At 42.1% G+C, this 72,089-nt stretch overlaps 2 protein-coding genes across 2 annotated transcripts; one reads left to right on the forward strand and one right to left on the reverse strand.

The window, feature by feature from the left end:
• Positions 1-24,780: 24,780 nt before the first annotated feature.
• LOC120054450 (myocyte-specific enhancer factor 2B-like) lies at positions 24,781-30,311 on the forward strand. The gene is made up of 8 exons (XM_039001865.1): positions 24,781-24,834; positions 24,946-25,149; positions 25,467-25,607; positions 25,871-26,060; positions 26,748-26,893; positions 28,228-28,342; positions 28,425-28,533; positions 28,899-30,311. Exons 1-8 carry the CDS (start codon positions 24,781-24,783, stop codon positions 29,224-29,226), a joined length of 1,287 nt encoding a protein of 428 aa, XP_038857793.1. The 3' UTR covers positions 29,227-30,311.
• Positions 30,312-38,958: 8,647 nt separating this feature from the next.
• LOC120054751 (transmembrane protein 161A-like) lies at positions 38,959-56,818 on the reverse strand. Its single transcript, XM_039002326.1, has 12 exons — positions 56,404-56,818; positions 55,680-55,783; positions 55,347-55,433; positions 55,125-55,216; positions 43,271-43,427; positions 42,794-42,945; positions 42,616-42,679; positions 42,339-42,482; positions 42,116-42,229; positions 41,716-41,890; positions 41,503-41,599; positions 38,959-40,877 (listed from the first exon to the last, which is right to left on the reverse strand). Exons 1-12 carry the CDS (start codon positions 56,404-56,406, stop codon positions 40,579-40,581), a joined length of 1,488 nt encoding a protein of 495 aa, XP_038858254.1. The 5' UTR covers positions 56,407-56,818; the 3' UTR covers positions 38,959-40,578.
• Between the last annotated feature and the right edge of the window lie 15,271 nt (positions 56,819-72,089).

Genomic DNA, 72,089 nt, shown 5'->3' on the forward strand with positions numbered 1-72,089 from the left:
CTGGAGGAATACGCAGATTCAAAGAGGAGTCCGTAATTTGCTTTCTAATGGTCATGATCTTTTCCTCAAAGAAGTTCATGAATTTATTACTGCTAAAGTGAAAGCCATCCTCTCTTGGGGAATGCTGCTTTTTAGTTAGCTTTGCAACAGTATCAAAAAGAAATTTTAGATTGTTCTTATTTTCCTCGATTAAGTTGGAAAAGTAGGATGATCGAGCAGCAGTGAGGGCTCTTCGGTACTGCACGGTACTGTCTTTCCAAGCTAGTCGGAAGACTTCCAGTTTGGTGTGGCGCCATTTCCGTTCCAATTTCCTGGAAGCTTGCTTCAAAGCTCGGGTATTTTCTGTATACCAGGGAGCTAGTTTCTTATGACAAATGTTTTTCGTTTTTAGGGGTGCAACTGCATCTAGGGTATTGCGCAAGGTTAAATTGAGTTCCTCAGTTAAGTGGTTAACTGATTTTTGTCCTCTGACGTCCTTGGGTAGGCAGAAGGAGTCTGGAAGGGTATCAAGGAATTTTTGTGTTGTCTGAGAATTTATAGCATGACTTTTGATGCTCCTTGGTTGGGGTCTGAGCAGATTATTTGTTGCGATTGCAAACGTAATAAAATGGTGGTCCGATAGTCCAGGATTATGTGGAAAAACATTAAGATCTACAACATTTATTCCATGGGACAAAACTAGGTCCAGAGTATGACTGTGGCAGTGAGTAGGTCCAGAGACATGTTGGACAAAACCCACTGAGTCGATGATGGCTCCGAAAGACTTTTGGAGTGGGTCTGTGGACTTCTCCATATGAATATTAAAATCACCAAAAATTAGAATATGATCTGCTATGACTACAAGGTCTGATAGGAATTCAGGGAACTCAGAGAGGAACACTGTATATGGCCCAGGAGGCCTGTAAACAGTAGCTATAAAAAGTGATTGAGTAGGCTGCATAGATTTCATGACTAGAAGCTCAAAAGACGAAAACGTCATTTTTTTTTTTTTGTAAATTGAAATTTGCTATCGTAAATGTTAGCAACACCTCCGCCTTTGCGGGATGCACGGGGGATATGGTCACTAGTGTAACCAGGAGGTGAGGCCTCATTTAACACAGTAAATTCATCAGGCTTAAGCCATGTTTCAGTCAGGCCAATCACATCAAGATTATGATCAGTGATTAGTTCATTGACTATGACTGCCTTTGAGTTAAAAGTACATTATTTTCTTTAGGAATTTAGTGAAGTAAAAATGGTCAAAAATATAAATAGTAAAGTATTTTTACTTATGTACTTTACACCACTGCGTCCTAGACGATGAGAAGCGATAGTCCGGTGTCCCATTGTGACATAGCCAAGTGGCTCTGAGACTATGTACGCACAGCCTACTGTATAATGACAATATGGTCTTGTCTCCGCCCTAACGATGGGAGTCGTTGTCTCATGGAAGGATTTTGACAGGAGTGAACCCTCTTGAATCGCCTATTCCTCTCTGGCAAAAGCCAAAGAGTTCCTGAGAATTTGAAATGGAGTGGCCTCTCTCTCATCCTTGAAATCTCCCCCTTTGCCTCTCTCTCATCCTTGAAATCTCCCCCTTTGAATCCAATTAACTTTTCAATGGTTGCCTTGGAAACAAACACTGAAATACCCAGAGACAGCGCACTGCTGTTGCTCTGTTGGTTTGAGGCTACTGCGCTGTGCACTCACCCACCTTTCCTTTTTGGCCCCTATAGGAACCTTAATCCATTTCACCTTTGAAAACATTATTGTACATTAAATAGGCCTACTATTTATGTCCATCATCCATATAGACTATGGCTATGCCACTTTGGGTCATTAAATTCACCTCCATTTTCTGAAGTTTCTTTAAGTACATGAATGGTCTTTTTGATATAGTAAACAAATAAAATACCTTTTTGATTTTATGCAACAAAACTTTGTTGTTGTATTTGATTGATTCTGAAGCGTAGGCTATAGCACATGTAAAATCCCACAACACCCAAAAGCTCTACAAACCAAAGCTTATTTCAGGTATACTTTTTAAAATGTACTGATGCAGGTCTCACTAGCAGTGAGGGGTAAGGGAAATGTTCTCTGCGTGTGATTGTCTGACTCTATCTTGAAGACAGTAAGACAACTGTAGAGCAGCTAAAGGTTGGGGGTTTGGGGTAAAGGTCTGGCTCAATGCTGTTCTGATGGAGATAAGCTTGCGGTTATGAAAGTGCACACAACAAAGAATTGCTCTCACAAATGCACACTGACCATGGAGTCTATTTCTGAATTCGACAGCCCCACCACACACACTAAAATGGCAGCCGCTGATGTTGTCGAAAGCAGAAGTGAGCAGTTTCAGGAAAACTAAAAAGAAGTCTAAATGTGAACACTTTCCAAAGGCTCCTTCATCTGACTTAGAATGTACTCTCTTTTTAATGTGATTCATAATGCTTGTGGGCATACATGCTATGGTCACGACACTGATATGTAAACTTTGTTACGCCATCGAAACGACTAACATACAGTATATCCTACATAATGAATAACCTTTAGACAGAGTGTCAACACTGCTTCTATGATTCTTAGCAGGTGGTTTTACTTTTATTTACAGGTGATGGTTGTGTTTATTCTCCACTGAATTGGGTGAATCTAGCTGCACACAGGGATGTAGCCTATAGCAGGGGTGGAAGCGGCCCTCTGAGATGTTGCTAACTCTTGCATCATAAAGGGCCTCCTTTAAGATCATCAAGTGTGTGTGTATGCATGCAACCGTGTGCTTGTGTGAGCACACATTGGTGTGTTTGTGTGTGTCTTTGAGTGGTGTGTGTGTGTGTAGTGCCTGCGTGTGTTAGGAGTGTCTCTGTGTGATTGCTCGATGTTAATAACACTTGTCCTTAAATAATTTTTAGGAGTAATGAAAGCAATGTGCCACCTCCCAAAAATAGTCAAGAATTGTGTAGCTCATATAAATGATTGAGTTATTACCTCTAAATATATCCATTAAGATAGTCCACATACTATCTTTTGGCATCTTTGAAGTGACAAATGGATACTGTAAATAATAAACTATGACAGTACTATGTTTGGCCTAAGGGATGTGGCTGTATTATTGAAGAGTCAAAGCCTTGATTAGCTGCATGAGATCAGTCAAATGGTAAGAAGGCTATTGTAGATCTAACAAAATCAGGCAGAACCAATAGAAGTAAGACTAGTAGGACTAGTAGGCAGTGAGATTCAATGCAGTGTGTTTAGAGATTGTAACACAGCTGAGTAAGTACAGAGCTATTGGATATGGGATCCTCTTATTGCCAGTATATTCACTCACCTATTGAAATGGACCAAAATAGAAACTGGACAAAGCGATGGAGGAATCAAAGTTACCTATCAATAGAAAACTTTTAGAAAATCCCATGCATCATCACATCGTTTAAAGTTCAGTAGCCTTCCTTTCTTTTGATCATTTCATTTCTGTTTTTTTTTATCCACCACTATTCCCTTCTATTCTTAGGCTGCACTATTGATCATTTACCTTAAATTATCTATCTACTGACACACCAATGTAAGTGAGTCAACAAGCAAGTGAGCAAATAGGGAGCTCCTAGGATGTGCTGTGAGACAAAATGAAAGGGTTACTACAGTAGCTTATTTTTCATGTAAAGAAAATCGGTTATTTTAATGCACAATCCAACTCATGGCATACCAATGATAGGCTTTCATTAGAACATCTCTGACCAAGAACATTTTGTTTTGAAAACCCAAGACAGTGACCATCAATAGACATATTCTCTGTGGTTTACCTATGTTTTCTTCAGAAAAAGGCACAGAAAGCGCAATAGTCAAAAATAGCATATCTAAGAATGACACAGACCAACACCAGGCTTACTGTGGAGCTTATCTTGTGTCTGATCACTGTTCGTGTGTTTATGTGTGTGTGTGTACAGTGGGGCAAAAAACGTATTTAGTCAGCCACCAATTGTGCAAGTTCTCCCACTTAAAAAAGATGAGAGAGGCCTGTAATTTTCATCATAGGTACACTTCAACTATGACAGACAAAATGAGAAAAAAAAATCCAGAAAATCACATTGTAGGATTTTTAATGAATTTATTTGCAAGTTATGGTGGAAAATAAGTATTTGGTCAATAACAAAAGTTTCTCAATACTTTGTTATATACCCTTTGTTGGCAATGACAGAGGTCAAACGTTTTCTGTAAGTCTTCACAAGGTTTTCACACACTGTTGCTGGTATTTTGGCCCATTCCTCCATGCAGATCTCCTCTAGAGCAGTGATGTTTTGGGGCTGTTGCTGGGCAACACGGACTTTCAACTCCCTCCAAAGATTTTCTATGGGGTTGAGATCTGGAGACTGGCTAGGCCACTCCAGGACCTTGAAATGCTTCTTACGAAGCCACTCCTTCGTTGCCCGGGCGGTGTGTTTGGGATCATTGTCATGCTGAAAGACCCAGCCACGTTTCATCTTCAATGCCCTTGCTGATGGAAGGAGGTTTTCACTCAAAATCTCACGATACATGGCCCCATTCATTCTTTCCTTTACACGGATCAGTCGTCCTGGTCCCTTTGCAGAAAAACAGCCCCAAAGCATGATGTTTCCACCCCCATGCTTCACAGTAGGTATGGTGTTCTTTGGATGCAACTCAGCATTCTTTGTCCTCCAAACACGACGAGTTGAGTTTTTACCAAAAATTTATATTTTGGTTTCATCTGACCATATGACATTCTCCCAATCTTCTTCTGGATCATCCAAATGCTCTCTAGCAAACTTCAGACGGGCCTGGACATGTACTGGCTTAAGCAGGGGGACACGTCTGGCACTGCAGGATTTGAGTCCCTGGCGGCGTAGTGTGTTACTGATGGTAGGCTTTGTTACTTTGGTCCCAGCTCTCTGCAGGTCATTCCCTAGGTCCCCCCGTGTGGTTCTGGGATTTTTGCTCACCGTTCTTGTGATCACTTTGACCCCACGGGGTGAGATCTTGCGTGGAGCCCCAGATCGAGGGAGATTATCAGTGGTCTTGTATGTCTTCCATTTCCTAATAATTGCTCCCACAGTTGATTTCTTCAAACCAAGCTGCTTACCTATTGCAGATTCAGTCTTCCCAGCCTGGTGCAGGTCTACAATTTTGTTTCTGGTGTCCTTTGACAGCTCTTTGGTCTTGGCCATAGTGGAGTTTGGAGTGTGACTGTTTGAGGTTGTGGACAGGTGTCTTTCATACTGATAACAAGTTCAAACAGGTGCCATTAATACAGGTAACGAGTGGAGGACAGAGGAGCCTCTTAAAGAAGAAGTTACAGGTCTGTGAGAGCCAGAAATCTTGCTTGTTTGTAGGTGACCAAATACTTATTTTCCACCATAATTTGCAAATAAATTCATAAAAAATCCTACAATGTGATTTTCTGGATTTTTTTCTCATTTTGTCTGTCATAGTTGAAGTGTACCTATGATTAAAATTACAGGCCTCTCTCATCTTTTTAAGTGGGAGAACTTGCACAATTGGTGGCTGACTAAATACTTTTTTGCCCCACTGTATGTGTGTGTGTGTGTGTCTACCCCGTCTGCTTCACTCCCTCATCCCTACATTCCACTCCTCTGGCCTGCTACCTCTCCTGCAGTAATAGCTGCCCGCCTTACAGTAGATTAAACTACTGTGTGTGTGTGTGTTTGTTTGTGTGTGTGTTCACCTAACACACCTAACACAAAGATGGGCAAGTTGCAATAGAACATCTTCAAGTGGAATGCAGTTGAAGAGTAACTGTATATGAGAGTATCAATGGCCTACAGGACAAGATGTTTCCAAGATGGCGTAGCAGACGTGGCTTGTCGTCCTCTCGTTTACTTTTTGTATTTTTTGTATATATTTCAAATTGTTTTCAATCTCTTTTCCATTTTTAAATTAAATGTGACACGGATCCGCAATTCTTTTAGACCTTATAGCCAGAACCTCCATCAGAAGCTAGCCATCAGAAGCTAACCAGCTAATTAGCTACTAGCTATTTAGTCATTGTTAGCCACTGCTAGCGGCTTTTACCTTCTGCACAGGCACCAGACGTTTTTTTAGCCTGGATAATACCTGCCAGTCTGCCAGTATCGGACTGTTTTTCTCCACTACAACGCCGGATTCCTGCCGTAAACCCTGGACCATTACTCCTGATCATCCCAGCTAGCTAGCTGCCACCGAGTGACCCAGCCCCGAAGTTAGCCCTGAGCCAGACCCAACTCCCGGCCTACTCTGTGATCACCCGGCTACTCAGCCGATGCCTCCCGGACTCTACCCCCAACACGGCTCCACTATTCCACCGGATACTTGCCGTAAGCTCTGAACCTTTGCATCGGATCATCGCTGATAGCTAGCTGCTACCGAGTGGCTATAGTGGCTAACACCCCTGCCCCGAAGCTAGCACCAGTTAGCCGCGAGTCAGGCGCATTTACCGGGTAGCAAACTAAATTACTACAACTACAATACCTCTTTCGCCATCTGGCCCGGACCCTTTGTCGACACGGCTCCACGCCGTACCACCACAACTGGTCCGCAGACGTAACTCCATCCGCTGTGCCCTCAACCGGCCTTTGCCAGACGTCGGAGCAGACGCTTCTACTTACCCCGGCCTGCTAACTTTAAACGCCGTGTCTCCCGCGCGCTAGCGTAGTAACGACTACCCGCGGCTTCCCTGTTCCAATCTATTGCTGTTCACTGGACCCTATGATCACTTGGCTACATAGCTGATGCCTGCTGGACTGTTCATTAATCACGGTACTCCATTTTGTTTATTTTTTGTTTATCTGTCAGCCCCAGCCTCGAACGCAGGCCCTGTGTGTAGTTAACCGACCCTCTCTGCCCATTCATCGGCATTTTACCTGTTGCTATTGTCTTAGCTGATTAGCTGTTGTTGTCTTACCCGTTGTTGTCTTAGCTAGCTCTCCCAATCAACACCTGTGATTGCTTTATGCCTTGCTTTATGTCTCTCTCAAATGTCAATATGCCTTGTACACTGTTGTTTAGGATAGTTATCATTGTTTTAGTTTACTGCGGAGCCTCTAGACCCACTCAACATGTCTCAGATACCTCCTTTGTCCCACCTCCCACACATGCGGTGACCTCACCCAGCATAACTAGCCCGTCCAGAGATGCAGCCTCTCTTATCATCACTCGGTGCCTGGGCTTACCTCCACTGTACCCGCACACCACCATACCTCTGTCTGTACATTATGCCCTGAATCTATTCTACCACGCCCAGAAATCTGCTCCTTTTATTCTCTGTCCCCAACACACTAGACGACCAGTTTTGATAGCTTTTAGCCGTATCCTCATCCTACTCCTCCTCTGGTCCTCTGGTGATGTGGAGGTTAACCCAGGCCCTGCGTGTCCCCAGGCACTCTCATTTGTTAACTTCTTTAACCGAAAAAGAAGCCTCCTCCCTAAATTTGTTTTACTCACTGCATTAGCACACTCTGCCAACCCTGATGTCCTTGCCGTGTCTGAATCCTGGCTTAAGAAGGCCACCAAAAATTCTGAGAATTCCATACCCAACTACAACATTTTCCGTCAAGATAGAACTGCTAAAGGGGGAGGAGTTGCAATCTACTCCAGAGATAGCCTGCAAAGTTCTGTCATACTTTCCAGATCTATGCCCAAACAGTTTGAGCTACTAATTTTAAAAATTAATCTCTCCAGAAATAAGTCTCTCACTGTTGCCGCCTGTTATAGACCCGCCTCAGCTCCCAGCTGTGCCCTGGACACCATATGTGAATCGATTGCCCCCCGTCTATCTTCAGAGTTTGTTCTGTTAGGTGACCTAAACTGGGATATGCTTAACACCCCGGCAGTCCCACAATCTAAGCTAGATGCCCTCAATGTCACACAAATTATCAAGGAACCTACCAGGTACAACCCCAAATCCGTAAACATGGGCACCCTCATAGATATTATCTTGACCAACTCGGCTGTTTTCAATCAGGATCTCAGCGATCACTGCCTCATTGCCTGCATCCGCTATGGGTCCGCGGTCAAACGACTATCCCTCATCATTGTCAAATGCTCCCTAAAACACTTCTGCGAGCAGGCCTTTCTAATTGACCTGGCCCGGGTGTCCTGGAAGGATATTGACCTCATCCCGTCAGTAGAGGATGCCTGGTTGTTCTTTAGAAGTAATTTTCTCACCATCTTAAATAAGCATGCCCCTTTCAAAGAATGTAGAACTAAGAACAGATATAGTCCTTGGTTCACTCCAGACCTGACTGCCCTCAACCAGCACAAAAACATCCTGTGGCGGACTGCACTAGCATCGAATAGTCCCCGAAAATATGCAACTTTTCAGGGAAGTCAGGAACCAATACACGCAGTCAGTCAGGAAAGCAAATGCTAGCTTTTTCAAACAGAAATTTGCATCCTGTAGCTGTAACTCCAAAAAGTTTTGGGACACTGTGAAGTCCATGGAGAATAAGAGCACCTCCTCCCAGCTGTCCACTGCACTGAGGCTAGGTAACACTGTCACCACCAATAAATCTACGATAATCGAGAATTTCAATAAGCATTTCTCTACGGCTGGCCATGCTTTCCTCCTGGCTACCCCAACCCCGGCCAACAGCGCCACACCCCCCGCAGCTACTTTCCCAAGCCTCCCCAGCTTCTCCTTCACTTAAATCCAGATAGCAGATGTTCTGAAAGAGCTGAAAAACCTGGACCCGTACAAATCAGCTGGGCTAGACAATATGGACCCTCTCTTTATAAAATTATCCGCCGCCATTGTTGCAACCCCTATTACCAGTCTGTTAAACCTCTCTTTCGTATCGTCCGAGGTCCCTAAAGATTAGAAAGCTGCCGCGGTCATCCCCCTTTTCAAAGGGGGTGACACTCTAGACCCAAACTGTTAAAGACCTATATCCATCCTGCCCTGCCTTTCTAAAGTCTTCGAAAGCCAAGTTAATAAACAGATCACTGACCATTTTGAATCCCACCGTACCTTCTCCGCTGTGCAATCCGGTTTTCGAGCTGGTCACGGGTGCACCTCAGCCACGCTCAAGGTACTAAATGATATCATAACCGCCATCGATAAAAGACAGTACTGTGCACCCGTCTTCATCGACCTGGCCAAGGCTTTCGACTGTCAATCACCGTATTCTTATCGGCAGACTCAACAGCCTTTGTTTCTCAAATGACTTCCTCGCCTGGTTCACCAACTACTTCTCAGACAGAGTTCAGTGTGTCATATCGGAGGGCATGTTGTTCGGACCTCTGGCAGTCTCTATGGGGGTCAATTCTTGGGCTGACTCTTTTCTCTGTATATATCAACGATGTTGCTCTTGCTGCGGGTGATTCCCTGATCCACCTCTACGCAGACGACACCATTCTGTATACATCTGGCCCTTCTTTGGACACTGTGTTAATAAACCTCCAAACAAGCTTAAATGCCATACAACACTCCTTCCGTGGCCTCCAACTGCTCTTAAACGCTAGTAAAACCAAATTCTTTCTTTTCAACCATTCGCTGCCCGCACCCGCCCTCCCGACTAGCATCACTACTCTGGACGGTTCTGTAGTGGACAACTACAAATACCTAGGTGTATGGATAGACTCTAAACTCTCCTTCCAGACTCATATTAAACATCTCCAATCCAAAATTAAATCTATAATCGGCTTCCTATTTCGCAACAAAGCCTCCTTCACTCACGCCGCCAAACATACCCTCGTAAAACTGACTATCCTACCGATCCTCGACTTCGTCGATGTCATTTACAAAATAGCTTCCAACACTCTACTCAGCAAACTGGATGCAGTCTATCACAGTGCCATCCGTTTTGTCACTAAAGCCCCTTATACCACCCAACACTGCGACCTGTATGCTCTAGTCGGCTGGCCCTCGCTACATATTCGTCGCCAGACCCACTGGCTCCAGGTCATCTATAAGTCTTTGCTAGGTTAATAAGTTCCGCCGTATCTAAGCTCACTGGTCACGATAACTACACCCACCCATAGCATGCGCTCCAGCAGGTATATCTCAGTGGTCATCCCCAAAGCCAACACCTCCTTTGGCCGCCTTCCCTTCCAGTTCTCTGCTGCCAATGACTGGAACGAATTGCAAAAATTGCTGAAGCTGGAGACTTATATTTCCCTCACTAACTTTAAACATCAGCTATCTGAGCAGCTAACCGATCACTGCAGCTGTACGTAGCACATCTGTAAATATCCCATCCAATCAACCTACCTCATCCCCATATCTGTTTTTATTTACTTTTCTGCTCTTTTGCACACGAGTATTTCTACTTGCACATCACCATCTGCTCATCTATCACTCCAGTGTTCATTTGCTAAATTGTAATTACTTCGCTACTATGGCCTATTTATTGCCTTACCTCCTCATGCCATTTGCACACACCGTATATAGATTTTCTTTTTTTTATTGTGTTATTGACTGTACGCTTGTTTATTCCATGTGTAACTCTGTGTTGTTTGTGTCGCACTGCTTTGCTTTATCTTGGCCAGGTCGAAATTGTAAATGAGAACTTGTTCTCAACTAGCTTACCTGGTTAAATAAAGGTGAAATAAATAAAAACAATTATTAAAAAATAAAAAATCCTGAATGATAATCGTTTTCAAAGTTAAGTACAGTGGGTATCATAAGTACTCACCCCTTGGATTTCTTCACATTTTATTGTCTTACAAAGTGGGATTAAAATGGATTTAATTGTACATTTTTTCTAACAATGTACACAAAATACTCTGTAATGTCAAAGTGGAAGAAAATGTGTACTTTTTAAAAAAGATTAATGAAAATAAAACACTAATATCAGCTACAATAGTCATTTACAACATTAACAATGTCTACACTGTATTTCTGATCAATTTGATGTTATATTAATGGACAAAAAATGTACTTAACGGTAGTGTATATTTATTTTTTAATCCTCATCAATCTACACACAATACTCCATAATTATTATAATATTTTTTTTTTTACTGACATATCATATTTACGTAAGTATTCAGACAATTTACTTTACAGTCTTGAGTCTTCTTGGGTATGACGCTACAAGCTTGGCACACCTGACTTTCTCCCATTCTCTCTGCAGATCCTCTCAAGCTCTATCAGGTTGGATGGGGAGCATCGTTGCACAGCTATTTTCAAGTCTCTCCAGAGATGTTCGATCAGGTTCAAGTCCGGGCTCTGGCTGGGCCACTCAAGGACATTCAGAGACTTGTCCCGATTCCACTCCTGCATTGTCTTGGCTGTGTGCTTAGGGGTGTTGTCCTGTTGGAAGGTGAACCACTACCACATATCTACAGTACAAAATCCATGTGTACTTGTGTATACTTGTGTATAGATCGAATCCCCGAGCTGACATGGTACAAATCTGTCGTTCTGCCCCTGAACAAGGCAGTTAACCCACTGTTCCTAGGCCGTCATTGAAAATACGAATTTGTTCTTAACTGACTTGCCTAGTTAAATAAAGGTAAAATAAATAAAAATAAAAATAAATATAGTGCGTATGTTATCATGTGTGTGTATGCATGTGTCTGTGTCTATGTTTGTGTTGCTTCACAGTCCATGCTGTTCCATAAGGTGTATTTTTATCTGTTTTTTAAATCAAATTCTACTGCTGCATCAGTTACTTAATGTGGAATAGAGTTCCATGTAGTCATGGCTCTATGTAGTACTGTGCGCCTCCCATAGTCTGTTTTGGCATGTCTTGTGGGGTATTGATGGGGGTCCGAGCTGTGCGCCAGTAGTTAAAACGCACAGCTCCGTGCATTCATCATGTCAATACCTCTCATAAATACAAGTAGTGATGAAGTCAATCTCTCCTCCACTTTGAGCCAGAAGAGATTGACATGCATATTATTATTATTAGCTCTGTGAACATCCAAGGGCCAGCTGTGCTGCCCTGTTCTGAACCAATTGCAATTTTTGTAAGCCCCTTTTTGTGGCACCTGACCACACGACTGAACAGTAGTCCAGGTGCGACAAAACTAGGGCCTGTAGGACCTGCATTGTTGATAGTGCTGTTAAGAATGTAGATTATGGACAGGTGCTTTATTATGGACAGACTTCTCCCTATTTTAGCTACTGTTGTATCAATATATTTTGACCATGGCAGTTTACAATCCAGGGTTACTCCAAGCAGTTTACTCACCTCCACTTGCTCAATTTCCACATTATTTATTACAATATTTTGTTGAGGTTGAGGGTTTAGTGAATGATTTGTCCCAAATACAATGCTTTTAGTTTCAGAAATATTTAGGTTTAACTTATTCCTTGCCACCCACTCTGAAACTAACTGCAGCTCACCCTTCCATCACCAAACTTTTGGCAGAGATATGGCTTCATGTCATTGCATCATTTGGTATGTCCTTCAATAGCCAGAGAAAAACAGAATGAAGCCTTTTTACACGTGAGTGAAATCCTAAAATAAGGTTATAGAAATATTATTTCATAATTGACTATTTTAGTCTGCTAATACTTTGTCATAATGTATTATTAATAATAATAATAATGTATTAATAATGTCATAATATCAATGTCTTGTCATGTCATGTACAGTAATGTGTATAATGAAACTATCACATTTAACAATAACATAAAAACTAAGAAGCAAGCATGTCACATTGAAATGCAATTTGACAGTGGTGTAAAGTACTTAAGTAAAAAGTACTTTAAAGGATTACTTAAGTAGTTTTTTGGGGTATCTGTACTTTACTATTTATATTTTTGACTACTTTTACTTTTACTTCACTACATTCCTAAATAAAATAATGTTCTTTTTCCTCCATACATTTTCCCTGACATCCAAAAGTACTCGTTACATTTTGAATGCTTAGCAGGACAGGAAAATTGTCAAAATTCACGCAATTTATCAAGAGAACATCCCAGGTCATCGCTAAATTTGTAAATTATTTCGGAGTTTTGGAGAGTGTCCCTGGCTATCCGTAAATAAAAAAAGCAAGAACATTGTGCAATCTGGTTTGCTTAATATAAGGAATTTGAAATAATTTATACTTTTAGTTTTACTTTGATACTTAAGTATATATTTTAGCAATTAGATTTACTTTTGATACTCAAGTATATTTTAAACCAAATACTTTTAGACTTTTACTCAAGTAGTATTTTACTGGGTAACTTACTTGAGTCATTTTCTACGAAGGTATCTTTTACTCAAGTATGACTTTTGGGTACTTTTCCCAACACTGGTATTTGGGTAGTCAATTGTGACAGCCTTCATTGAACAGCCCTTCCAGTCCCTCGTCAACTGAAATGATTGCCATCAGGGAGGCGGAGCCAACAGGCACAGCCGAAAGGGCGGTATATGGTCATTTACAAATGGGCTGCAGCCAGCTGTTGCTGCTGGAAATGTGCGCGCGGTTGAAAGGAGCGCTCCTGAATCATTATCATCTCGCTTCAGGTGGACTTTTCTAGCCACGGCACCGCGTATTCACTTCAACGACAACGAATAGTTCTTGAATTATTTAAAGACATTCCAAAAAATTGTAAAATAGACACTGCTGTCATATTTATCCGTCAATACCGGCTCAAACACAGAGTAACCTACAGTTAAGAACAGGGCAGAACGTGACACCGGAGAGATATCAAAGAACAGGTGAGCTGGGAGCGGTCATTGTTTTCTTCTTATCAAAACAATATACATTTAACCTCCACTCAGAGTTTCCTTAAAATTATCTGTGCTATTCTGAGAAAACTGTAAATTATGGCATAGGCTAGTAACATGCTATTACTGTTTAACTCATTTATAGTAGATAATTAGGAATGCGTAACTCTGGGACATACATACTATTATTAACCGAGTATTTTTGCATCAGAAATGCAGTAATTATTTGGGAGTCTTATGTATTATTAACAACGACACATGCAGGCCTCACAGCTGTATTTATAGTGCTGTTGCCCAGTTGTATAATTTACTAAAGACTGTCATGTGCCTGGTTATGCTATATTTGACACAGTATTCCACTTGATAGGCTACATTCAAAGGGCCAATCATCGGGAGGCCTGTTTTTATTGATGGGTTCCTCTTGGTCAAAAGAGATAGGATCAATCAAAGATGTTTCTAATGTTAGCAAGAAGCTAGTTGTATTGTTCAGGCAGATTAAACGTGAGATTTCATCCAATAGAGAAAGTAATGGGAAAAGTAAGCCTAACCCTTGCATGACAAATAATACATTTGCATTCTTTGGCTCTATCCCACTATGAGTCATCCCTAAGTCAGATCATATGTGTCATAATTGAAGATGAAAGGAAATGGATGGTGAGATTCTTACATATTTACAGTAGTGGATCAATAATGCCACAAGTGTACCTATCAAGACATAACACTTTCAACTAATTTATGTATCTACACATCATAGTAATGACTGACAAATACTGTGCCTAGCATAAGTATTCACCCCCCTTGGAGTTCTTCACAGTTCATTGTGTTACAACGTGGGATTAAAATATGTTTCATTGTCATTTCTGTCAACAGTGTACACAGACTATTCTGTAATGCCAACGTGGAATGAATGAAATAAAATAAAACATGTGAATGTTATAAAACTAAAACACTAATATATCTTGATTAGACAAGTATTCACCCCCCGGAGTCAATACGTGTTAGAATCACCATTGTCAGTGATTACAGCTGTGAGTCTTTTTGAGCAAGTCTCTAAGAGTTTGCACACCTAGACTGTGCAATATTTGCCCATTATTCTTTTCAAAATTCTTCAAGCTCTGTCAAGTTGGTTGTTGATCATTGCTAGACAGACATTTTCAAGTCTTGCCATATATTTTCAAGCAAATTTAAGTCAAAACTGTAAGTAGGCCACTCAGGAACATTCACTGCCTTCTTGGTAAGCAATTCCAGTGTACCTTTGGCCTTGTGTTTTAGGTTATTGTCTTGTTGAAAGATTAGTCTCCCTTCCGGAGTCTGGTGGAAAACAGACTGAATCAGGTTTTCCTCTAGGATTTTGCCTGTGCTTAGCTCCATTACGTTTGTTTTTATCCTGAAAAGCTCACCAGTCCTTGCCAATGACAAGCATACCCATATCATGATGCAGCCACCACCATGCTGAAAAATATGAAGAGTGGTACTCTGTGTTGTGTTGTGTTGGATTTGCCCCAAACATAACAATTTTTATTCAGGACAAAAAGTAGATTTATTTGCCACCCTTTTGGAGTATTACTTTACTGCCTTGTTGCAAACAGGATGCATGTTATGGAATATGTTTTATTCTGTACAGGCTTCCTTCTTTTCACTCTGTCATTTATGTTAGTATTGTGGATCCATCCTCAGTTCTCTCCTATCACAGCCATAAAACTTCATAACTGTTTCAAAATCACCATTGGCCTTATGCTGAAATCTGAGTGGTTTCCTTCTTCTTTGGCAACTCAGTTAGGAAGGACGCTTGTATCTTTGTGGTGACTGGGTCTATTGATTCACCATCCAAAGCCTAGTTAATTACTTCACCATGCTCAAAGGGACATTCAATGTCTGCTTTTAATTTTTTTAAATGACCTACAGTGCATTCTGATAGTTTTCAGACCTCTTGACTTTTTCCACATTTTGTTACGTTACAGCCTTCTAAAATAAAATAAAATAAAACCTGATCAATCTACACACAATACCCCATAATGACAAAGCAAAAACAGGTTTTGAAATTTTTGCAAATATCTTACAAATTAAAAACTGAAATATAATATTTACATAAGTATTCAGACCCTTTACTCAGTACTTTGTTGAAACACCTTTGGCAGCGATTACAGCCTTGAATCTTCTTGGGTATGACGCTACAAGCTTGGGTCACCTGTATTTGGGGAGTTTCTCCCATTCTGCTCTGCAGATCCTCTCAAACTCTGTCAGGTTGGATAAGGAGCATTGCTGCACAGCTATTTTCAGGTCTCTCCAGAGATGTTCGATCGGGTTCAAGTCCAGGTTCTGGCTGGGCCACTCAAGGACATTCAGAGACTTGTCCCGAAGCCACTCCTGCATTGTCTTGGCTGTGTGCTTAGGGTCGTTGTCCCTTTGGAAGGTGAACCTTCGCCCCAGTCTGAGGTCCTGAGTACTCTGGAGCAGGTTTTCATCAAGGATCTCTCTGTACTTTGCTCAGTTCATCTTTCCCTCAATCCTGACTAGTCTCCCAGTCCCTGCCGCTGAAAAACATCCCCACAGCATGATGCTGCCACCACCGTGCTTCACCTTAAGGATGGTGCCAGGTTTCCTCCAGACGTGACGCTTGGCATTCAGGCCAAATAGTTCCATCTTGGTTTTGTCAGACCAGAGAATCTTGTTTCTCATGGCCTGAGAGTTCTCTAGGTGACTTTGGGCAAACTCCAAGCGGGCTGTCATGTGCCTTTTACTGAGGAGTAGCTTCCATCTGGCCACTCTATCATAAAGATCTGATTGGTGGAGTGCAGCAGAAATGGATGTCCTTCTGGAAGGTTCTCCCATCTTCACAGAGGATCTCTGGAGCTCTCCCAGAATGACCATCAGGTTCTTGGTCACCTCCCTGACCAAGGCCCTTCTCTCCCAATTTCTCAGTTTGGCCAGGCGGACAGCTCTAGGAAGAGTCTTCGTGGTTCCAAACTTCTTCCATTTAAGAATGATTGAGGCCACTGTATTCTTGGGGACCTTCAATGCTGCAGACATTTTTTGGTACCCTTCCCCAGATCTGTGCCTCGACACAATTCTGTCTCAGAGCTCCACGGACAATTCCTTCGACCTCATGGCTTGGTTTTTGCTCTGACATGCACTGTTAACTATGGGACCTTATATAGACAGGTGTGTGCCTTTCCAAATCCTGTCCAATCATTTGAATTTACCACAGTGGACTTCAATCAAGTTGTAGAAACATCACAAGGATGATCAATGTAAACAGGATGCACCTGAGCTCAATTTCTAGTCTCATAGCAAAGACTCTGAATACTTATGTAAATAAGGTATTTTATTTGATCTTTTTTGATTTGTCATTATGGGGTATTGTGTAGATTGATGAGGAAAAATATTAAATTAATCATTTTTAGAATAAGGCTGTAACGTAACAAAATGTAGAAAAAAGGAAGGGGTCTGAATACTTTCCAAATGCGCTGTGTCTACCAATTGGTGCCCTTCTTTTCAAGACATTGAAAAGCTCCCTGGTTTTGTGATTGAATCTGTGCTAGAAATGTACTACTGGACTGAGGGACCTTACATATAATTGTGTGTGTGGGGTTCAGAGATGGGGTAGTTAACCTCTATTATTGAACACAGAGTCCATGGAACTTATTATGTGATTTGTTTAGCAAATCTTTACCCAGGAACTTATTTAGGCTTGCCATAACAAAGAGGGTGAATACTTATATAACCAGGAGATTCTAGTTATTATTATTTATTTATTTCTGTAAAAAAAAATATCTCTTCTCTTTGACATTATGAAATATTTTGTGTAGATAAATGACAAATAAAAATCACTATTAAATTAATTTAAAACCCAATTTCTTACACACCAACATTTGAAGAAATCCAAGGGGGTGAATACTTATGATAGGCACTGTATAGCCTTTATACGGTGCATAAATAATGTACATTTGGGGGGTGTATTGTGTGTGTCCTTCAGGCCTATATACAGGTACAGTAGTTCATTCCCATTGCATGTACAATTCCTTTTTAAATGATGCATATTTTTATTGAGCATTTTGTAAACGCTCGGGAACATTGAAACACTATTTGTATGGACTAAATTCATTTTAGATGATGCCAGTGGCTTAGTGGGTGTACATTATACTGTCACAACAGGGAGGCAGGGTTTTCTATCACGAAGGAAAGATTTGCCGTGGAGCAAATATGTAAAGTGGAATCTGGTCCAGCGGCTGTTTTAAATGCATTTTATTTATGCTTACATTTTTATCCTTTCATTCAGCTCTGCAAAATTTTTAACTTGGAGCAAAGCATAGCCAACAGAGAATGTGCAAGCATCAACAGAAAGGCACAAATTATATGGTTAGGATACATAAAGAAAAAAATATTTTCAAAGTAGAATATTTAACACAGTTTCCAGTAAAACACAGTATTTCCAATGCTTACAACAAATATTTGTTCATCGTGAACTGAAAAGTTTAAATTCTTTGCATGACTTGACAACATCTGTGTTTGTTATTCTTGTTCTCAAGTTGCTTTTCCATGGACAGCAATATGTTTGTTTCTGAAAGAGAGCATCTTTGATAGTTTAGTTTTATAATAAAACCACTAAACTTGGGCACTCAGTATTGAACCTGTTGCCCCTGGTGCAGTCATGACTACATCTCTGTCTCTCTCTCTCTCTGTCTCTGTCTCTAAGTTGAGACACGACACTATGGTCTTGACATGTCTCTGTGGTTCACAAAAATCCCAAAGCTCTTCCAGAAAGATCAGGTGTCCTGTCCATAGTGTGTGTCTATTCTGACTCAATCCAAAATATACAGGCAATTTAATTATCTCCTGTTAAAATTAGCCAGATATTTCCTCACCTCTGCTTTGCAAATGTCCAGCCAGGGAGTCATTGCAAATAACAAAGCACATAAACTGTCTGACCCTGCTGTGTCACATTCGAGTTTTAAATAAACATGGGGTGAAATATAGATTTTTTTTAACCATAAATCAGTCTTGCAAATTGATACTGTATTGGCCCACTGCATTGCTTTTAGAAGATTTCACACAAACCTTAATCTGTGATAAATTCAGCGATGAATGAAGTGTTAATTTTTTTATAATAATCTGCATTTTATGTCAAGGTTTGTTGAGTCAATAAGCGTTCGTGTTGGCATGTTTGCCTTGGCTGGGGGGGGGGGGGGGGGCTTTATGTATTGGGTTATGCAAATAGGATTCCTGCTTTCTATTTTGGTGCCTGGTTTCTCATCTTGCCATTGAACTGAAATGACTGGAGCATCAACAACTAATACTGAAAACACTCAGGTACTCAGGACCTCCCAGCTAATATTGTGTGGTAGCGTTCATCTAAGAGTATGGTTCTCTGTTCACAGTTATAGGCCTTAAAGGGGAAATGTATGCTTTCTCCTTCTGCAAGGGGTGAACATTAGCAAGTTTCCATTTAATTTATTTAATGGAATGTGGAATGACACAGTTGTTATTGTCATGTACATATACAGCAATGATCCGTGTTCATGAGTAAGTTCTCATTTAACGTTCACAGGAATTGCTATAATTAAAGCCAGTGTGTTAGTGAGAAGTATCACACCTCTGTATCAAGTCTTCCACTCACTCATATGAAGTAGTGCTACAGCGTTGACTGGTAATGACAAAACTGTTTGTTGTCGGTGTTCTTCACCCTGTGGTGTCCCAGTGAGACACTCAGCAATTCCTCTGGGGACAGCCAGGGTGTCTTTGGGAGAGAGGGCCTGACTGTGCTAGAGGCCTGCTCTGTTAGTGTGTATGGTCTCGTTTCCACTGTCTGGCCTCTGGGAAGGTGTCAGAGGAAGCTGCACTCTGTCCCTAGGAGCTCGAGACCCTGGGGCAACTGTGTGTGAGTGCAATTATTGCACTCTTACAGGACACAAAATACTTGTGTTATTTTCTACTCCACTTACTGTATACAGTATATTATCTATAGATTACCACAGGCATTTTCCTGGTCTTGAATACCATGGTCTCTTGAGTGGCAAAAAGTAATTGGATTCCATCCTATAGTGTGTGAACAAGATCATTGAAAATGAAAACCGTAACATTTGCTCTACCCCCCAAGGCAGCCAAATGTACATTCTCAACAACACTCCAATGGTTTTTACAGAGAGTGAAACTCAGGTTATGAGCCTGTTTGAGACCTCAAGTGGCGGTTGTCATACGGACTACGTTATCCAGAATTAGCTGACATTAGGCGTGTGCAGGTTTACTGGCTTCGTTGTTGGGGGTTTGAGAAACCATCAAAACAACGGTGAGAGGGCCAAGTCCTCACTGTTTAGAGGGGAGGTAAATGCTATATTTGCCTGGATGTGTGAGGGGGGTTGGGGGGCGGTGGTGTGTAATTCTGAGAGAAAGGAACTTTCTGTAAACCCCAATGTGATAAAGATCTCTCTGGCCTCTCTGTAGCTCAGATCTTCTACTTCCCTCTACTGTCTTCATTTCCATCTGAGGCGAGATGCTCTCTTCTGCAGAACTGTACATGCTAGTCATGTAGAGTTCTCCTTTCAGTTGCAGAAAACTATAGTATTTTTTTATTCAGTACAATGCAAGATGATGCAATCATAATTGGTGCAGTCATTTGGTGTGTTCTTGATGGACCTCTTGTTTGTGCAATCCAATAGCTGAGCAGTTACAACTATTTTGCCCCAGTATCTGTTAATAGTTTGCTGTACTATAGATTTAGGAGACTTGTCTACTTTCTAATTCTGTCAGTCTTAATAAAGCACTATTATTCAGAGAAGTTTCACTAATCGAAAATGGAGTACCAACGATGGATATTTTTCAACACATTGATTGATTCTGTTCTATTTTACAGTTTGAGGTGTAAGTGTCTTGTCTTAGAGGCTGAGTCCAGTGGATACTTTATAAGGTAATGATAGGGGCACAGAGGTGGATTCCTCAGAAATGCCCTGAATGCCTGTGTGCCAAGCGTGGGCAAGGGGGCAGCGGGCACTCTGGGGGTCGTGGGAACACCGGCACCATATCCGCTCACTCACCATTTGGATGTGGCTTCTAAATATAGAGGTCATACGTGTCCAATATGTGAAGGGAAAACTCCTCTGGGCTTTGCATCAGTAGAGACAGTACAGTACAGTCAGTTACTGCCAGCTTAGGACCGGGACGCAGAGAGTTGTACTAGACCTAACTTTCTGATCTCAACAATGTACTTATCTTATGTGTAAAGTTTTTTATGATATATTGTGGATACTATTGTTATGCCCAATGTCATTTATAAATGTGACGTTCTTGATCTTGTATATTGTTGTGTTTACAACGCAATTATATACAGGCCAATGGTGATTTTGAAATAGTTACAGAGTTTAATGGCTGTGATTGGAGAAAACTGAGGATGGATGAATAACATTGTAGTTACTCCACAATTGTAGTTACAACACCATAGTGCTCTCAAAGCTCATCAATAAGCTAAGGACCCTGGGACTAAACACCTCCCCCTGCAACTGGATCCTGGACCTCCTGACGGGCCGCCCCCAGTTGGTCAGGGTAGGTAACAACACATCCGCCACGCTGATCCTCAACACAGGGGCACCTCAGGGGTGTGTGCTCAGCCCCCTCCTGTTCTCCCTGTTCACTCATGACTGCACGGCCAGGCACGACTCCAACACCATCATTAAATTTGCCGATGACACAACAGTGGTAGGCCTGATCACGACAACAATTAGGCAGCCTATAGGGAGGAGGTCAGAGACCTAGCCGTGTGGTGCCAGGACAACAACCTCTCCCTCAACGTGATCAAGACAAAGGAGATGATTGTGGACTACAGGAAAAAGAGGACCAAGCACGCCCCCATTCTCATCGACGGGGCTGCAGTGGAGCAGGTTGAGAGCTTCAAGTTCCTTGGTGTCCACATCACCAACAAACTAACATGGTCCAAGCACACCATGACAGTCGTGAAGCAGGCACGACAAACCTATTCCCCCTCAGGAGACTGAAAATATTTGGCATGGGTCCTCAGATCCCCAAAAGGTTCTACAGCTGCCCCATCGAGAGCATCCTGACTGGTTGCATCACTGCCTGGTATGGCAACTGCTCGGCCTCCAACAGCAAAGCACTACAGAGGGTAGTGCGTATGGCCTAGTACATCACTGGGGCCAAGCTTCCTGCCATCCAGGACCTCTATACCAGGCGGTGTCAGAGGAAGGCCCTGCACATTGACTCTCACATTGACTCTGTACTGGCACCCCCTGTATATATTGTTATTTTTTACTGATCCTCTTTAATTACTTGTTACTTTTATCTCTTCTTATTTTTTTGGAACTGCACTGTCGGTTAGGGGATCGTAAGTTACCATTTCACTGTAAGGTCTACACCTGTTGTATTCTGCGCATGTGACTAATACAATTTGATTTGATTTGACAATACTAACCTAAATGAAAAGAAGGAAGCTTGTACAGAATACAAATATTCCAAAGCATGCATCCTGTTTGCAATAAGGCACGAAAGTAAAACTACAAAACATGTGGCAAAGAAAATATCTTTATGTCCTGAATACAAAGCGTTATGTTTGGGGAAAATCCAACAAAACACGTCTTTGAGTACCACTCTTCATATTTTCAAGCATGGTGGTGGCTGCATCATGTTATGGGTGCTTGTTATCGGCAAGGACTAGGGAGTTTTTCAGGATAAAAAGAAACAGAATAGAGCTCAGCACAGGCAAAATCCAATAGGAAAACCTGATTCAGTCTGCTTTCAAACAGACACCGGAAGACAAATTCCCTTTTCAGCAGGACAATAACCTAAAACAAAAGGCCAAATTAACACTGGAGTTGCTTACCAAGACAACATTGAATGTTCCTGAGTGGCCTAGCTAGAGTTTTGACTTAAATCTGCTTTAAAAATCTATGGCAAGACTTGAAAATGACTGTCTAGCAATGATCAACAACCAACTTGACAGAGCTTGAAGAATTACAAAAATAATAGCAGATATTGTGCAATCCAGGTGTGTAAAGGTCTTAGAGACTTACCCAGAAAGATTCACAGCTGTAATAGCTGCCAAATGTGATTCTAAGATATATATATACAGTTGAAGTCGGAAGTTTACATACACTTAGGTTGGAGTCATTAAAACTAGTTTTTCAACCACTCCACACATTTCTTGTTAACAAACTATAGTTTTGGCAAGTCGGTTAGGACATCTACTTTGTGCATGACAAAAGTTATTTTTCCAACAATTGTTTACAGACAGATTATTTCACTTATAATTCACTGTATCACAATTCCAGTGGATCAGAAGTTTACATACACTAAGTTGATTGTGCCTTTAAACAGCTTGGAAAATTCCAGAAAATGACATCATGGCTTCAGAAGCTTCTGATTAGGCTAATTGACATACTTTGAGTCAATTGGAGGTGTACCTGTGCATGTATTTCAAGGCCTGCCTTCAAACTCAGTGCCTCTTTGCTTGACATCATGGGAAAATCAAAATAAATCAGCCAAGACCTCAGAATAAAAATTGTAGACCTCCACAAGTCTGATTCATCCTTGGGAGCAGTTTCCAAATGCCTGAAGGTACCACGATCATCTGTACAAACAATAGTACGCAAGTATAAACACCATGGGACCACGCAGCCGTCATACCGCTCAGGAAGGAGACGCGTTCTGTCTCCTAGAGATGAACGTACTTTGGTGCGAAAAGTGCAAATCAATCCCAGAACAATAGCAAAGGACCTTGTGAAGATGCTGGAGGAAACAGGTACAAAAGTATCTATATCCACAGTAAAACGAGTCCTATATCGACAGAACCTGAAAGGCCGCTCAGCAAGGAAGAAGCCACTGCTCCAAAACCGCCATAAAAAAGTCAGACTACGGTTTGCAACTGCACATGGGGACAAAGATTGTACTTTTTGGAGAAATGTTCTCTGGTCTGATGAAACAAAAATAGAACTGTTTGGCCATAATGACCATCGTTATGTTTGGAGGAAAAAGGGGGATGCTTGCAAGCCGAAGAACACCATCCCAACCGTGAAGCACGGGGGTGCTTTGCTGAAAGAAATATTTCATTTCACATTCTTAAAATAAAGTGGTGATCCTAACTGACCTACAACAGGGAATTTTTATTAGGATTAAATGTCAGGAATTGTGAAAAACTGAGTTAAAATGTATTTGGCTAAGGTGTATGTAAACTTCCGACTTCAACTGTATATATATATTTCTTTTTTTACAAATGCTAGAATTTATCTTACAGTTCGACATTACATTTTGTAATGTATTTTGTGTAGATCGTTGACAAAAATGACAATTAAATCAATTTTAATCCCAATTTGTAACACAACAAAATGTGGAAAAAGTCAAGGGGTGTGAATACTTTCTGAATGCACTGTACAAACATTCACTTATTTTCACTATAATCTTCTCAATCCCAACTGTCATTTTCAGCCCTCCCACTCAGTGGGCTGCCCTTAGTGAACTATATTATGTCCACATGACCAGGCCTGCCCGTATGTCTCTACCATCTTTTTTTCTGAACCTGAACATGGGAGAAGAGGGGGTGGTGTAGAACTTTCCCTTTTCGAAAACACAGTTTAACTTCCGCTGGTTTCACCAGGGCCTGTTGTACCTTACAAGCTGACTGGTTTATATTTGTAACCCTGCTAGCTCTGGTCCCAGGTTAACCCAGACTGGGGGGGTGTCAGACTGGTCTAACTTTATCCCCCATCGCCTCATCAGAGTATAAATAAACAGGCTGCCATGACAAGGGGGAAGGGTGGGACTTACATCGCTTAAACAAAACACATGCCATTTTCCCATCAGAATTGTCTGAAGGTTAAGACCCATACTGTACGGTGGTTGGTGCTCTTATTTTGATAAGGTTGAGTGGAACCACTGTGTATGGGCCTACCCGTAACCCTTTATGAAGTGGCCAGAGGTCTCAACCATATGGTTTGCTTTTTGAAAGTTAGCTAGGTTTGATTGTGTAATGGGCTGTTGATGTTGTCTTGAGATCTACAAAAGACTATATATCTCAATGGGATATCCTGATGAAATAAAGTTAACGTAAATAAACGTTTTCATTACTAGGATGACATTTACATGCTGTGCTGAAAAGGGGATGAGTTCAAATGACTGAGTTTAGATTTTTTTATATATATCTATTTTCACAGTGTTAAGCCATCTGTCAGACACGCAGACCGTAAACACAATGGGAAGGAAAAAAATACAAATCTCTCGTATCCTAGACCAGCGGAATCGACAGGTACAACTCTTTAATTATTCTATCACTTTTGATTGATTATTACATTTGACATGGTATAGTTAAACAGTCACAGACCAAATAATACATGAACCAATATATTTCTGTTCCCAGGTGACATTCACCAAGCGTAAGTTTGGCCTGATGAAGAAAGCGTATGAGCTGAGTGTTCTGTGTGACTGTGAGATTGCCCTCATCATCTTCAACAGCACCAACCGTCTATTCCAGTACGCCAGCACTGACATGGACAAGGTCCTGCTCAAGTACACAGAGTACAGCGAGCCTCACGAGAGCAGGACCAACACAGACATACTGGAGGTATAAATACATTACAGCTCCACACATTACTCAACATGTTCTCCTATACGTATAGTAATCTGTTGCATAATTATATGCAAGGTTACAATTACATTAATTCCCAATAAAGACACACTGTTGAGAGTGCTTTGACGTTGGAATGCATACGTTTATGAAATGCTTACTTGGGCTCCCCCACAAAGCATTGAAAAAACAATGTTGGTACAGTCCACTTCTGTATTGTTAGGACATCCCCAAGAATCAATAGTATAAATAGTGCTGTAGTATCCTTGAGGTAATGTCTGTGTGCTGCTCTTTCCTCTGTCCTGCTACTGTAGACTCTGCGGAGGAAGGGCCTGGGCCTGGGCCTGGACGGGACAGAGCTGCTGGACACGGAGGAACCCATGCAGGTGGCAGCAGAGAAGTATGGCCCACACAGCGAGGGCATGGACCTCTCCCTGGCCCGCCAGCGCTACTACGTTAGTACTTACACTGGTCTTATCAGACAGATGCTGTCTGAGCCAAAGGCTGTACATTAACTAAAGTTGTTCCATTTATATCTTTTATTCTGTGAATAATGGCTAAATTTGAGAAAATGATTATATTGAACAGTCAAACCATTCATTTAACTCAGTGAACACATGTTGTACTCATAGAGACACTTTAGCTCTGCAATGCAGCTGCAATAAAACTAACTTTCAAATCTTAACTCAAACAGACACTCTCTCATATTTCTCCTCAGGCCACCTCCTTGAACTCACCAGAGGCCCAGTTCCTGGTGTCTACTGGCTGTGAGAATGGATACCCCAACTCCTCCAACCCCAGCCCGAGCTCCCACAGACCCCTGGCCTTCAAGCCCCTGGGCCCCAGACCAGGCTCAGCCAGCCCTGCAGGGCCCCACTGCCATGCTGCCTTCATGTCCCCACACTCAGGTGACCTGGCCCCCTAGTTCCTCTTTGCAAACATTCCTAGAGGGTTAGAGGGCGTGGATGAGTGTCCATGAGTGTGAGTCCATCTCAGTGCTGTGCAGCCAGCTGTGCACGCACACAGGAAGTGAATGTGTGTGTGTGTGTGTGTGTCTGTGTACGCACATATGTGTGTGCTGTCTGAAACAGTCCCCACAAGTGAAACAGTGTCTGGAGGCTGATCTGTGGTTTCTGAGCAGTGAGTGTGTTGCACCTGCTGGTCATCTCAGCTCAGCTCAGCTCAACCCCTCACTCTTCACACCCTATAGTTATTAGTAGACATGCGTAGGGATGCCACTCAGTGGTGTGTGATCACAACCAAGCTTTGTAGTCAATTAAATCAGCATTTTGAAAGACTATATACTACTGTACAATGCTTGTAATATGCCCTTTTTATCAATACAGATCAGAGCTAAATGTATGGTAAAAATACGTATTATGCTTACTAAGTTAATGTGTGAATACATTTTTTGTTATCAGGTTGACATTAATAATGTACGTTTTGGTAATCTGAAGTGGCAGACTTCTATTAGAGATCCAAAATGTACTTTTACAGGCAGAGCGAGTGAGAGAGATTGAGAGAGAGTGATTGAGTGTTCTGTCGGTGAGTGAAACATCTTGTTCTCACTTCCTATTTGTGTTCTCTCTGTTCAGGTATTGGCAACTCTATGTTCTCCCATGGCAACCTGAGCCGGGCCTTGGAGATGAAGACTCCTCCCCCTTTGAATCTGGGCAGTGAGAACCGGCGTACAGAGAGCCACCCTGGCATGGGTGGCACACGCGCCAACTTTAGCAGTTCTGTAAGGATCTCTTAAATCCTACTTGTCAGTCATAACGCGAGGTTAGCATGAGGTACTGCAGTACTGCAGGCTACATAGTTCCACTACCACTCATGGTGATTATGAAGGAGCAATCAGAGAGCAGGGTTATCACGATGTCATTATGAAGGGACCAATTAGAGAGCAGTTATGAGGATGTTTTTACGATGGGACCAATCAGAGAGCAGGTTTAAGATTATGTAATTACGAATCGACCTATAAGAGTCCAGGGTTATGATGATGTCATTATGATGAACCAATCAGAGAGCATGGTTATGACGATGATATTACAAAGGTACCAATCAGAGATTAGGGTTAGGACAATGTTATTCTGAAGTGCCCAATTAGAGAGCAGGACTATGACGATGTCATTATGATGTGTCAATCAGAGAGCAGGGTCATAACAATGTCATTATGATGATGTAATTATGAAGGACCAATCAGAGTACAGGGTTATGATGATCTCATTATGAAGGACTAATCGAAGAGCAGGATTATGACGATGCCATTACGAAAGGACAATCAGAGGACCAACCACACTCACATGGCCTGTATTGTTTTGTAGATAGCTTTTTTAAAGTAATTAATGAATAGATTAGGCATATTAACTTTGGATGGTGCCCACATTGACCGTGTCCACTCTTATAAATATCTGGGCAATTGGATTGATGAAAAGCTATCTTTTAAAAAGCATATTGATGAGTTAGTTAAGAAGTTGAGAATTAAAATGGGCTTCTTCTATAGAAATAGGTCATGCATCTCGTTAAATAGCAGAAAGCAGATTTTTCAGTCAACGTTCCTACCAGTTTTAGACTATGGCGACATCATCTATATGAATGCAGCTGCCACTACATTAAAGCCGTTAGATGCAGTTTTTCATAGCACATTGTGCTTTATTATGGGCGACAGGTTCAGTACACATCAACGCGTTCTTTAACAAAAAGTAGGCCGGCCCTCTTTGAAGTTGTGGAGGTCGATTTATTGCTCTCTTTTTATTTATAAAGCTCTCTTGCAAAAACTTCCCCCGTACCTAACATCATTACTAACTTTTAGACGTATGAGTTACCATACCCGGTCTCATGGATGGCTAACTCTGGAGATCTCTTTGGCAGTTCAAATTGTTAATTGGGAACCTCTTTGCTGAGGAATGTGATCGTTTCTCTTGAGTGTGTTGTTTTGTGGTAATCTTGTATATTTGTATTATGTGGTATTTGTAAAGTGTGTATTTGCAGGGCTCCCTTGTAAAAGAGACCTTAGTCTCAATGGGACTCCCTGCTAAGACAAAGAAAAAATATCTCTCTCCATGTGATGTTCAGAGAGGCCTACTGTACCCGGGCATGCACCCAGGGAACCACATGCTGGCAATGGGGAAGACAGGTCTGCTGAGCCATGGTCTGGGGGGCTACAGCCTCTCCTCTGCTGGACCATCTGGTAAGGCTGCAGCTCTGCTCCTCTTAAATCTTCACCTGTTTCCTAGTTCGTGATTTACAATAATTCTCCTCTTCCCTCCCAGACTACAGTCACCCAGGTTTCTCCCATGCTGTGAGTCTACAGCGTGGGACAGTGAACCCATGGCAGACAGCACAACCACAGGAGCAGCATGTGCCTCACCTCAGCCCAGCGTAAGACCACTGATATTTTATTTAACTAGGCAAGTCAGTTAAGAACAAATTCTTATTTTCAATGACGGCCTAGAAACAGTGGGTTAACTGCCTTGTTCAGGGGCAGAACGACAGATTTTTACCTTGTCAGCTCGGGGGTTCAATCTAGCAACCTTTCAGTTACTGGCCCAACACTAACCACTAGGCTACCTGCCGCCCCATATACACCTTACTCAATTACTCAGTGTTCGCACAGTGATGGACTTGATAGTGTTGTGTGTCTACTAGTGGCCTCTATAGGAAAAATAGCAAGTGAGGATTCATTTCATACTATATCATGCATGCATATACCATTCTCTTTTCTCTGTCCGCTTGCTGTGTACCAGGATGTCCAGTGGAGGGTGCTCTTTTCCTTCTCAGTCCTCAACCCCCACCCCTCCTCCTCACCCCTCCCTCAACCTCAGCATCAAATCGGAGCGCTCCTCCCCGGAGCACATCTGCTCCCCGACCTCTCCGCCCGTGCGCAACTTGAGGCAGCACTCTCCAATGAGCACCTCTAATTCCGCTCACCACACCCCCCAAGAGCCCTACCCAGCCAATGAGAGAGAGGATTTCCCCAAAGGAGGTGTTCCTTACCCGGCTCAGCACGGGGCAGAGGAGAAAGGAGGGCTGCCCCTGAGGCAATTAGAAATCAGCGATGGGTGGCAGAGATAGCTGGCAGCGACTACCACACACAAAAATCCTGCCACATGGTTTCCAACACACAGAGAGATGAGAATGGGGAGATGGGGTTCACTCGTTCACATCATCCCAGAGGAAAGAAAGACCCCCCTTAGAGCTGGGCTGGACTCTCCATTGTGGGCAATGAACATGTGGCACTGCCTCTCTGATCTTGATACAGTGAGGAGATACAGTGGGTGTGTTGTTGTGTTTGGTTGGTTTGTCTGTGTATTGGTTCAGAGGGGTGTCAAACCACACATCAATGTGGTTCTCTCCTCCTGCTTGTGCTACATCACAGAGCAGGGGTGAGAGCATCAGTCATTTAGCCATATAATTTAGAGCACAGTGTTTCAGATTAATACTTCACATTCAGGTCCTCAGTTAATGTACATATATAACTTTAATGCTTAGTTTATCCTTGAGCTCAAAATCAATGAAGTGGTCAGCTCACAGGAGACCAATTAGGGAGCAGCAAGGTTCTATTCATCTATCATGGTCTCAATGGGCATGGCCTCGTGATAGTGAGTGGGAAGTTGGTCTGGATAGGAATTGATCACAGAAAAACAAAAATGTAATCTGCACTTATGGATTTTTGTATTGAAAATCTGTGCATTTTTAAGTCTCTCTCAGGGATTTAGATCATTGGTTCCATTATAAAGGTTTAGTGTTGCTTTTTATGACTAAAATAATACTGAGCAAAGCTGTTTGTTTTTACACTATATCCTGCATAGTTTAATTATTTCTTTTTAGACACTGGCCTTAATCATGTAAAATTATGACATCAATTTAAGACCAAAGGATATGTAATGTGTTTATTTTCTTAAATATGAATATTCAATATAAACCAAAGTTTAGCATCTAATGTATTTCAAAAAAGATCTAAAGGCATGTAAGAATCATCCATCAGTAGTAATCATTATACATCTTCAATCTATTTCCCCTTGTGAACAATTAAGGTCCATATTCAGTATAACCATTTTATAAAGTTGAGCTTAATTTTGTTTAAATAAATGAAAAAGCTCAGGGCTGGACTACCGTATTTGGGGTCACTGGGGAACCGACCTCCAGGTCCCCTGCTTTCCAACATATTTTCTATTGAAAAAATGTGCAGTTTTATATAAAATCAAATCAAATGTTATTTGTCACATGCGCTGAATACAACAGGTGTAGTAGACCTTACAGTGAAATGCTTACTTACAAACCCTTAACCAACAATGCAGTTTTAAGTAAGAGATTTTTTTAAAGTAAGAGATAAGAATAACAAATGATTAAAGAGCAGCGGTAAATAACAATAGTGGAGCTATATACAGGGGGTACCGGTACAGAGTCAATGTGCGGGGGCACCGGTGTCGAGGTAATATGTGCATGTAGGTAGAGTTATTAAAGTGGCTATGCATAGATAATACCAGAGAGTAGCAGCAGCGTTCCGGGGGGGGGGGGGGGGGGGCAGTGCAAATAGTCTGGGTAGCCAATTGATTAGCTGTTCAGGAGTCTTATGGCTTGGGGGTAGAAGCTATTTTGGAGCCACTTGGACCTAGACTTGGCGCTCCGGTACCGCTTGCCGTGCGGTAGCAGAGAGAACAGTCTATGACTAGGGTGGCTGGAGTCTTTGACCATTTTTTGGGCCTTCCTCTACACCACCTGGTATAGACGTCCTGGATGGCAGGAAGCTTGGTCCCAGTGATGTACTGGGCCGTACGCACTACCCTGTGTACTGCCTTGCGGTTGGAGGCCAAGCAAAAACCTTTTGAGGATCTGAGGACCCATACCAAATCTTATATTACAATTCTACATTTTGTCATGAGGCTAAGAGAAAATGTTACATTTTTAAAGCACATTTTCTGCAATTGTACACTTTTTGGTATGGGTCATAGAGAAAAATTTACCGTTTTGTAGCTCATCTCATGCTATTGTTCACATTTTGCCAAGATGTTGAGAGAAATTTTTGCAGTTGTAAAGCAAATTTCCTGCAATTCTACACATTTTGGTATCATATGATATCTGGGGGGAGCCCGGCCTCCAGGTGGCCCCCAAACCCTGCGTGCCCGTTTGGTAATCCAGCCCTGCAAAAGCTATTTATTCATGTGTGGAAAGGGAACCATTTGATTAATTGTCAGTGGGGCAATGGGAATAAGGTATGTTGAGAATCAGACACCTATCAAAGAAGCTGCGTAAGTTAACTTTTGTCTATGAAAAAAACTAGACACTTTTTATTGCTTGTGTGAGTTTGTGTTTTTGATTATTCTTTTTTTAATGATGTTTGTGTATTATGCACTGGATTTTTGGTGTGTTATTGTTTCATTTATCCATTTTGTGTTTAAAAGTTTTAAAAAGTATCATGTAAAATGATCTTGTATCCATTTTGTTTCTCATTGTGGGTTTGTGTGTACATTGAAGTTAACGATTTTGTCCACAAGAGAGCAACATATTTCACACTATCACTCTGGAGGCAAGACAGAATGCAGGACAGAATCAGCCATTACTAGTGGTTGTTAATTATCTGACAAAAATGACAGGTTCAAGCAGTAGACTGTGACGGTATTAAGATAAAACTACATCATTCGTGTATTGAAGACATACATATAGCCGGTATATGAGCACTTCAAGTTCTGGTTGACAACATGAAATGAATTTGTATATATGTGTCCATATTGACACAAATTACACTGAACAAAAATATAAACACAACATGTAAAGTGTTGGTCCCATGTTTCGTGAGCTGAAATAAAAGATCCCAGAAATGTCTCATACACACAAAAAGCTTATTTCTCTGAAATGTTGTGCACAAATTTGTTTACATCCCTGTCCGTTAGCATTTCTCCTTTGCCAAGATAATCCATCCACATGACAGGTGTGGCATATCACGAAGCTGATCATTACACAGGTGCACCTTGTGCTGGGGGCAATAAAAGGCCATTATAAAATGTGCAGTTTTGTTACAGAACGCAATGCCAAAGATGTATCAAATTTTGAGGGAGTGTGCAATTGGCATGCTGACTGCAGGAGTGTCCAGCAGGGCTGTTGGCAGAGAATTCTATGTTAATTTCTCTGCCGCCTCCAACGTAATTTTAGAGAATGCTCGTCGTCCTCACTAAGGTCTTGACCTGACTGCAGTTCGGCATCTTAACCGACTTCAAAGGGCAAATGCTCACCTTAGATTGCCATTGGCATGCTGGAGAATTGTGCTCTTCACGGTTTCAACTGTACTGGGCAGATGGCAGACAGCGTGTATGGCGTCGTGTGGGCAAGCGGTTTGCTGATGTCAACGTTGGGAACAGAGTGCCCCATGGTGGCAGTGGGGTTATGGTATGGGCAGGCATAAGCTACGGACAACAAACACAATTGCATTTTATTGATGGCAATTTGAATGCACAAAGATAATGTGACGAGATCCTGAGGCCCATTGTCATGCCATTCATCCGCCACCATCACCTCATGTTTCAGCATGATAATGCACGGCTCCATGTCGCAAGGATCTGTAAACAATTACTGGAAGCTGAAAATGTCCCAGTTCTTCCATGGCCTGCATTTTCACCAGACATGTTGAGCATGTTTGGGATCCTCTGGATCAACGCGTACGACCACGTGTTCCAGTTCCCGGCAATGTCCAGCAACTTTGCACCGCCATTGAAGAGGAGTGAGACAACGTTCCACAATCAACAGCCTAATCAACTATATGCGAAGGAGATGCATGAGGGGAATGGTGGTCCCACCAGATACTGACTGGTTTTCTGATCCACGCCCCTACCTTTTTAAAGGCATCTCTGTAACCAACAGATGCATATCTGTATTCCCAGTCATATAAAATCCATAGAATAGGACCTAATGAGTTTATTTCAATTGACTGATTTGCTTCTATGACTCAGCAAAATCTTTGAAATTGTTGCATGTTCCGTTTATATTTTTGTTCAGTATATTTCAACTGTGGATAAATGTAGAACGTGAAAAACATTATTCTTGCATACATTCACATTTGACATATTTTCTAAACACAGGTTATTGCAACACATCAATAGTATCAGCGCTGGCTGTATTTATCAAAACAGCCCATGGCTTCATACTTATTTTAATGATGTGGCTGTCTTTTAATAAACATGATTTGACTTGTATGTTATTTTGACCACCTGAGGGCTGTAAATCTAATTGACTGATATAAAATAAAATAAAAAGTGATTTAGAAGTCACAGCATTTCCTTTGATGTAAATTAATCTGAAGACAGATACAATGATATTTGCCATGTGTATCTATCTTTCATGTGTCCATTGAAAACATCTGGTCACTCATTATAATGTCAGACCACTCTGTCAAACCACCAGGTTCCAGCTGAGGGGAGAACAAGAATGGAGGAACACTTAAAAAGCCAAAAAGCTTTCAACATTAAAAGACAGTGTGCATACAGTACACAATGCCTTACAATCACAGCTGGACATCACATACAGTGAATACACTTCTATATTCCTCCCTATAGAGCATTTCCCTGCAATTTAGACTAACTAGGAGGAAATTGGCTAGAATTATCCCTTTCCCACACTGTGTCAGCACACCCTCTCTGCTCCCCAAATGAAAAGAGTGTCACAGGGGTCGTGTCTGGGCAGCTCCCTTGAGGATAGGGCCAGTCTGCAGGCCATGTCTGAAAGCTCCTCTGCCTGGTTGCTGCCTGGTCCCTATAGCAACAGCCATGGTGGCTGCAGGCGGCAGACATGGGGCCTCCAAACACATGCACATAATTAATGTGATTATATAGATATGTCAACCCTGTCACCTTCCAGTTCATTAAGCTGGACACTCTCCCAGACTTGTCAGAGGCTAGTAGAGGCCTAGGCCTGCCTGGCCATATACAACGCTTTGCATTTGATTTGCCTTTTACCTGGAGGGACAATCAGAGCCAGCTTAATGCAGGGGCTTACTGGGGCTGAAGCCCCTGGGCCCCGGCCCGTGGGGGGCCCAAGAGGCAGCAAATAGTAAAAAAAGAAATAGCCTGCTGCTAATCATCAGATGGGAGGAGGAGAGAAGGTAGGGGGCCCATGTGGGTAACTGGGGGGCCCTGCCTTGATTGGGTAACTGATTTTTTAATATATATTTTTTAATATAATAAACTGCATAATAAATAAATGTGACTGGTCAATTGTGTGAGTCAGGGTCTTGGCTCAATTTTCTATCCAACCACAGTGGTTGGATAAGAAATTGAGCCTAGCCCCTGACTCACACAATCTCTCGATGTTCAAAATAAACCAGATTTATAATAATAAATAATAAATAAAGCATAATTTATCCACAGAGGATCAATAGTTCATAAAAAATAACTGTGGAATAAGTTTTATCACAAGCACATACAGGTATCCGCCAAAATTAAGGAAAAGTATTTGCCCCATTTTCATATTTTTGCATATTTTTGATACTGAATGTTATCAGAGCTTCAACGAAAACCTAATATTAGATAAAGGGAACCTGAGTTTACAAATAACAAAAAAATGGATACTTTATTTATTTATTTAATTAACAAAGTTATTCAACATCCAATATTCCTGTGTGAAAAAGTAACTGCCCCCTTACACTCAATAACTGGTTGTGCCACCTTTAGCTGCAATTCCTGCAAACAAATGCTTCCTGTAGTTGTTGATCAGTCTCTCACATCTCTGTGGATGAATTTTGTCCCACTCTTGCGCAGCTGGGTCATGCAGCAAGACAATTATCCAAAAACACAATCAAGTCTACATGAAAATGGCTAAAAAGCAACAAATTTGAAGTTTTTGAAAGGCCAAGTCCAGACCTAATCCCAATTGTGGCAGGATTGAAATGAGCATTTCATGCTTGAAAACCCACAAATATCGCTGAGTTAAAGCAGTTCTGCATGGAAGAGTGGGACAAAAATCCTCCACAGTGATGTGAGAGACTGATCAACAAATGCAGAAAGTGTTTGGTAGGAGTCATTGCAGCTAAATGTGACAACCAGTTATTTAGTGTAAGGGGGCAATTACTTTTTCACACAGGGCATTGGGTGTTGCATAACTTTGTTTATAATATAAATTAAATAAGTATGTAATTGTTGTGTTATTTGTTCACTCAGGTTCCCTTTATCTAATATTAGGTTTTGGTTGAAGATCTGATAACATTTTGTGTAAAAAATATGCAAAAATAGAGAAAATTTGAGAGGCAAATAGTTTTTCACAGCACTGAATGTATCATATTTCTATGGTTGGTTGCCTTTTGCAGATTTAAAAATACAATCCTGGGAAAAACGCACAGTTTGGAAGCAAATGCCTACCACTGAAAAGAGAAGTCTGTAGAACCAATAGAAACAATGTTTTCTCAACAACTTCCAATTTGTAGCTAACAGAAGCACTGTTTTTCAAAGTAGTTTATCTTGAGATAGGCTATTGGCACGACGAGCGCATCGGCCATCACCATGAGGAGCCTATAGGGCCAGATTAAGAAATTATAGGCCCCAGGGCTTTGAGTTCTTTTCGATTTGTGGTACATTTACTGTTTAAGAAAAATACCCTTTATAATAAAGCCATAAAAACATTTGCCATGTGGCATAGGCTACAGTTGAGTACATGTGTTTTTTGGATTTCCACACATGGAGACATTTTTAGCAGCCTTTTAAAAACGCATTTCATGCAATTCTACGTCATTTACATGACAGAAGACATTAATTGAATCTTTTTTAATTTCACACAAATGACCAAAATGAGTGGCTACTCTGACACTGACAAGCTAAGATCAATCTGGTCTTCAATTCAAACAAACAATAGCCAGGCCAATGAAGCGACACACACATTGTACAGTATTAGGAGGAAATATATACAGTATACAGTATATATATAACAAAGGCTACAGTAGGCTACTAAATCAAATTTCCATTGGCACACTGACTTATCTAATGATAAAGATGAAGCCAAAGGCTCAACTGTAGCCTCTGCCACATGGCAAGCATTATTATGGCTTTATTATAAAGGGGCTTTTTCTTCAACAGTAAATTTACTCCAGCATCAAATTGCATCTTGGTACACAGATTTGTTTACAGAAAATGATGGTGTACTCGGAAGGGGGGGCTATAACAACAAAGCCCCAGGGCCTATGATTTCTTAATCCGGCAATGGAGGGTTTGGTGTGAATGTTAGGGAGAATATTCTCCCAATGAAGTCAAAGTACTCAGATTAGCTGTTTTGCCATCATTGTAGGCTCCATGATTTCAAAAGCATCACAAAGGCAAATGAATGGTGAGATAAAACAGGGGGGAAATACTTGTTAAACATTTCAAAGTTTTCCAGCACATCATATAAAAATCTATTGTTAAACAGTCAAAGTATTATGTTATTGCAAGAGACATCAGAATCAGAATCTCAGCCATCCATAATACACAAGGTTCCAAGGTGTTAACTGGTCCCCTCTCTGGTAAGTTTTCTCAGTGTTTGAGCACGATTTCCTCCATTGAAGCATATCCCAACTCACCAGCACATAAAGGCTCAGACAAGGGGCCGTCCCTCTCTAAATTGGGCATCTTTGTGGGTTTTGACTGGATGTGGAAGTCAAATAATATCTCCAATAAATCATGTCAGCTCTGATTAACACCCTGCGGGCCGCAGTCTGTCTGTGACACATCTGAGGGAAGGCTTTGTTACTTATTGCCAGGGATATCTGACAGAAGTTTGCTGTACAATATCAATCTGTTTTTAACAATATTATTCCACAGTAGGAGTGATATCCAGAAAAAAGATACAATTTGAGATGCGGAATAATGTTACATTGTGACACTGCATCACATTGCTAAAAAGCTAAATTAAATTGATCACACTAAAATCAAAATATATTTAACACAAATACAGTGGGGAGAACAAGTATTTGATACACTGCTGATTTTGCAGGTTTTCCTACTTACAAAGCATGTAGAGGTCTGTAATTTTTATCATAGGTACACTTCAACTGTGAGAGACGGAATCTAAAACAAAAATCCAGAAAATCACATTGTATGATTTTTAAGTAATTAATTTGCATTTTATTTTGCATGACAAGTATTTGATTCAGAAAAGCAGAACGTAATATTTGGTACAGAAACCTTTGTTTGCAATTACAGATATCATACGTTTCCTGTAGTTCTTGACCAGGTTTACACACACTGCAGCAGGGATTTTGGCCCACTCCTCCTTCTTCAGGTTTCGGGGCTGTCGCTGGGCAATACGGACTTTCAGCTCCCTCCAAAGATTTTCTATTGGGTTCAGGTCTGGAGACTGGCTAGGCCACTGAGATCCTTCTTATGGAGCCACTCCTTAGTTGCCCTGGCTGTGTGTTTCGGGTCGTTGTCATGCTGGAAGACCCAGCCACGACCCATCTTCAATGCTCTTACAGAGGGAAGGAGGTTGTTGGCCAAGATCTCGCGATACATGGCCCCATCCATCCTCCCCTCAATACGGTGCAGTCGTCCTGTCCCCTTTGCAGAAAAGCATCCCCAAAGAATGATGTTTCCACCTCCATGCTTCACGGTTGGGATGGTGTTCTTGGGGTTGTACTCATCCTTCTTCTTCCTCCAAACACAGCGAGTGGAGTTTAGACCAAAAAGCTCTATTTTTGTCTCATCAGACCACATGACATTCTCCCATTCCTCCACTGGATCATCCAGATGGTCATTGGCAAACTTCAGATGGGCCTGGACATGCGCTGGCTTGAGCAGGGGAACCTTGCGTGCGCTGCAGGATTTTAATCCATGACGGCGTAGTGTGCTATTAATGGTTTTCTTTGAGACTGTGGTCCCAGCTCTCTTCAGGTCATTGACCAGGTCCTGCCGTGTAGTTCTGGGCTGATCCCTCACCTTCCTCATGATCATTGATGCCCCACGTGGTGAGATCTTGCATGGAGCCCCAGACCGAGGGTGATTGACCGTCATCTTGAACTTCTTCCATTTTCTAATAATTGCGCCAACAGTTGTTGCCTTCTCACCAAGCTGCGTGCCTATTGTCCTGTAGCCCATCCCAGCCTTTTGCAGGTCTACAAGTTTATCCCTGATGTCCTTACACAGCTCTCTGGTCTTGGCCATTGTGGAGAGGTTGGAGTCTGTTTGATTGAGTGTGTGGACAGGTGTCTTTTATACAGGTAACGAGTTCAAACAGGTTTAGTTAATACAGGTAATGAGTGGAGAACAGCAGGGCTTATTAAAGAAAAACTAACAGGTCTGTGAGAGCCAGAATTCTTACTGGTTGGTAGGTGATCAAATACTTATGTCATGCAATAAAATGCAAATTAATTACTTAAAAATCATACAATGTGATTTTCTGGATTTTTGTTTTAGATTCCGTCTCTCACAGTTGAAGTGTACCTATGATAAAAATTACAGACCTCTACATGCTTTGTAAGTAGGAAACCTGCAAAATCAGCAGTGTATCAAATACTTGTTCTCCCCACTGTATATCAGATTGTTGGAGGAATAAGTGCAGTGAAATTATCAACGATTAAAATATTATCCACTCTGGAGGTTAAGGTCAGAGGTGAAGGTCAATTCAGCAGCTAGATACCATTGTCATGCATGATGTATTTTGTCAAATGGTGAATTAACTTTGAAAAAGCCCTTTAATCTTCCTTATCTCCCACAATATATGATATACAAGACATAAGTCAGTGGGAGAAATGAAAAGCTGAAATTTAAATGAAATTTTTTTGCTGGGATAATTAAAACATGTGGTATTGGCATGACTAAGGTGTGATTAATCACCGATAATAAAAAGACAAGATTTAAAACAAGAGTTTAATAATTTCATATGCCAGTAACATTTGCCACACAGACAACAGAATAAAACACATTTTGTATACAACTAAAAGTTCAAACCATGCATTCATAAGTCTTTTGTTGAAAAAAACATTTTCATACAAACCACACAACGTAAAATGATTAGCGAACAATCATTCAGAATATATATATTTTTTTTTAAACACAGAAATCACACTTTCCAAAAACAAAACGACCCAAAAGTCCAACAGCACGACACCTGTACCTTTCCAAAATGATCAGTGGCAATAGAGTATAAATAAGTACATTTAAAAACAAACCGTTGACACTACAAATCAGCATTTCAGGCCTAGGTTTAAGTTTTAGGCAAAATTTGTTGTAAGCCTACATCCGAAAAAGGGGCAATCTGCAGTTGCTACATGAAATGTTTTACTTATAAATTGTACTCATTGATTCTTGAAGAATATAACTTAATGCCTCATGAGCTCCGTTCAACTGTCCTACCCCATCAGAACCAATATAAGCTTGTTTGACTCCAATGTTTGTAAACAAAGTGTATAGAAAAACTATATAGCCTCAAAACACGGTTAAAACTATAATTTTGATATCATGGATGGTCAGTCCTTGCATCCATAGCTCTCTATACATTTGAGAGTGGTTACATTTCTCCCTCCCCATCCCTCAGCTTTTACCGAAACAGGGTGGGGAAGGCGCTTTGTTATTGTTTCAACTGTTGCTTGACGCTTTAAGTGTAAATGATTGTTTGGCAGCAAAACAAACACAGCAAATACTTTGTTCAAACAAATTCAACTGACAAACTTTGTTGGGACTGAAAGATGGTTGCTAATACAGGGAAGATTTGCCAAATCCAGGCTGGGCTGGAGTGTTATTGAATGCTACAGATAGACAGCTGTTATCACCAGTCTACTATTTTGCAGATTTTTTTTTTTATATCTTATCATTGACTCAAAATCCCTGAGTTTCCAGGCACTTAGAATTCTCCACTGAATATCTCCATTAAACACAGTAAAATATCCTCAGTGCTTTGTTTTAAAAGGTGGGTAACTAATGATTAAGGAGAATGGACGGTCGAGTGGTGATGACTGCTGAATAGACTGAACTCCACGGGTTCATTACAATCAGTACGGTACCGCAGAACTAAAGGACGAAAATAAATAAAGCATCAAGCACTTCTGAAATCAGCCTCTACTAGCAAACTAGGCTGGAAGTAGTGGTACCTTTTCCTACTAGAAACAGCTCATTTGCAACATTTCCTGATACTGTGTGATAAAATAAAATTTAAAAAAGTAACACTGGCTTCAAATGCATTTGTTAAAACAGAGAAATGTGATACATAGCAGTTGGACAGAATCCAGTCCACATTATACATCATTTCATCATAGTCCTGGTCAAGGTCTAAGGGTCTGACTGGGCCCACAGGACAACAAGGTAGTAGTAGTAAGGTGTCAGCATGTCAGAAACCATCACATCCCTTTTGATATCGGTGACACCTTTGTTACAGTAACAGACAGGAGCACACATCCTGTCCATATGTTGTATGGATTTTGACCTGCCTGGAGCACTGGGATGGTGTTGGCTAGAGATAAGCGTAGTGTAGTCCTCTTCAGTTCTGCATGAGGTACTGGTGGAAGTAAATGCCAAACAGGCTGCTGATGACTTGGCAGGCGGCCACCCACCAGGTGAGGAAGGCAAAGAGGCCTCTGAAGAAGAGGGGGGTGAGGACGGAGCGCAGGGCCGAGAAGCCCTCGGTTAGACGGGCCACCGTGGCCTGGATGTCCTCCTCCATGTCCTCCACCCCCTCCTCGTCCTCCTCCAACCCTGGCAGGACGGGAGAGACCGTGGGCATTACCAGGGCAGGGGTCACCCCCGGAGCTTGCTCTGCGCCACTCCACGAGAAGTCACCTGAGATACAAGAAAGACAGTAGGAACAAATGGGTGTTACAAAAAGACATTTGAAAGGCACAATTGAAATACATTACATTTCCATGGATTAAGCATTGTGATGAAACTGTTGGTATATTATCATAACTCCATATTGTTAAATTATAGAATGCAGATTCTCAGCATTTATGAAGGGCCACCTAAGGCCTCACTAAAAATCGAATGAGAATTTGTTGTTCGCGTACAGTTTAGCAGCTGTTATAGCAGTGTACCAAAATTCTTATGCTACTAGCTCCTAACAACGCAGTCAAATATCAAACAGCTAACATGTAAAGAAAAATACAACAACAAAAAAGGCAAGAAATCAAGAACGGCAGGATGAATCCAATGAACAACCCAAATAGCACTGAAGCAGTATCAAAATGCAATCTATGCAAATGTATATCAGTGGAATTTACACAACAGCTAAGAATGACATGCACAGCAGTAGATATATTAGTGAGATATATGAAGAATCCAGTATATAAATAAATATGCAGTGTGTATAAATAATGAAAGTATTTATTAGAATATAAGAAAAAGCGATGAATACATTTTTTTTGCCTCAAAGCTAGTTGTTGCCATGTTAAGACTGTACATGTCTTACCAAGGGCCTTCAGAGCCAGGGTAGAGAAGAGGATGAGTAGAACAGGGACCATGTACTGCAGGGTGACTATGGTCAGGTAGCAGAACACACGGGTCACCTAGAAGGACAACAACGTCAAAAGACTCATGGGTTTAAGGTCTCATCTGGTTCTCCAAACAACTCAAAAGAATTCCTTTAACATGAAAACGTTGCCATTTAGATGTGTTGTCGGACCTTCCTCTGGATGTCGATGGCGGCAATGCGCCCCGCCTCCTTCTTCATCTGGTCCACCCACTTCTGGGAAAGGTTGAGGTAGGCTTGCATGTGGTAGCGGGTGAGGGCCAGCCTCAGGCAGCACAGAACCACCACTGTCCACAGACGAACACTGTCAAACACCGCGCTTGACATACTGGGATATCACACACACACACACACACACACACACACACACACACACACACACACACACACACACACACACACACACACACACACACACACACACACACACACACACACACACACACACACACACACACAGGAGATCTGTTAACACTTTGAGAAGGAATCAGCACAAGGGTGCCAAATTGCCACATTTGTAATATTGGAGTCTAGGAAACAAACACACACTTACAGGGTGACTGAGGTCTTCCCCATTGGAGCGTTCCCCAGGAAATCCCTAGCAATTGGTTTGATCCACAACACGATCACCACCACTGGGGCCAGGAAGCTCATGTGCAACAACATTCTAAGGGAAGCAGAAAACAGCACAACAACCAAACAGTAAGACATTACTAGTCAGTGGAACCAGTTGGTTATTTGGTTTCACAGTTAAATAAGTGTTTATGTGTTCTTACTGGATGAATGGGCGGTCTGAGTTCATCTGAACTGCGTCCAGGTGGGTCTGGGCTAGACGGAGGCCAGGGAAGGCCAGCAAAGCACCAATAAAAGCACAAATGGCAGCCAGACCCAACTTCACAGTCAGCTTGGTCACAGGGACTCTGATGGGAGTCCAAATATAATAGCAAACATTAAAAGGGGCACATTTGCCAACACAGATCACTAAAAGCTATTCTATGGGCCCAAGATGTGATTTTTTATTTTTTATTAACTGTCCAACTAAAAGATACTTACGACCACTCAGCAAAGCCTTGATGTTTTGCGAAAACCTCAAGGTTGTCAAAAAGACTGTTAAAACCTGCAATACAAAACATGAAATAGCCCAAACTGAAATGATAAAATTAACGAAATAAATGTGTTATACATAGCCTAATGGGGCGTGCCATAGTAGGGGTTAATGTAGTGCACATACCAGGCTCCAGGCCAAACTCCAGGTAGTCCTCTCTGACCACCAGCACCAGCATGGCCACCAGCAGAGACAGGAAGCCAAAGGCCAGGCACACTGAGCGCTCGCCACCCTCGTCAGACCTGAAGTAGTGGCCCATCAGGGAGTGGAGGGTTTTCCTGTGAGAGTTAAGGGAAACACAGGGACAACTGGACAGTCCTTTGGAAACAAAACAGCTCCAATCAAGGAGCAGCACAATATTGATGCATCTGTGTATTTTTCTGGCACAGTACATGTTTGGGTTATTCATTTACCAGGGCCCCACTTTGTAGAAAGTTTTTACATAATAACATTGGCAAGTACAGTGAGTAAACTTCAGTTAGTCTAAGTTGACATTGTAACATAGTACTTAGAGCTGTTTTCTTAGGAATAGTTCATAATATTACTTTTTCAAAATTGTAATACAATTGTGGGCTTCCAGAGCGAGGGTGAACTGAAGGATACAGGCAGCAGAGAACGGTCAGCACACACCAGATGGCCCCAATGTGGACCTCCTTGGCGGGGTCCACTACACAAAAGTAGCCCTCAGTGAAAAGGTAGATGCCCATGGCATACACTGCAAAGTCAATCAACCACTGGTACTCCAGGAAGAATCGCAGTACTGAGAATGGGAAAGGAGAGGCAAAGCAGAAACATTGTAAGGAAAAGATAATGCCTAAAATACAAAGCCATCTAAGGCTTGGATGGCATTTAAGTTTGCAGTAGTGGTGAAAAAAACAGCTAGTTGGAGCTCGTCTGAGCGGTCGGCCACATCCTTTCCCCTATACAAGTCCATTCCTAATTGTAACAAAGATTACCCCTATGATATGTGTGTGTGTGCGCACAACTGTGTGGTGGTGATCAAGAGACAACACAACTCTGGATATGGACTTGTTCTAGCCTGACAGCCTGTAGTGAGTCAGAACCTTAACAATCAGCATTACGTACTAGCGGTGAGGGAATTCACAGCCGACCGCTCAGACGAGCTCCAGCTAGCTGTTTTTTCATGGTTCTTCGAATCGTTGGGATTCTGACCTGGCTACAGTGATGGCGTACCAGTGAGCTGCGAGGCCTTATGCACCTCTCACATCCTACAGTTGTCCAACCCAGCTCCAGGCCTCCTCAACAGTCAGGGAGTGACCACACTAGGGTTGGGCGATAACCAGATTTTTACGAGGACCTGCGTCATGTGCAGGAAGAGATCAGGAGGGCGTACTCACCACCGCGGGAGTACCGTACTGCCGCTACTCTCCTGACCGTCACCACTCTAGGCCCCCCGGGTAGAGCCATCTTCCCCACCTTGGGAGTGCCGAGTCCGCCAGGCTCCCTACTCCGCCAGGCTCCCTACTCCACGAGAGAGACACTACTCCACGAGAGAGACACTACTCCACGAGAGACACTACTCCACGAGAGACACTACTCCACGAGAGACACTACTCCAGGGGGAGCACTTGCCACCTCCCTGGGACCGTTGGGACTTCCACTATGTCCAGAGGTGACCCAGTTATTTACCAGATCGTCGTCACTCAGGACCCCCTGGCTGGAGGGGTATCTACAGTTGAAGTCGGAAGTTTACATACACTTAGGTTGGAGTTATTAAAACTCCTTTTTCAACCACTCCTCAAATGTCTTGTTAACAAACTATAATTTTGGCAAGTCGGTTTCTTTGTGCATCACACAAGTAATTTTTGCAACAATTGTTTACAGACAGATTATTTCACTGTATCACAATTCCAGTGGGTCAAATGTTTACATACACTAAGTAGACTATGTTGGAAAATTCCAGAAAATTATGTCATGGCTTGTGATTAGGCTAATTGACATTGAGTCAATTGGAGGTGTACCTGTGGATGTATTTCAAGGCCTACCTTCAAACTCAGTGCCTCTTTGCTTGACATCATGGGAAAATCTAAAGGAATCAGCCAAGACCTCCGAAAAAAAAATGTAGACCTCCACAAGTCTGGTTCATCCTTCGGAGCAATTTCCAAACACCTGAGGGTACCACGTTCATCTGTACAAACAATAGTATGCAAGTATAAACACCATGGGACCACGCAGCCGTCATACCGCTCAGGAAGGAAACGCGTTCTGTCTCCTAGAGATGAACGTACTTTGGTGCGAAAAGTGCAAATCAATCCCAGAATAACTACTTTTTGGATAAATGTCCTCTGGTCTGGTGAAACAAACATAGAACTGTTTGGCCATAATGACCATCGTTATGTTTGGAGGAAAATGGGAGAGGCTTGCAAGCCGAAGAACACCATCCCAACTGTGAAGCACAGGGGTGGCAGCATCATGTTGTGGGGGTGCATTGCTGCAGGAGGGACTGGTGCACTTCACAATAGATGGCATCATGAGGAAGGAAAATTACGTGGATATATTGAAGCAACATCTCAAGACATCAGCCAGGAAGTTAAAGCTTGGTCGCAAATGGGTCTTCCAAATGGACAATGACCCCAAGCATACTTACGAAGTTGTTGCAACATGGCTTAAGGACAACAAATTCAAGGTATTGGAATGGCCATCACAAAGCCCTGACCTGAATCCAATAGAAAAGCGTGTGCGAGCAAGAAGGCCTTCAGAGTAGTCCTCTACTCGCAGTGGGGACTCCCTGGTGGTCGAGGCGGATGCTTGGGTGTCCAATGTTCGACTGTCTGCTGCCCTGAAACCTTCAGCCATAAAGTCTCCAACCCCCTCCTGCTCCTGGCCCAGAGCCCAAACTAGCGGTGGTTTATTCACCCACGCTATAAACGGCATATACAGTCCATCATTACTTTAGGACATAAAGGTTAGTCAATCCATAAAATTTCAAGAACTTCGAATGTTTCTTCAAGTGCAGTCGCAAAAACCCTCAAGCACTATGATGAAACTGGCTCTCATGAGGACTGCCACAGGAAAGGAAGACCCAGAGTTACCTCTGCTGCAGAGGATACATTCATTACCAGCCTCAGAAATTGCAGCCCAAAAAAATGCTTTAGAGTTCAAGTAACAGACACATCAACATCAACTGTTCAGAGCAGACTGCGTGGATCAGGCCTACATGGTCGAATTGCTGCAAAGAAACCACTACTAAAAGGACACCAATAAGAAGAAGAGACTTGCTTGGGCCAAGAAACACGAGCAATGGACATTAGACCAGTGGAAATCTGTCCTTTGGTCTGATGAGTCAAATTGAGATTTTTGGATCCAACCGCCGTGTCTTTGTGAGATGCAGAGTAGGTGAACAGATGATCTCCGCATGCGCGGTTCCCACCGTGAAGCATGGAGGAGGTGGTGTGCTTTGCTGGTGACATTGTCTGTGATTTATTTAGAATTCAAGGCACACAACCAGCATGGCTACCACAGCATTCTGCAGCGATACGCCATCCCATCTGGTTTGCGCTTAGTGGGACTATAATTTGTTTTTCAACAGGACAATGACCCAACACACCTCCAGGCTGTGTAAGGGCTATTTGACCAAGGAGAGCGATGGAGTGCTGCATCAGATGACCTGGCCTCCACAATCACCCGACCTCAACCCAATTGAGATGGTTTGGGATGAGTTGGACAAAAGAGTGAAGGAAAAGCAGCCAACAAGTGCTCAGAAAATATGGGAACTCCTTCAAGACCGTTGGAAAATCATTCCTCATGAAGCTGATTGAGAGAATACCAAGAGTGTGCAAAGCTGTCATCAAGGCAAAGGGTGGCTACTTTGAAGAATCTAAAACATATTTTGATTTGTTTAACACTTTTTTGGTTACTACATGATTCCATGTGTGTTATTTCATAGTTGAGGTCTTAATAATAATAATAATAATGTTTCCTGATCTTTCTTATCTCTCTCAGATAGAGACACTTCAGAACAAACTTATTTTTGATATCTTTGGGGGACTATCTGTTATTCAATGTGCTTCTATGTGCTAATAACAATAAGACCCAAAATAATTTATCAAATAATTGTTTAATATTTCTTTTTTATAGTTCAAGGGGTTTTAAACTCAAAAAGCTAAATGATCCTTGAAATGACCTTCTTAAAACAATTCCATATAGCTTAGTAGAACCCCCCCCCCCCCCCCCCCCCTCCCTCCGTGGATTAGACAGGGCTTAGACTCTGATGGGTTAAAGTCTAAGCCCCCCAGTGCAACCTTTTTCAAGTTGTTTGGATTTCTATAAGAAATCCAAGGGCAGCTGTAAAAAAGGCCATGCCTGTGCACAGGACTTTCCTCACAGTCCCTTAAGGGTGGATCGCTCTCCATCACAGCTGTCCATCACAGCCCTTCGTTTTCAGCCAATCAGTGGGCTTGGACACGCATGTGGACACTGCACCTGCCCGTTCTAGCTGACACAAGAAGAGGACACATGTTTTGGTGACCAAGTTCACTCTTTACTCCTGAAACATTGTGCGTGCATTTGGAGGCACGCACTCTACTACTTGTAGTTGTATGCTGTTTAGCGTTGCGTAGTTATTTATAGTTGCTTATTAGTTACTTTCTTACGTTTATATTTGTAGTACTGCTGTAATTCTGCACCTAATTCCCTTGTATATTTAGGATGGCCTACAGCTGCTGTAAATTGTGTACAGTATATCATTATTGCATTGCTTGCATGAGTATTTATGCACAATATGTTAGTTTAGAAATTGTTATTTTATAGCTTGTAATGTTTGCACATTCTACCACTGCGCATTCATAGTTCGCACTAGTGCTATGCCATGGCGAGTTTCTAGAAGTTTCAGACGGTCCTCGAAGTCTGATGTACAACTCTGTACAACTTATCTGGTCTGTCTCTGGTCCTACAATCAGGCCAGAGAGAGAGGGCTATAAATTGTGCCTGTCCGAGTTATTAGTTCTCTCTTTGCTATGTATGTATGTAATGCCATTATGTAAAGATCCTGTTGTATTGCTACATTATTATAGTAGATCTTATCTGGTCTGTCTCTAGTCCCAGAGTCGTACATCAGACTGCATGTGCGAGCTTCGAGGACCGTCTCTGAAACTTCTATCAGGTTCTAGAAACTTGCCATGGCATAGGACTAACGCAAACTATGAATGCGCAGTGGTAGAATGTGCATACACTACAAGCTATAGTATAATAATTTCTAAACAAACATATTGTGCATAAGTACTTATGCAATCGATGTAATAATGATATACAGTGGCAAGAAAAAGTATGTGAACCATTTTGGAATTTCTGCATAAATTGGTCATAAAACTTGATCTGATCTTCATCTAAGTCACAACAATAGACAAACAGTCTGCTTAAACTATCACACAAACAATTATACGTTTTCATGTCTTGATTGAACACACCGTGTAAACATTCACAGTGTAGGGTGGGAAAAGTATGTGAACCCTTGGATTTAATAATTGGTTTACCCTCCATCGGCAGCAATAAACTCAACCAAACGTTTTCTGTAGTTGCGGATCAGACCTGCACAACAGTCAGGATGACTTTTGGACCAGTCATCTTTACCAAACGGTTTCAGTTCAGCAATATTCTTAGGATGTCTGGTTTGAACCGCTCGAGGTCATGCCACAGCATTTTAAATCGGGTTGAGGTCAGGACTCCAAATGGGCCACTCCAGAAGGCGTATTTTCTTCTGTTGAAGCCCTTCTGTTGTTGATTTACTACTGTGTTTTGGGTCGTTGTCTTGTTGCATCACCCAACTTCTGTTGAGCTTCAATTGGTAGACAGCCTTACATTCTCCTGCAAAATGTCTTAATAAACTTGGGAATTCATTTTTCCACCGATGATAGCAAGCTGTCCAGGCCCTGAGGCAGCAAAGCAGCCCCAAACAATGATGCTCCCTCCACCATACTTTACAATTGGAATGAGGTTTTGATGTTGGTGTGCTGTGCCTTTTCTTCTCCACACACAGTGTTGTGTGTTCCTTCAAAACTCAACTTCAGTTTAATCTGTCCACAGAATATTTTTCTGTGAACATGCAGGTGCTCTTTTCCGAACTTCAGACGTGCAGCAATGTTTCTTTTGGACAGCAGTGGCTTCATCAGTGGTGTCCTCCCATGAACACCATTCTTGTTGTGTTTTACGTATCGTAGACTCATCAACAGAGATGTTATCATGTTCCAGAGATTTCTGTAAGTCTTTAGCTGACACTCTAGGCTTCTTAAACTCATTGAGCATTCTGCACTGTGCTCTTGCAGTCATCTTTGCAGGACGGCCCCTCCTAGGGAGAGTAGCAACAGTGCGGAACTTTTTCCATTTATAGACAATTTGTCTTACCGTGGACTGATGAACATCAAGGCTTTTAGAGATACTTTTGTAACCCTTTAACTTCATGCAAGTCAACCATTCTTAATCTTAGGTCTTCTGAGATCTCTTTTGTTCTAGGCATGGTTCACATCAGGCAATACTTCTTGTGAATAGCAAACTCAAATTTTGTGAGTGTTTTTTATAGGGCAGGGCAGCTCTAACCAACATCTCCAATCTTGTCTCATTGATTGGAATCCAGGTTAGCTGACTCCTGACTCCAATTAGCTTTTGGAGAAGTCATTAGCCTAGGGGTTCACATACTTTTTCCAACCTACACTGAATATTTAAATTATGTATTCAATATAGACAAGAAAAATACAATAATTTGTTTGTTATTAGTTTATGCACACTGTGTTAGTCTATTGTTGTGACTAAGATGAAGATCAGATCAAACTTTATGACAAATTTATGCAAAACTCCAGGTAATTCCAAAGGGTTCATACTTTTTCTTGCCACTGTACACAATATGCACCAGCAGTAGGCCATCTGAAATATTCAAGGGAATTAGGTGCAGGATAACAGTAGAGCTACAATACAGACCTATAAACTAAACAGCTAAGCATTACTGAACAGCATAAAATCCCCAGATGTAGACCACACAACTTACTTTCCTGGATGCACGCACAATGTTCCTTGAGTAAAAAGTAAACTAGGTCACCAGCCAAAACTTGTGTAATCTTCTTGCGACGTCGATAAAACTCTGAGCTACAACGGGCAGGTGCAGGGTCCACATGCGTGTCCAAGCCCACTGATTTAAAATAATAATAATGTAATGGCGCAGTAGGGGATGGCTTCCGTTTTATGGGCTCCTAACCAACTGTGCTATTTTGTGTGTTTTTTCGCATTGTTTGTAACTTATTTTGTACATAATGTTGCTGCTACCGTCTCTTATAACCGAAAAGATGGATATCAGAACAGCGATCACTCACCTCGAACTGGACAAAGATTTTTTTTCTTTAATCAGTCCGACGCAAAGGATATACTGCTTCTCTGAGACCAGGCCCAAATCTCTGTCATTCGCGTGAAGAACAGATGGAAATACAGGGGGCGGAGATCAGGGAGCCTTGTGAGAATTTGTCGGCGAGTGGGTAACCCACCTCTACCATAAGTTCAATTAGCCAACGTGCAATCACTGGAAAATAAACTGAATGATCTTCGTTCAAGACCATCTTACCAACAGGACATTAAACTGTAATATCTTACGTTTCACCGAGTCGTGGCTGAACGACGACACGCATAATATACCGCTGGCTGGGTTATCCGTGCATCGGCAGGACAGAACAGCTACGTCTGGTAAGACGAGGGGTGGGGGAGTGTGTCTATTTGTCAATAACAGCTAGTGCGCAATGTCTAATATTAAGGTAGTATTGAGGTTCTGCTCGCCTGAGGTAGAGTACCTCATGATAAGCTGTAGACCACACTATCTACCAAGAGTTTATCTATACATTTCGTAGCTGTCCATTTACCACCACAAACCGATGCAGGCACTAAGACCGCACTCAACGAGCTGTACAAGGCCATAAGCAAACAAGAAAATGCTATTCAGAAGCGACGCACTTAGTGGCCGTGGACTTTTTTAATGCTGGCAAACTTGTCCGTTTTACCTCATTTCTACCTGCATGTCACATGGGCAACCAGAGAGGGGAAAAAACTATTGTTCACCTTTATCCACACACAGAGATGCATACAAAGCTCTCTCCTTCACCCTCCATTTGGCAAATCTGACCATAACACTACACTCCTGATTCCTGCTCACAAGCTAAATCTAAAGCAAGAAGTACCAGTGACTTGCTCAATACAGAAGTGGTCAGATGACGCGGAAGCTACGCTACAGGACTGCTTTGCTAGCACAGTATACGCTGATTCGGTGAGAGAGTTTATTAGCAAGTGCATCAGTGATGTTGTACCCACGGTGACAATTAAAACCTTCCCCAACCAGAAACCGTGGATTGATAGCAGCATTTGCGCAAAACTGAAAGCGCAAACCACCGTTTTTAATCATGGCAAGGCAACCAGAAACATGAATGAATACAAACAGTGTAGCTATTCCATCCGCAAGGCAATCAAATAAGCTAAACGTCAGTATAGTAACAAAGTGGGTCGCAATTCAACGGCTCAGACACGAGACGTATGTGGCAGGGTCTACAGTCAATCACGGATTACAAAAAGAAAACCAGCCCTGTCGCAAACACCGATGTCTTGCTCCCAGACAGACTAAATAACTTTTTTTCTCACTTTGAGGACAATACAGTGCCACTGACACGGCCCGCTACCAAAATCTGCGGGCCCTCCTTCACCGCAGCCAACGTGAGTAAAACATTTAAGTGTTAACCCTCGCAAGGCTGCCGACCCAGACGGCCTCCCTAGCCGCGTCCTCAGAGCATGCACAGACCAGCTGGCTGGTGTGTTTACGGACATATTCAATCAATCCATATCCCAGTCTGCTGCTCCCACATGCTTCAAGAGGGCCATTATTGTTCCTGTTCCCAAGAAAGCTAAGGTAACTGAGCTAAATGACTATCGCCCGTAGCACTCACTTCCGTCATCATGAAGTGCTTTGAGAGACCAGTCAAGGATCATATCACCTCCACCCTACCTGACACCCTAGACCCACTCCAATGTGCTTACCACCCCAATAGGTCCACAGAGGACACAATCGCAATCACACTGCCCTAACCCATCTGGACAAGAGGAATACCTATGTAAGAATTCTGTTCATCGATTACAGCTCAGCATTTAACACCATAGTACCCTCCAAACTCGTCATTAAGCTCGAGACCCTGGGTCTCAACCCCGCCCTGTGCAACTGGGTCCTGGACTTCGACGGGCCACCCCCAGGTGGTGAGGGTAGGAAACAACATCTCCACCCCACTGATCCTCAACACTGGTGCCCCACAAGGGTGCGTTCTCAGCCCTCTGCTGTACTCCCTGTTCACCCATGACTGTGGCCATGCACGCCTCCAACTCAATCATCAAGTTTGCAGACGACACTAGTGGTAGGCTTGATTACCAAAAACGATGAGACGGCCCACAGGGAGGAGGTGAGGGCCCTCGGAGTGTGGTGTCAGGAAAATAACCTCACACTCAACGTCAACAAAACAAAGGAGATGATTGTGGACTTCAGGAAACAGCATAGGGCGCACCCTCCTATCCACGTCGACAGGACAGTAGTGGAGAACGTGGAAAGTTAAGTTCCTCGGCGTACACATCACGGACAAACTGAATTGGTCCACCCACACAGACAGCGTGGTGAAGAAGGCGCAACAGCGCCTCTTCAACCTCAGGAGGCTGAAAAAAATGTGGCTTGTCACCAAAAAACAAACTTTTACAGGTGCACAATCGAGAGCATCCTGTCGGGATGTATCACCGCCTGGTACAGCAACTGCTCCGCCCACAACCGTAAGGCTCTCCAGAGGGTAGTGAGGTCTGCACAACGCACCACCGGGGACAAACTACCTGCCCTCCAGGACACCTACACCACCCGATGTCACAGGAAGGGCAAAAAGATCATCAAGGACAACAACCACCATAGCCACTGCCTATTCACCCCGCTATCATCCAGAAGGCGAGGTCAGTACAGGTGCATCAAAGCTGGGACCGAGAGACTGAAAAACAGCTTCTATCTCAAGGCCATCAGACTGTTAAACAGTCATCAATAACATTGAGTGGCTGCTGCCAACATACTGACTCCAATCTCTAGCCACTTTAATAATAAAAAATTGGATGTAATAAATGTATCACTAGTCACTTTAAACAATGCTACTTTATATAATGTTTACATATCCTACATTACTCATCTCATATGTACAGTTGAAGTCGGAAGTGTACATACACTTAGGTTGGAGTCATTAAAACTCGTTTTTCAACCACTCCACAAATTTCTTGTCAACAAACTATAGTTTTGGCAAGTCGGTTAGGACATCTACTTTGTGCATGACACAAGTAATTTTTCCAACAATTGTTTACAGACAGATTATTTCACTGTATCACAATTCCAGTGGGTCAGAAGTTAACATACAACACTAAGTTGACTGTGCCTTTAAACAGCTTGGAAAATTCCAGAAAAGAATGTCATGGCTTTAGATAGGCTAATTGACATCATTTAAGTCAATTGGAGGTGTACCTGTGGATGTATTTCAAGGCCTACCTTCAAACTCAGTGCCTCTTTCCTTGACATCATGGGAAAATCAAAAGAAATCAGCCAAGCCTTCAGAAGAAAATTGTAGACCTCCACAAGTCTGGTTCATCCTTGGGAGCAATTCCAAACGCCTGAAGGTACCACGATCATCTGTACAAACAATAGTACGCAAGTATAAACACCATGGGACCACGCAGCCGTCATACCACTCAGGAAGGAGACGTGTTCTGTCTCCTAGAGATGAACGTACTTTTGTGCGAAAAATGCTAATCAATCCCAGAACAACAGCAAAGGACCTTGTGAAGATGCTGGAGGAAACAGGTACAAAAGTATCTATATCCACAGTAAAACGAGTCCTATATCGACATAACCTGAAAGGCCGCTCAGCAAGGAAGAAGCCACTGCTCCAAAACCGCCATAAAAAAGCCAAACTACAGTTTGCAACTGCAGATGGGGACAAAGACAGTACTTTTTGGAGAAATGTCCTCTGGTCTGATGAAACAAAAATAGAACTGTTTGGCCATAATGACCATCGTTATGTTTGGAGGAAAAAGGGGGAGGCTTGCAAGCTGAAGAACCCCATCCCAACCGTGAAGCACAGGGGTGGCAGCATCATGTTGTGGGGGCGCTTTGCTGCAGTAGGGACTGGTGCACTTCACAAAATAGATGGCTTCATGAGGAAAGACAATTATGTGGATATATTGAAGCAACATCTCAAGACATCAGTCAGGATGTTAAAGCTTGGTCACAACTGGATCCTGAACTTTCTGACGGCCTCCACAGGTGGTAAGGGTAGGCAACAACACATCTGACACGCTGATCGTCAACACGGGGGCCCCTCAGGGGTGCGTGCTTAGTCCCCTCCTGTACTCCCTGTTCACCCACGACTGGAAGGTCTGATCACAGACAACAATGAGACAGCCTATAGGGAGGAGGTCAGAGACCTGGCAGGGTGGTGCCAGGACAACAACCTCTCCCTCAACGTGAGCAAGACAAAAAGAGCTTATCGTAGACTACAGGAAAAGGAGGGTCTAACACACCCCCATTCACATCGACGGGGCTGTAGTGGAGCGGGTCGAGAGTTTCAGATAACTTGGTGTCCACATCACCAACAAACTATAATGTTCCAAACACACCATGACAGTCGTAAAGAGGGCACGACCGGTTGCATCACCGCCTGGTATGGCAACTGCTTGGCATCCGACCGTAAGGCACTGCAGACGGTAGTGCGTACGGCCCAGTACATCACTGGGTCCAGGCTTCCTGTCATCCTCGACCTATATACTAGGTGGTATCAGAGGAAGGCCCAAAAAATTGTCAAAGACTCCTGTCACCCAAGTCATAGACTGTTCTCTCTGCTACCGCACAGCAAGCTGTACCGGAGCGCCAAGTCTAGGTCCAAAAGACTCCTTAACAGCTTCTACCCCCAAGTCATAAGACTGCTGAAAAATTAATCAAATGGCCACCCGGACAATTTACATTGACACCTCCCCCTTTCTTTTTACACTGCTGCTACTCGCTGTTTATTATCTATGCATAGTCACTTTACCCCTACCTACATGTACAAATTACCTCGACTAACCTGTACCCCCACACTTTGACTCTGTACAGACTCTGTATATAGCCTCATTATTGTTATTTTATTGTGTTACTTTTTACTTTTATTACTTAAGTGTATTTAGTAAATATTTTCTTAACTCTTTTCTTGAATTGTTGGTTAAGGGCTTGTAAGTAAGCATTTCACAGTAAGGTCTACACAATATATATTCGGCGCATGTGACAAATACAATTTATTTTATCTTTGATTGTCCGAAAATGTTGGGCTATGATTGACAGCTAAGATGGAGAGATATCCACCCTAAAAGGATGTGGGTAAAGTCCCATGCACAGGCATGGTCTATTTTACAAGTGGTGCTTTTGTTTATTTACCAAGGGCATCAAGGACGCCGACTGGAGCTTTTTCTAAGTGAAGGTCGATGTCCTTGGGAACTGTGAGAGGCTTGCTGTCCCCATTCTGTCTCCTACAAAACAGAAGTAGTCAGAAAACGTTTCCTTTAACAGCCAGTCTACCACCATAACAGTGATACAAAGGCAGCAGACACCAGTTGTACTGTATAATCATGCCCCCTCCCACCTGTCCCCAGCTCACACCTGTCTCTCTTGCTGGGCTTGCTGGGCATCTGTTTTCCAGCTAGGGCACACAGCTCTCCCTCAGAGGGGTGTTTGAACCGGAAAAGACTGAAAGGATAAAGTTAGATTTGTTAAAAAATAGATATACACACCCCAAGTAAGTTATTAACTAGTAGTAGGGTCACAGTTGTTCTTTCAAATAAATGTCCCCTGATAAGGGCTAAGAGTTTATCATGGCCTTATGATCATACCAGGAATGTCAGACCCTTACCATGAAGTCAACATTACCAAGACATAGCTACACCCCATCTCCAAAGCCACTTTTGTATATGACATTTGTGTACATAACTTTACCTGCCATTGCACAAGAGCCAGCGGGCAAATGAACAGTGTGGAGCCATTCTCTGCATGATGCTAGCAGCCAGCAAGCTGACCACCAGCTGCACTCCAATCAGCGCCTGGTCAGTGAGAGAGACACACACACTTGGTTAATCAAACTAAAGTACAAAAATGTGTTAACCCAACTTTTATAGACAGCCAACATGGAGTTTCCAGGTTAATTTTTCATCTGACATCAGCTGCTATGCATTTCAAAGGAGTCGCTACTAACGTTACATCTGCCAGAGGGTGGGGGGCGCACTCCCTACCGTGTCAGTCATTCAACTTTTCAACGAAGAAACCAAATCCTCTACAGCCAATGAAATAAATTGCCCAAGATAGCCACGACATGAGGAATAGTGGCTGTGAAGGTTTAAGTTAACCATCCATGATAGCAGCCCAAGCAAGCTAGCTAACGTATTGTGCAACGTGTACATAACTAGTAAAATGAATGGAAAGAGCAATTTATGCTGCTAGCTAACTTCAAACTGACACCCAGCCAGATATCAACTTGCAGGGAACCTATAGCTAGCTAACTACGTTACTTTACAGGTAGTTGATCATGCTAAGCTAGCTAGCTAGGCTAACTATTTTGTAGTCAAATACGTGTAACAGTGGCTAAAAGCTAGCTACAAGCATTGGCTAGCGAAGCTTTACATGCTGGGTGCAAGTGGCTACAGCAAAAGATTTAGCTACTCACCATCTCTTCAATTATCCGAAGTTTTGTTCGTAGTGTTAGCTACACACGCATGTAGGTAGCTTCAGTGTCTTGACAGCTGATGACATGTGAAACTCGGGCTGCATTCAGTACATAAAAACGTAATAGAACGTTTCAATTGAACCGAAACGGGGCTGTACACCAGGAGCGCGCACGTATCTCAATATCTGTTCAAGAACGTAAAATAACGTTTTGGGAAAACGTGCGTTCAATACAAACTGTTCCGCAACGTAGCAAGCGGTCATGCTAACTGAACGCACCCCCGGATTTGGGTTCCACGAACCTCAGAAAGACACGCGTTTTCATTGGATCGAGAAGCCTGTTGACGATTTAATTGGATACCCTTATAAAAAATATTCAAAAAATGTTGGAAGATTTCCAGTAAAAATATTCATCGGTCACAATGGCTGTTTTCGAGAGCATCAAAACCGTGATGTATCTTGGGTAAGTTGTGACTGACTGATCTAGTAATAATATTGAGTAGTTATTTAGAATGCAAGGTGATTTGTAGATCAGTCAGTCTCGATTCTCATTTCAAGTCGGCTACAAGGTCGAACGCACCCAATAACAATAATAATGTATTTTCTCATGGAGAAAATCAATTGTTTCACCTGCTTAGCAATAAAAAGCAGTGGTGGGAAAAGTACCCAATAGTCATACTTGAGTAAAAGTAAAGATGCCTTAATAGAAAATGACTCAAGTAAAAGTGAAAGTTACCCAGTAAATTACTACTTGAGTCCAAAGTCCAAAGTATTTGGTTTTAAATATACTTCAATATCAAAAGTTGCTAAAATATACTTAAGTATCAAAGTGTAAATTATTTCAAATGTGTTATACTAAGGAAACCAGACGGCACCTTTTTGATATTTTTTATTTACATATAGCTACACTAACACTCAGACATCATTTACAAACGGAGCATGTGTGTTTAGTGAGTCCGTCAGATCAGAGGCAAGTACGGGTGTCCAGGGGTGTTCTCTTGATAAGTGCTTGAATTGGACCATTTTCCTGTCCTGCTAAGCATTCAAAATGTAATGTGCCCTTTTGGGTGTCAGGGAAAATGTTTTGAGTAAAAAGTACATAATTTTCTTTAGAAATGTAGTGGAGTAAAACTAAATTCAAAAGGCACTCGCACATCTGAGCAATCTTATTTGCAGGTGCATGGCAACAATTGAACAAGATGAAGGAAAAAGGAAACCGCACACTGCTCTTGATAGTATCACCGATATTTAATAAGCTTACGTGTCGGCCACACGGCCTTCGTCAGAGCTTTTGTGATTTTTTTAAATGTGCATGTAGACCTGGCCCCACCCACATCCGTTCTACACATCGAAGGGGGTTGGAGGCAAAGGAAAAACAAATAAGTGCTACCAAATATAACAATATGCATTTCATAAATATTACAAAAGTGTATAAATAAGGCGTATTGAACACGTCTGTAAAATCTCAATGAGGACATAGCAAGTTTTAATTAGTCATTGGGTACATCGTACGAAAAACGTCAGAATAATCTACAAGAGACACATATTTCATGTTCAAATTCACAACATAACATACATAGGCATTTCATCATTAAGTCCTTTAGGAAATAATGTCTGGAGTGTGAAAATCCAAAAACATTCTCTTTTACTCAGAGTATTATTAATATCTCCTCCCCTGTCTGATATCTTAACTTTCTCTATGCCACAAAATCTAAAGGTGGAAATGTCATGCTTCAGGTCATGGAGTAAAACTAAAAGTTGTCCAAAAATATGAATAGTAAAGTACAGATAGCCTAAAAGACTACTTAAGTAGTACTTTAAAGTATTTTTACTTAAGTACTTTACACCACTGATAAAAATAGTTGTTTTAGAGATACTATATCATAAAGCTAAGTACATGTAGCATACATGAACAGCTGTTCAAGCCAATCACACTGTGCTTATTATTGTGGGAGAATCTAAAAAATCTTAGTGTCATAGTGTGCTCCAACATATGTAGTTTGTCTATTTTCTGAAATACACATTTTCAAATTAATTTATTCAACATTAAAAAAAGTAATATTAATATCTCAGAAATACCCTTTTTATTTATTTTAAGACATATTGTTTGGAACAATATACTCTACAAGTACATTACATTTCCAGAGTTGGCTTTATGCTAATTCTAAAGTTATGATACATTTTAAGAGCACCGCCAACAGTGACTGGTACATGATCTGCTCGTGATTTGCTGGATGCACAATCCTAAAGGAGGGCTGTGATTAATTGCCTATAATGTCCATTTCTATGTATAAAATGTGTCATATCATTAAAAGTACCAGAGAGCCCACTCTGGAAATGTGATGTGTTTGAAGAGTATATTGTTACAAACAATTTGTCTAAAAATAAGCAAAATCAGAAAGGGTAGTTTTGATATATACATATACACATGTTTTAATGTTGAATAAATGAATGGAAAATGTTGTATTTCAGAATCTAGACATACTCCATACATTAGCAGTCAAAAGTTTTAGAACACCTACTCATTCAAGGGTTTTTCTTTATTTTTTTACCCGTTTCTACATTGTAGAATAATAGTGAAGAAGTCAAAACTATGAAATAACACATATGTAATCATGTAGTTACCAAAAAGTGTTAAATAAATCTAAATATATTTGAGATTTGAGATTCTTCAAAGTAGCCAACCTTTGCCTTAATGACAGCTTTGCACACTCTTGGCATTCTCCCAACCAGCTTCATGAGGTAGTCACTTGGAATGCATTCTTAAAAGTGTGCCTTCTTAAAAGTTCATTTGTGGATTTTTTTTCCTTCTTAATGCGTTTGAGTCAATCAGTCGTGTTGTGACAAGGTAGGGAGGTATACAGAAGATAGCCCTATTTGGTAAAAGACCAAGTCTATATTATGGCAAGAACAGCTCAAATAAGCAAAGAGAAACAACAGTCCAACATTACTTTAAGACTTCAGTCAACACGGAAAAGGTCAGTCAATACGGAGAATTTAAAATGCAGTCGCAAAAACCATCAAGTGCTATGATGAAACTGGTTCTCATGAGGACCGCCACAGGAATGGAAGACCCAGAGTTACTTCTGCTGCAGAGGGTAAGTTCATTACAGTTACCATCCTCAGAAATTGCAGCCCAAATAAACACTTCACAGAGTTCAAGTAACTGACACATCTCAACATCAGCTATTTAGAGGAGACTGTGTGAATCAGGCCTATATGGTCGAATTGCTGCAAAGAAACCACAACTAAAGGACACCAATAAGAAGAAGAGACTTGCTTGGGCCAAGAAATACAAGCAATGACATTAGACTGGTGGAAATTTGTCCTTTGGTCTTGAGTCCAATATTGAGATTTTTGGTTCCAACCTCTGTATCTTTGTGAGATGCAGTGTGGGTGAGCGGAAGATCTATGTGTGTGTATTTCCCACCGTAAAGCATGGAGGAGGAGGTGTTATGGTGTGGGAGTGCTTTGCTGGTGACACTGTCTGTGATTTATTTAGAATTCATGGCACACTTAACCAGCATGGCTACCACAGCATTCTGCAGCGATACGCCATCCCATCTGGTTTGGGTTTAGTGGGACTATCATTTGGTTTTCAACAGGACAATGACCCAACACACCTCCAGGCTGTGTAAGGGCTATTTGACCAAGAAGGAGAGTGATGGAGTGCTGCATCAGATGACCTGGCCTCCACAATCCCCCAACCTCAACCAAATTGAGATGGTTTGGGATGAGTCGGACTGCAGAGTGAAGGAAAAGCAGCCAACAAGTGCTCAGCATATGTGGGAACTCCTTCAAGATTATTGAAAAGCATTCCAGGTGAAGCTGGTTGAGAGAATGCCAAGAGTGTGCAAAGTTGTCATCAAGGCAAAGGGTAGCTATTTGAAGAATTTCAAGTATAAAATATATTTTGATTTGTTTAACACTTTTCTGGTTACTACATGATTCCATATGTATTATTTCATAGTTTGAATGTCTTCACTATTATTCTACAATGTAGAAAATATCAAACAATAAAGAAAAACCCTTGAATGAGTAGGTGTTCTAAGACTTTTGACCGGTAGTGTATGTTAGAGCACACTATAAGGAGTATAATGACATCAAGATGTTGTCTGTCTCATGTACGGTGCATATTTCCGTTGGGGAACGCCTACTCTGGGAAGTGCGCGTGTGCAATAACTCAATTCGCCTTTTCAGTCCTTCTAAACAAAGCAATATTTTCACACTTTAGCAAGGGGTAAAGTCTACAAAACTTAGTCCACTCTGTTAGTAACAGATTATAGTTTTGGGAGCAGAAAACTGTATTGAGATCAAATGTTTAATTGATGAGTAAATTAGCAAAATGTCGGCCAAAATCCATCTCCTTCTATCTTCTCCCACTGCCGGCCACTGGGCTTCCTTTCATTACCATATTTGGTAGTGAGTGGAAACGCCAACCGTATGCTTCACATTTATACTTCTGGTGAAATATCTGTCTCATTGTTCCATCTGTTCCTTAGCTACTGTAAAGTGTTTCAAGGAAATGTTCAACTAACCTGTTCTTGACGATATTTTCCTCATTCTTGATTCAGGAAAAAAGTGTATTTGAAAAATGTTCGTGTCCAGTTGCAGGTTTGTTGAAAAATTCCTTGCTACACTTTACAGTAAGGTGTAACGGCTGTATGGAAACATTCACATATTACCATTACAAAGTGTAGCTAGAGAACACCCTGTATACTGCAGCTTGCCCATGTTTTGTACAGTTTACAGATTTACAAGAAAACCAAAACTATTTTATATTTTAATACATTTCAATAGTTATTTTTATATCTGCCTCCCGACTGTTTGCCTATCAATGGGCCTAGAACCTGTAGTTTTATTAGATGTTACATTTGGATGATGGGTGGTAAATCATGTTGAATAATAACACTGTCTGATTCTTGAGTTCTGTCGGTCTGTCTTTCTGCCTATGTGTCTTTCTATCTGTCTGTCCATGGCTAATTATCACGGTCTTTGTCTGTGCAGTTTTATCCCTGACTTAGTTCCACCCCATGTCTCCTTAAAACCCTGAATGCCTCGCTTATAGGATCTCCCTAATGATAATCTCCCTGTTGCATGCTTTGAACACGGTGGGTCTTACGTCTGGAGATAAATATTATGGGCAATTCCATGGTACCATAAAGATGCTGAGACTCCGATTTTTTCACTTTTAAAGTATGCCAAATAAAGACCGTTCATTGCAAAGTTAAACAAACCATGAACCTCTATGCACAACGACTACTAACAATTTCCACTGAAAATTTGACAAAAACACATTTACTTGAAGAACAATGCAGATTTAAAGTTTGATAACAGAATGAGGTAAAATCGCCCTCAGTCTTTTATGTGACCACGTTTTCCAATATCTTAAATATTTCTTCAATATATACTCCGAATTAAGATTCAAAGATGTCTGCAGAAAGAATGGAGTGTCAACTATGATACAATATGTCACTTTGAGTTAGATTTTTTTTCTTCTATTTTTGTTATTGAACTAAAGTTTGTGAAGTGGATTAACACCCGGAAACAAAGTGATGGTAACATGATCATGGATCCCTGATCTGTACAAACAAGACCACATTTGGTTGGTCCGGACCGCATCATGTCTGTACCAATCATAGATGTCTATGTTTCATAAGTTTGGACATCACAGTACATCACCGTAGAGTAGAGCAGAGTTCAGTAGAGTAGAGTTCAGTAGAGTAGAGTATAGTTCAATTCAATATAGTTCAGTCGAATAGAGAACAGTTCAATCGAGTAGAGTATAGTCCAGTTCCATAAAGTAGAGTATAGTTCAGTTCAGTAGAGTAGAATATAGTTCAGTTGAGTAGAGTAGAGTATAGTTCAGTAGATAAAGTATAGTTCAGTAGAGTATAGTTCAGTACAGTAAATTATAATATACTCTAGTGTGCTCTATTGTACTTTACTGTACTAAACTAATCCGATGATAATGGCGCCGAAGGAGATGGCCGCCGTTTTACGATCCTTTAACCAATTGTGCTATTGTGTATGTTTTTTCGGCATTATTTGTAACTTATTGTTTCTGCCACCATGTCTTATTACCGAAAAGAGATTATTGATATCAGGGCAGCGATTACTCACCCCGTACTGGAGGAATTCTTCTTCTTCAACTAGTTGGATGGGAACTATTTACTCCAGACACTCGACAAGGCCCTCATCCCCATCATTTGCAGGAGGAACAGACGGAGGTATCGTGGACGATGGCCCGGGTGCCTTGTAAGGATCCGTCGCCGAGAGGGTAATCTACCTTTACCATCGGTCCTGTTAGCAAACGTACAATCAATCGATAAAAAATTGATGAACTACAAGCACGTATGTCCTACCAACGGGACATTAAAAACTGTAACATCTTATGTTTCACCGAGTCGTGGTTGAACGACGACATGATTAACATACAGCTGGCGGATATTAAGCTTTATCGGCAGGATAGAACAGCGGCCTCTGGTAAGACATGAAATCTAAGGAAGTCTGGAGGTTTTGTTCGCATGAGGTAGAGTATCTCATGATAAGCTGTAGACCACACTATTTACCAAGAGAGTTTAAATCTATATTTTTTGTAGCTGTCTATATACCACCGCAGACCAATGCTGGCACTAAGACCACACTCATTGAGCTGTATACGGCCATAAGCAAACAGGAAAACGCTCATCCAGAGGCGGTGCTCCTAGTGGCTGGGGACTTTAATGCAGGGAAACTCAAATCAGTTTTACCTCATTTCCATCAGCATGTTAAATGTGCAACCAGAGGGAAAAAACTCTAGACCACCTTTGCTCCACACACAAAGCTCTCCTTCGCCCTCCCTTTGGCAAATCTGACCATAATTCTATCCTCCTGATTCCTGCTCACAAGAAAAAACTAAAGCAGGAAGCACCAGTGACTCGGTCAATAGGAAAATGGTCAGATGAAGCAGATGCTAAGCTACAGGACTGTTTTGCTAGCACAGACTGGAATATGTTCCGGGATTCTTCCGATAGCATTGAGGAGTACACCAGATCAGTCACTGGCTTCATCACTAAGTGCATTGATGACGTCGTCCCCACAATGACCGTACGTACAGTGCCTTGCAAAAGTATTCATCCCTCTTGGCGTTTTTCCTATTTTGTTGCATTACAACCTGTAATATAAATAGATTTTTATTTGGATTTCATGTAATGGACATACACAAAATAGTCCAAATTGGTGAAGTGAAATGAAAAAAATTACTTGTTTCAAAAAAATAATTTTAAAACAGAAAAGTGGTGCATGCATATGTAGTCACCCCCTTTGCTATGAAGCCCCTAAATAAGATCTGGTGCAACCAATTACCTTCAGAAGTCACGTAATTAGTTAAATAAAGTCCACCTGTGTGCAATCTAAGTGTCACATGATTTGTCACATGATCTCAGTATATATACACCTGTTCTCACCTGTTCTGAATGGCCCCAGCATCTGCAACACCACTAAGCACGGGGCACCATGAAGAGCAAGGAGCTCTCCAAACAGATCAGGGACAAAGTTGTGGAGAAGTACAGATCAGGGTTGAGTTATAAAAAAATATCAGAAACTTTGAACATCCCACGGAGCACCATTAAATCCATTATTAAAACATGGAAAGAATATGGCACCACAACAAACCTGCCAAGAGAGGGCCGCCCATCAAAACTCACAGACCAGGCAAGGAGGGAATTAATCAGAGAGGCAACAAAGAGACCAAAGATAACCCTGAAGGAGCTGCAAAGCGCCACAGGGGAGATTGGAGTATCTGTCCATAGGACCACTTTAAGCCGTACACGCCACAGAGCTGGGCTTTACGGAACAGTGGCCAGAAAAAAGTAATTGCTTAAAGAAACAAATAAGCAAACACGTTTGGTGTTTGCCAAAAGGCATGTGGGAGACTCCCCAAACATATGGAAGAAGGTACTCTGGTCAGATGAGACATAAATGGAGCTTTCTGACCATCAAGGAAAATGCTATGTCTGGCGCAAACCCAACACCTCTCATCACCCTGAGAACACCATCCCCACAGTGAAGCATGGTGGTGGCAGCATCATGCTGTGGGGATGTTTTTCATTGGCAGGGACTGGGAAACTGGTCAGAATTGAAGGAATGATGGATGGCATTAAATACAGGGAAATTCTTGATGGAAACCTGTTTCAGTCTTCCAGAGATTTGAGACTGGGACAGAGGTTCACCTTCCAGCAGGACAATGACTCTAAGCATACTGCTAAATCAACACTCGAGTGGTTTAAGGTGAAACATTTAAATGTCTTGGAATGGCCTAGTCAAAGCCCAGACCTCAATACAGTTGAGAATCTGTGGTATGACTTAAAGATTGCTGTACACCAGCGGAACCCATCCAACTTGATGGAGCTGGAGCAGTTTTGCCTTGAAGAATGGGAAAAAATTCCAGTGGCTAGATGTGCCAAGCTTATAGAGACATACCCCAAGAGACTTGCAGTTGTAATTGCTGCAAAAGGTGGCTCTACAAACTATTGACTTTGGGGGGGTGAATAGTTATGCACGCTCAAGTTTACTGTTTTTTTGTCTTATTTCTAGTTTGTTTCACACACAAAAATATTTTGCATCTTCAAAGTGATAGCCTTGTTGTGTAAATCAAATGATACAAACTCCCCCAAAAATCTATTTTAATTCCAGGTTGTGAGGAAACAAAACAGGAAAAATGCCAAGGGGGGTGAATACTTACGCAAGCCACTGCACATACCCCAACCAGAAGCCATCTGCACTGAGCTAAAGGGTAGAGCTGCCGCTTTTAAGGAGCGGGACTCTAACCCGGAAGCCTATAAGAAATCTCGCTATGCCCTCCGACGAACTATCAAACAGGCAAAGCGTCAATACAGGACTAAGATTGAATCGCACTACACCGGCCCTAACGCTCGTTAGATGTGGCTGGCCTTCCAAACTATTACAGGCTACAAAGGGAAGGACAGCTAAATTAGTTCTATGCTTGCTTCGAGGCAAGTAACACTGAAACATGCATCAGAGCACCAGCGCTCACGTCTCTAGCCATGAAGTGCTTTGAAAGGCTGGTCATGGCTCACATCAACATCATTATCTCAGAAACCCTAGACCCACTCCAATTTGCATACCACCCCAACAGATCCACAGATGATGCAATCTCTATTGCACTCAACGCTGCCCTTTCCCACCTGGACAACAGGAACACCTATGTGAGAATGTTATTCATTGACTACAGCTCAGCGTTCAACACCATAGTGTCCTCAAAGCTCATCATTAAGCTAAGGACCCTGGTACTAAACACCTCCCTCTGCAACTGGATCTTGGACTTCCTGACGGGCAGCCCCCAGGTGATAAGGGTAGGGAAAAACACATCCGCCACGCTGATTCTCAACACTGGGGCCCCTCAGGGGTGCGTGCTCAGTCCCCTCTGGTACTCCCTGTTCACTCATGACTGCATGGCCAGGCATGACTCCAACACCATCATCAAGTTTGCCGATGACACAACAGTGGTTGGCCTGACCACCGACAACGATGAGACAGCCTATAGGGAGAAGGTCAGAGACCTGGTCGTGTGGTGCCAGAACAACAACCTCTCCTTCAACGTGATCACGACAAAGGAGATGATTGTGGACTACAGGAAAAGGAGGACCGAGCAAGCCCCCATTCTCATCGATGGGGCTGTAGTGGAACAGGTTGAGAACTTCAAGTTCCTTGGTGTCCACATCACCAACAAACTTTCATGGTCCAAACACGCTAAGACAGTTGTGAAGAGGGCACGACAAAGCCTATTCCACCACAGGAGACTGAAAAGATTTGGCATGGATCCTCAGATCCCCAAAAGGTTCTACAGTTGCACCATAAAGCGCATCCTGACTGGTTGCATCACTGCCTGGTATGGCAACTGCTCGGCCTCCGACCACAAGGCACTACAGAGGGTAGTGCGTACGGCCCAGTACATCACTGGGGCCAAGCTTCCTGCCATCCAGGACCTCTTTACCAGGCGGTTTCAGAGGAACCATACACTGTTCTCTCTGCTACCGCACGGCAAGCGGTACCGAAGCGCCAAGTCGAGGTCCAAAAGACTTCTTAACAGCTTCTACCTCCAAGCCATAAAACTCCTGAATAGCTAATCAAATGATTACCCAGACCCCTCTTTTACGCTGCTGCTGCTCTCTGTTTATAATCTATGCAGAGTCACTTTAACTCTACCTACATGTACATATTACCTCAACTAACCGGTGGCCCCACACATTGACTCTGTACCGGTACCCCCTATATATAGCTTCGCTTGTTATTTTCTATTTTTTACTTATCTATTTTTTACTTAACACTGAATTACATTTTTTCTTAACTTCCTAAAGCATTGTGAAGGGCTTTTAAATAAGCATTTCACTGTAAGGTCTACACCTGTTGTATTTGTCGTATGTGACAAATCAAATTGGAATTTATTTTATTTTATTTAAACTCTACTGTACAGTACTGTACTGTATTGTATTGACCTATACTCCTATACTTTTAATCACTCACGCTGTCCAAGCTTTCGAAACAGACATCTATGATTGGTTCAGATTTGGACTGATCAAATGTAAACTACTTTCAACATCCATGGACGTCCGGTGTCGGTCGGTGTTCAGTGGGTGAGAGGGCTGATTACAGTAAATGGAAAGAGAGGAGGCTTATGGGTAGGTGTCAGTAAGAGCCGGGAGCGGTGACATTAAAAGGAGAGAGAGAGAGAGAAGAGAGACGGGGAGAGAGAAAGAATGTTTTCATACATTTTCTTTACCACCACACTACAGAAAGAGAAAGAAAACAGTTATGAGCTGAACATACAGTACCAGTATGCCAGTGGAAGGGAGGACAGTAGCAGGTGACCCAACTGTGGTTTGTGATTACAATGAATTCCCATGGTAGCCAGTTCAGTTGTAGTCATTCTGTTTTTGGTTTTAGATTTTTGGTTCATTCTGTTACCGATTTGGTAACAGAATGACATGTTTTAATCACTTAATAAATCATAAACCAAATTGTTATCATTGAAAACACACTCACTAATTGGCTGGTCTACATTTACTTGTTAATTCTGTGAACTTTTATTAACCTCCCTCCTCATGAGGGAGAGAAAGGATACAGTCAGGTCCATAATTATTGGAACCCTTGATAAAGACGAACAAAAAATACTGTATAAAATAAATAATACAAATACTGAGCTGTATTGCATGCAAAAAAAAATATAATAATACAATTGCTCAGAGAAATAGATTTTGTTTAACAATTAATCTGTAACGATTCTCGTTGGTGGAAGGATAAGAGGACCAAAAAACAACAACAACAACAAGGAAAAACCGAAAATGAAACAGTTCTGCCAGGTGAACATACACTAAACAGAAAACAATCACCCACAACACACAATGGAAAACAGGCGACCTAAATATGGCTCCCAATCAGAGACAACGATAGACAGCTGCCTCTGATTGGGAACCACACCAGGCCAAACACATAGAAAACCAATAACCTAGAAAAAAGAACATAGACTGCCCACCCTAGTCACACCCTGGCCTAACCAAAATAGAGAATAAAAAACCCTCTCTATAGCCAGGGCGTGACATAATCAAAATTATCAGCACCCATGTTTTCAGTTTGCCTGGCTACCCAAACTCTTTGCTCCGACCAAACGCTACGCCACGCCAACGGACGTTAGTTTCTTCTGCACAATGAGTCTGGATCTGAGTACCATAACCAAAGAGTTTTTAAACGCAAACACATTCTAACCGTTCTGATTGGTCCCAGAAACCGATGGGTTGGGCCAGAGCCAGAACACACGTGGGTAAAGTGGCGTTTTGAGCATTGGCTTTGACACTCTGATTGGTTAGAGATGAGCCAATCACTGATTACTTTGTTTTGTACAACAGCCCTCATTTTGAAGTCACCACAAACAACTTCAACAATGGCAGTCTTAGAAGACTGAAGTTTGTAGCGAATTAGAGCAGCGGAATAATTCAGTTTGAGTCGTCAGGCAAATTTTTAGTACTCCAGTACCACAGCACCCTACCTTTGCGATGATAACGACACTGAGCCTTTTCTAAAATATTTTATGAGATTGGAGAACACTTTGGGAGGGATCTTAGATCATTCCTCCATACAGAATCTTTACAGATCCTTGATATCCTTCGTCTGCTCTTATGGACGGCCCTCTTCAATTCAAACCACAGGTTTTCAATGGGGTTCAAGTCCAGAGACTGAGATGGCCATTGCAAAATATAGATTTTTGTGGTCAATTAACCATTTCTTTGAGGATTTTAATGTGTGCTTGGGTTATCGTCTTGCTGGATGATCCACTTGTGGCCAAGTGTCAGCCTCCTGGCAGAGGCAAGCAGGTTTTGGGCTAACATGTCATAGTACTTGGTAAAGTTCATGATGCCGTTGACCTTAACAAGGGTCACAAGACCAGTGTAAGCAAAATGGCCCCATAACATCAAAGATGCACCACCATATTTTACCGTAGGTATGAGGTATTTTTCTGCATATGCTTCTGTTTTTTGATGCCAAACTCACCCCTGGTATGTGACCAAAGAGCTCTATTTTCATGTTATCTGACCATGGGATTGTTTACATATGACAACACATCATACATTATTTTACATGAGAAATAATGCACCTTAGCTAGAATTGCGCGACTAAAATCTCCTCTGCATAAATGTCATAATTAATTACAGATTTCTTGAGTTATCTTAGATTCATTCTGACTATTTTGAGGAAGTTATACTAACTTTGTTCCAATGGTGTCTATTGGGGGATAAACATCAGTAACTACCACACCCCCCAGAAAAACACATGCTGGATCGGCACTTCCAGTCGCTCTTTAAGGCGATTGTCTTGCAGCTGTCTTTTGTATTGCAATTCATGTTTGATTGCAGTTGCTAACTGTTCTTTCTTTCAATCAGAAGTGTTTGTTTGTCACTGGTTTTGGTCGTTCTTGTGGACTCAGTCAATAAAGTCAGGTCTCTGTGAAAGCACTGTAGCCCTGGAGCCATCCTGTGAAAAAGAATGTGTCATCGCAGCAGTTGCATTCACACCTTATCCCAGGGCTAAGAGCCTCCTAAGCCCTGGGCTAAGGGAGATTTTAGCCCTGGGAAAAGCAAGTGTTCACACTTGCACATTCTAAAGTGGGCTAACACCAACGTTAGCCCAGGGCTAGCTGGCCCTGCTCTGGAGTGGGGCGAGACAGAGATACGGGATCCTTGGGATGTCCAACTTTGACGTCACCACATTGAAGTTGAAATGTAAAATGGTTAAAGTAAGGGTTAAGGTTAGGGTTACAGTTAGGGTAAAATATGTTTATTTATATTTGTCACATACACCACATACGCCCCTTGCACAAATTAGGGTTAAGTGCCTTGCTCAAAGGCACGTGAACAGTTTGTATACCTTGTCGGCTAGGTTATTCGAACCAGCAACCTTTCGGTTACTGACCCAACGCTCTAAACAGGTTAGGGTAAGGTTACCGGTTAGGATTTAGGGTAGGGACGTCCCAAGTATCCGGGGATTGCACAAACCCATTTTCTAACTAATGGATTTCAGTTTGAGCAGGGCCTGAACGTCATTTGTATGGGTAGGGCTTAAATCTAATGCCCATGCAGGACTCTACGTAGAATGTAACGTTGGTCACGTATTGGGTTTGTCCGTTAGCCCTGGGTTAACAAATGCTTGTGTCGAATCTCTGTCTAAGCTAGCCCAGGGCCAGTCTTAGCCTGGAGCTAAGATAGACTGGAGCTAAGATAGCCTGGGGCTAAGATAGCCTGGGGCTAAGAACAATGCAGTGTAAAAAGGCTGAATGTGTTTTACTGTAGCCTGTTTCAGACAAACCTTAATTCATTTAATTTGTGTTTTTATTTGATTTTATATAGAAATATAGTGATATAGAATGCGTGATTTGATCAGATGTTACAGATTTGAAAGATAATGTCTGAGCCTGAGCTTGTCTAGCTAAGCCACTGCTGGGGGAATAGTTTGGCAACAAGGACATTTGTACGTGCCTCTAACCGTCCGCAGTGTGGTGTGATCGGCTGATAAAGCATGGCCCACCACACACACACACACACACACACACACAGGTCCAGGCCATGCATAGAAATGACAGATCATCCTCTATAAAGCAGTCTCCTGTATTCCTCCACTGGAGCATACAGAGCAAAACCTCCCAGATCTTTTGCTAAAAAGCCATTCATTGCATTCAAATCTGAGTTTAGCATGTGTGTCCACTTGTTTGTGAGGATCTTTTAAAAAGCTGATACAATTTCCACTTTTTGCTAATTGGCAGCACCCGTCTTGCTGAATTTGTGTTGGATGTTTTGCCCACAGAGCTTGTGCACAAGAGCATGTGATTTCTATCAGAATGGTGAACGACAACAAAAGAAGCATTGTGGAAGATGGTAACATCTCGCTTAAGCAAGTATGCAGCACCGGGCCTACGTCTTTGCCTGTAAATCATGACGAAAGGGCTACCCAGTGAAAATGCAAACAATTTCCTCTTGAAAATGTGGTGCAGAATTGCGTGTGACTGTTGACTGTAGTGTTGTACAATCAGTGGAGAAAGCGGGTATCTGGTCTACAGACCTGTATATGTGTGCTGCTGTATAAACTGCATTGTCCATACTATGTAAGTAAAATCTTAATCTGCAATGGAGGTCTATGTGTTTCAAAGATTTGAGCAGGAGGTTAATGTGTTGTGTCCCAATGTCTTCTATGGACACCTGTTGTGTGGTTGGATCTTGAACATCTTTCTAATAGACACATTTCAGTATGCAAGAAAAAAAGGCACCTTGAAAAACACCTTCACTATCATCTTTGATACAAATTGTAATTCATCAGACATATTAACCATCTGTGTCCAGACATTACTGGGAAATGGGCACAAATTGAATGCTAATATTCTGGGGGCCACAAGGGTCTCCCTCCTGCACCACTCAGGGGCCGCTCTGCTCTCACACCACTTCCCTGTCTCCGTCCCAGGGTGCTGCTGTGAATACAGTGGGCTTGTGGGCTGGCGGGAAAGAGGCCTTCTCATTGGCCCGTCTTTGTTTGCTGCATGCATGTTATTCATGCTTTATTTGAATACATGCAAATGTGGCAGCGGTGGCCCTGTCAGTGGACCCTCCCACCTCCTGCACCTTTCCACTCACAGGCTGCCTCATCCACTCTGCATGTGCATGGCGCAGGGATAGCTATGGAAACTGAGGAGACTGGGACTGATTTGTCAGAGGGATTTAAAAGAGGTGTGAGATTCATGACTATGACATTTCAGACACCACCATATCTCAGGGGGGAGTCTTGGGCAGGGAGGGAGGGAGGGACAGGGAGTAGGCTACAATGCAGAAAAAGTAGAGACACTGCGCACAGTGCCCAGCCCATCCCTATATCACTGCCATTCATCGTCTGTACTGTACTGAACAGACTCTAAATGCTCTGAGGTGCCAGATATGGTGGTGCCACAATATATGGTTTTTCAAAGAGGATTGATTAACCAGTTGGCATCTGACTAGCACAGCGAGGGTGACATGTGGCAAGCAGCACATGAAAGTGTTTGCCTCCAAATCAACCCTGTCCTATCATATCACACTTGAACAGATAATAGATTCTCTCTTTCCTGTTGGTGCCTCCTTCACTCATTGGCAGACTGGTGTCTTCAGTCAT

This window comes from Salvelinus namaycush, chromosome 10 (genome assembly GCF_016432855.1).
Source record: "Salvelinus namaycush isolate Seneca chromosome 10, SaNama_1.0, whole genome shotgun sequence".
NCBI lineage: Eukaryota > Metazoa > Chordata > Actinopteri > Salmoniformes > Salmonidae > Salvelinus > Salvelinus namaycush.

Coding starts and splice junctions, on each gene's coding strand:
- LOC120054450 (XM_039001865.1), top strand. CDS start 24,781: ATGGGAAGGAAAAAAATACAAATCTCTCGTATCCTAGACCAGCGGAAT. Junction 25,608..25,870: donor TGGCCCGCCAGCGCTACTAC/GTTAGTACTTAC, acceptor ATTTCTCCTCAG/GCCACCTCCTTGAACTCACC. Junction 26,894..28,227: donor GCGCCAACTTTAGCAGTTCT/GTAAGGATCTCT, acceptor TGTGATGTTCAG/AGAGGCCTACTGTACCCGGG.
- LOC120054751 (XM_039002326.1), bottom strand. Junction 43,428..55,124: donor CGGCGTCCTTGATGCCCTTG/GTAAATAAACAA, acceptor TCCCATTCTCAG/TACTGCGATTCTTCCTGGAG. Junction 42,483..42,615: donor CAAGGCTTTGCTGAGTGGTC/GTAAGTATCTTT, acceptor GACTCCCATCAG/AGTCCCTGTGACCAAGCTGA.